Source organism: Saccopteryx leptura, unplaced genomic scaffold, assembly GCF_036850995.1.
Source record: "Saccopteryx leptura isolate mSacLep1 unplaced genomic scaffold, mSacLep1_pri_phased_curated manual_scaffold_93, whole genome shotgun sequence".
Taxonomy (NCBI): domain Eukaryota; kingdom Metazoa; phylum Chordata; class Mammalia; order Chiroptera; family Emballonuridae; genus Saccopteryx; species Saccopteryx leptura.
Window position 1 is genome coordinate 4,739 of NW_027095774.1, and position 61,409 is coordinate 66,147.

At 49.8% G+C, this 61,409-nt stretch overlaps 1 protein-coding gene across 1 annotated transcript; it reads right to left on the reverse strand.

The window, feature by feature from the left end:
• Positions 1-30,406: 30,406 nt before the first annotated feature.
• LOC136387127 (proprotein convertase subtilisin/kexin type 6-like) lies at positions 30,407-60,029 on the reverse strand. The gene is given in 12 exon segments (XM_066358187.1): positions 30,407-30,634; positions 31,679-31,791; positions 32,714-32,843; positions 35,830-35,933; positions 38,577-38,664; positions 40,023-40,219; positions 42,969-43,062; positions 48,101-48,139; positions 48,301-48,480; positions 51,336-51,357; positions 59,592-59,722; positions 60,005-60,029. Coding segments are annotated over 12 exon segments (1,221 nt in total). The 3' UTR covers positions 30,407-30,536.
• Positions 60,030-61,409: the final 1,380 nt, after the last annotated feature.

The window sequence follows — 61,409 nt, forward strand, 5'->3', positions numbered from 1 at the left end:
CCTGTGACTTCTTCATAACCACCTGGCAGGCGGTACTGCTTGGTGTTAGTCACACGCCGAGGGACGGGTAATTGCAAAGGGGAATGTGATGCATGTCCCCACAATACTGTCTTCACAACCCTGATCCGCAGCCAGAACTCCCCAGCTGTAGTTTCCAACCACAGTCCTTGCAAGACATCTACTCCCAAAATATATTCAGGAATAGGAGATACATACACCTTATATGGCTTAGGAGGCAGTCTCCCTATCCCCAATGGAATAGTTATTGGCTTCACTTGAACAGTTTGGCCCTCATAACTGTCAATGGCCACTGGCGTCCCAGCAAACCGCTCTGGGTTTCCACAGAGAAGGGAACATTCTGCACCTGTATCCACCAAGGCCAACACCTGTTGTACATTGGAAGGGGACCAGTGGATAGTGTAAAGCCAGAAGCCAGAGCCAGGGCCACTATCACAGCAGCCCAGCTCATGCAGGTTCGCATTGGATTCGAACAGTCGGTAAAGAAACAGCGGAGCCAAAAACTGATGGGCCATAGCCTTTAATCCTACCTTGCACCCGGCGGGCAAGTAAAAATACACACTGGGCTCCAAAACCCAGTCACACTCAGTGCTCACAAAGCCACTGACTTATCCGAGTTTCCTAGAATCAAAGGTTTCTAGCTCACCAGCCTTCTTCTCCTCAGTTCCCCATCTCCTTCCTTATCCCAGATACAAACTCTACACAAACTGGCATCTCACTCAGCACTCCGCCATCTTGGCTGCTTCTCCTGGCCTCCTCTACGTGGCCTCCTTTAGCTGCTGGCTCTACTCTCTCCACTCTCTCATGCTAACCTCAGGAACCAAGAGCCCAAACTCTCGTTCCGTCCCCATTTTATAGTGTAGAAATCCAAACCCTTAATCCAATATACATAACAGGGAAGTCTCTAATACAAAGTCACTTCTCTGAGGCATGATAGGATTGTACCACCTCACACCAAAAAGGGTGGGACAGGCTTAATCCCAAAACCAAGGCTACAAGGATTCTGCTTGCCCCTAGCCCACCCCAACACACATTAATATCACCTGGGTGACTGCCTCCTCGTGTTATCTTTAACAAAGTGAGCATAATACATTTTATGCGCCCAACAGATAGCCAGTTCCACATGTGGCCTCCGGTCCCCGCCCATCCCCATTAGACGGGTCCCTCGGCCTTTTTCCTATTCAAACTGGTACAGTGGGTCTTGGGAGTTCCCCTCTCCCTTGGCCGTCTCTATCATATAATCTTGTAACCGAGCTGTGCGCGCACCAAACGTTTTATTGGTAGCTGCTGGGGCCTTTCGTCTCAGTGGCTGGAACTTCTGTTCTGGTTTAAGCTGCCGCCAAAGCTCCAAAAGAATTTTATTAGACTGGCCATCCAATTTCCCCTTATCTGCTCCAGCCGCAATCAAGTCTACCCACATCTGCATTCGTGTAACCTTTACAGGCCCGTTTCCCTTGTTAGTTGGGGGAAAACATAGGCAGCAGCCCTCACTGCTTTATGATCCTGAGCAGCCTCCAGCTCTCCCAAATCTGCTACCATCTGTGTAACTGCATTGATGGGCTGCCCCACATAGGGGCCCAAGATAGCCACAAGTGACCCAAAAAGGGCTGACGGGGCGCTAGCAAGGACAAATTTTCTCATTTTTGCCGTAAACACTTCCTCATCTGGCCAACGAGACCCAGGGTTGAAAACAGCATTCTTCATACCTAGTTCTCTAAGGACCTTTACTAACTCACTGTAGCACTGCCACTGACTCATTGCCCCCGGCAGTTCTCCAGCATTCTGCCAGACCATATGAATGGCAACCATCACCCATTCTAATAGGGTATGGTCTCCTGGGTTGCCATGGCAGTTCTGAAGACGCTACCTCAAGGAAGAGTTTGTGGTAATGGTGGCCAATTTCTCCATCTATGTTCTGGAGAGCATGATGCCATCCACCCCTATATCCCATAATTGTAGTAACCAGGCTACCAGGGATTCAGTATGTTTCTGCCGAAATTGTGCCCCCAACTCCATCAGCTCTGCCTGGGTATAGGGCCGGACCACAGAGTGTTCCATTACCTGGGCTGGAGGCTGTGGCTGCCCCTGAGGGACTCTTTGTTGCTGGGTTTTTACCTTCTTGGCGACAACTGGTCGGGCTCTCAGTGTGCGTATGGCAGCTTCAGCCTGAGCCTTCTCATCCTCAGAATAGGAGTCGCAAGAGCCTGCTCCCGCTGACTCAAAGCCAGTCCACCAGCACGGATGCTGCTGCTCCTTGGTGACCATTTAGGCTCCTGTGGCTGCTTGCTTTTGGCCAGAAGCTTAGACTCGAGCTCTTGAATCCGCAGTTGTTTCTCCAACAACTGCCGGTGAACACGTTCAACTTCCAGGGTAAACTGCAACCTCGCGAACCCGTAAATTCCTTCTCAGTTCTCATTCCAATTCCAGCCTTTTCTGCTGTTCTATTTGCAAATTCATACTGTAGCATTTTGACCTTGGGCAGTTTCCTCTTGAGTAAAAAACATGTATCCCATGGCCCCTAAAAGGACAGCCATGGGGGAGCCAGAGCAGCAACCAGTACTCTATCCCACCCATCAAGGGTGGTGGCTCCATACCAATCTCTGAATCCAGCCGGAAACTACACCAGTTGTAAGGCCAGGAGCCACCATCATGGCCATCACATGCAGGTTTCCCATTGGATTCGGTGCAGAAGATAAAGAAATGGCGGAGTCAGAGGACGGGGGGGCCATCTTATTTATTGGTGTCTCACCAAGACAGGCAAACCACAAAAGAAGACAAGGGGAAAAGCAGAAAACCAGCTCTTCCCATGAAGGGCAAGGGATCAGGGAAGCCCCTGCAATTGTGATAGCAGGAACTATGTGTCCAAGCTCTCTGGGTCTGTCCCACTTTATAGTGTAAGAAAACCAAACTCCCCTAATCCACATATACAAAAAAGGAAGTCTCCGATACAAAGTCACTTATCCAAGGCATAATTGGATTCCTCATGAGATGTGCACCACCCAGATCATACAATCAGTCAAGGGTGTGGGGAAAAGCTTAGTCCCAAACCAAACCTTAGCTAACAACGACCTGGCTGCTTATACCCTGTCCCCCACACCCAATATAAGTCACAAAGCGAGCAAACATATATATCGTATTTACAAACTTATTTGACCAACACGTGCCCTAAACTCATTGAAAATTAAACACAGGTCCCACATACTATCATTTCATCATACAAGGACTTATAACTTACAAAAAAGATGGATGTTGCCAAAACGTCACATGACCTCATTTTTTCCTTTACCTTCCAAGCTCTGATGACTTATTCATCTCTTACATAACTACAATGAAACAATCCTTATTGTGTAGTAAAGGTACCAAAAAGCTACAAAATTAATATTGTTATTCTAGGAGGAAAGGTCAGGCTTTCTGTCCCATCTTTCCTTTGGGGAGGGGAGGAAGAAGAATGTAGAAGTTTTGGGTTTGAAAGAACAATGGGACATTTAGTTTTAAAGTTTATCTGAGGAACTTCTTTCTTCTTGAAATAAAAAACAGAATTTATATACCTCCTGTTGGGCAGATAAAATGTATTATGCTCACTTTGTTAAAGATAACACGAGGAAGCCATCGCCCAGGTGATATTAATGTGTGTTGGGGTGGGCTAAAGGCAGGCAGAATCCTTGTAGCCTGGGGCTTGGTTTTGGGATTAAGCCTTTCCTACCCCTTTTGGTGTAAGGTGGTACAATCCTATCATGCCTCAGAGAAGTGACTTTGTATTAGAGACTTCCCTATTATGTATATTGGATTAAGGGTTTGGATTTCTACACTATAAAATGGGAACGGAGCAGGAGTTTGCTTCTTGGTTCCTGAGGTTAGCATGAGAGAGCAGAGAGAGTAGAGCCAGCAGCTAAAGGAGGCCACGTGGAGGAGGCCAGGAGAAGCAGCCAAGATGGCGGAGTGCTGAGTGAGATGCCAGTTTGTGTAGAGTTTGTATCTGGGATAAGGACGGAGATGGGGAATTGAGGAGAATAAGGTTGGTGAGCTAGAAACCTTTGATTCTAGGAAACTCAGATAAGTCAGTGGCTTTGTGAGCACTGAATGTGACTGGGTTTTGGAGCCCAGTGTGTATTTTTACTTGCCCGCCGGGTGCAAGGTAGGATTAAAGGTTATGGCCCATCAGTTTTTGGCTCCATGGTTTCTTTACCGACTGTCCGAATCCAATGCGAACCTGCATGGGCCAGGCTGCTGTGATGGTGGTCCTGGCCTTGATTACTGGCTTTACATTTGGCGTAGTCTGTGGCAGGATTCGATACAGATCGGCAAGGAGCCTTTGAGTGGTGGAGTAGAGGACTGGCTAGTGTTAGGGTTCCCCATGGCTGTCCTTTTGGGGACCGTAGGCTGGCTGACTTTTACAGCCATGCGTGAGGAAACTGAGAGCCCCGTGAAAGAGGCTGCCCGGGACCTGCAAACCAAGCAGTGGAAGGAGTTGCAGCAAATGCAGGAGAAAGAGATGCTGACCCTGGAGCTGGAGGAAGCACCTGAGGAGGAGGCCAACCAGGTGTTCGAGATTTGCCTGGAAATGGAGCAAACGCTGGAGGAGGATTCAGAGGTTCGTGAGTTGCAGCTTGCCCTGGATGTTGCGGAGAGCCAGCAGCGGCGGGAGGCCAGGGCTGAGGCTGAGGCTGAGGCCGGGTCCGGAGCTGCAAGGTCTGCGGAGCAGAAGGCGTCAGCGGCCCGGGACTCAAGCCCGGCAGTGGGAGCTGATGTTTCCAGTTCCTCTTTGGAAGATGAGGAGAATTGGACTGGAGTTGCAATCCACAGTCTCCAGAAGGTGAAAATGCAGCTGAAAGGAGCACCTACTACGGCCCTGGTAGGTCTGCGATTTGGGGACATAGGGCTGGACATGCTTTCTGGAGCAGAGATGGAAATGATGACTGCCATTGCCACGTGCCCCTCTTTGGGACAGTGTAAAACCTGCCAGGACGGCAGGGATGAGGGGGGTGGCTGACGCCCTATGTGCGTGGACTGATTTCCTGGACTACGACCGGAGTGGGCATTGGCTCCTTTGTTGGATGGACTTTCGGATTACGGATTTTGGACAATGTGAAATACCCTGAAGGGGGTAGGGGGTGGCTTTGCTGGAAGCACTCCCCTGCCCCGGGAAACTTTTCCCATAGGCTGAGGACATTTTGCGCTTTGGGCAAAGTGCTCAGAGACTGGTGAAGTGTACCTTTGTAATTGTTGAAACTATGATTTTTGCTATTGTAATTTGTGTAATGTTCTAATTTCCTTGCACAGGGATGCCGGTGGTATAGATTGTGGGTAGTAAAGTGAGCATAGGGGTGGATTGTTGGGCAGATAAAATGTATTATGCTCACTTTGTTAAAGATAACACGAGGAAGCCATCGCCCAGGTGATATTAATGTGTGTTGGGGTGGGCTAAAGGCAGGCAGAATCCTTGTAGCCTGGGGCTTGGTTTTGGGATTAAGCCTTTCCTACCCCTTTTGGTGTAAAGTGGTACAATCCTATCATGCCTCAGAGAAGTGAATTTGTATTAGAGACTTCCCTATTATGTATATTGGATTAAGGGTTTGGATTTCTACACTATAAAATGGGAACGGAGCAGGAGTTTGCTTCTTGGTTCCTGAGGTTAGCATGAGAGAGCGGAGAGAGTAGAGCCAGCAGCTAAAGGAGGCCACGTGGAGGAGGCCAGGAGAAGCAGCCAAGATCGCGGAGTGCTGAGTGAGATGCCAGTTTGTGTAGAGTTTGGATCTGGGATAAGGACGGAGATGGGGAATTGAGGAGAATAAGGTTGGTGAGCTAGAAACCTTTGATTCTAGGAAACTCGGATAAGTCAGTGGCTTTGTGAGCACTGAATGTGACTGGGTTTTGGAGCCCAGTGTGTATTTTTACTTGCCCGCCGGGTGCAAGGTAGGATTAAAGGTTATGGCCCATCAGTTTTTGGCTCCATGGTTTCTTTACCGACTGTCCAAATCCAATGCAAACCTGCATGGGGCAGGCTGCTGTGATGGTGGTCCTGGCCTTGATTACTGGCTTTACACCTCCCTTCCTGGAATCTTGAGAGTAACATACCTCTAGGCCAGTGGTTCTCAACCTTTCTAATGCCGTGACCCCGCAATACACTTCCTCATGTTCCGGTGACCCCAAACCAAAAAATAATTTTGGTGCCTACTTCATAACTGTAATTTTGCTACAGTTATGATTCGGAATGTAAATACCTGATATGCATTATGTATTTTCCAATGGCTTTAGGTGACCCCACCAGGGTCTCAATCCATAGGTTGAGAACCACTGCTCTAGGCAAAGGAGGGAAGATGAACCCTAAAAGATTGTAAATATCTTTAATTGTGTTACCTTGAAAGTCTTAATGTTTTTGTGTATCCCCTAAACCTGGGGTCGGGAACCATTTTGGCTGAGACAGCCATGAATGCCACATATTTTAAAATGTAATTCTGTGAGAGCCATACAATATGTTTAACACTAAATACTAGTAAATGTGTGCATTTTATGTAAGACCAACAATTTTAAAGTAAAATAAGTCTCTGAATTCTTTTTAATAACATTGTTATGCTGTTGCTAACCAATGATGAGTAAAGTACTTCTTATCATTAATGCGACTTTTGCTGATGGCTTTGTAGTCTGGTTGATACATATTGAGGTTAAGCTTCATGCAGGCGTTGAGACTTCCATTCCCTTAAACGTGATCGTAGGTTGATCTTAACATTCTTTAGATGTGAGAAAGACTGCTCACTGGCATATAAAGAGCCAAATATTGTCAGTGTAAGGTCAGTGGATAATGGGAAAGGTCAGATCTGTGAACTTTGGCTAGGACCGCCCACAACCAGGCTCGCCAAAAGAAACTCTTAAGGTAATACGATCAAAGACATTTACAAATCTTTCAGGGTTCATCTTCCCTCACTAGCCTAGAGGTATTTTACACTCAAGATTCCATAAAAGGGAGGAACTACAGCCAATGTAAGGTGGTCTGTAATTCTGCCTCCTATTGAAAGGAAAGAAGTTTCTCAGTTAACCTTTATTTTAGATTTAAAACTGAATGACCTATTGTTCTTGCAAGCCAGAAACTTCTACATTCTTCTCCCTCCTCTCCCTAAAGGAGGGATGGGACAGGAAATCCTGATAGGAAAGCCTGACCTTTCCTCCCAGAATATCAATATCAATGTTCAGCCTTTTGGTACCTTACAACACTATAAGCGAGCAAACATATATATGATATTTACAAACTTATTTGACCAACAAACATTAAATTAAAAAATACAAAATTTAATCAATGATAACCTTATAAAATAATTTCAAAGGAATGATGATGAAAATACTACTTCCAAGGCCAGGTTGCTCAAAGCTTCCAGGGCTGTGCTTTCTGAATCAAAGCTAAATATGCCCTGGGGCCATATTTGGCCAACAGGGCGCCATTTAATATTATCAAGAGCACAGGGATCCACCTGGATGTTAATTCCAGGCAGTGAATAGAAGGAACAGCTCCTCACAAGTACCTACAGTGTAGAGGACATTCCCCCAGGACACACAATGATCCTGCCTAAAAGCTCAACAGTATTCAGAAGACAAACCCTACCCACATGAAACAAGATAAAGAGGAACATAAATACAAACAGCAGGTTGGTTTGCTGATTTTACACGGGGAGCAGAAGCGTATGCCTTACTAACAATCCCGGTGCTCTTCTATCCTTGTGGCTGACTACCTCCTCCCAAATATCGCCCTCACTCTTATCCCCTCTGTCCCGTCCCCCCTCTCCCTCCGCCCCGTTATCCCGCCCTGGGGATACCCTCATGTTGATCCGAATTCTGCACCTCCCGACTCGAACAGCAGCCCCTGCTCGGAAGCCCCCACCTCAAGTCTGCCAACTTGCTGCCTCTTCCCCTGCACCTCATCTCAAACCGGCCTGGGCCCAATTTCCCTCCGCCAACCCCGCCCGGCATCTCCGCCTTGGCCCCACCTCTCACCTCCCTCCAGGTCCGGCCTTAGCCCTCGAGACAGACACTGCAGCTCACACATTACTTTAGTTTACAATGGTTTGTTTACATAAAAACAGCCATGAATCTGTTCACCTATACTTTAGCAAAATAAATTAACTGACACTCATAAAACTAAAAGCTGTCTTGGAAGACTTCTTCTTTAGAGACTATAAACAGGAGCCTCAACATAGGAGATATTCTGAAATGCAATAATCATAAATGGATGCGCAGAGTGCAAGGGAAACTGGGAAAACTTCTGTGCAGTGTGGAGAATAAAGGGTGATGGTCATTCCAAAGAAAATACAAGAATTTATAAATATGAATACGCCTGACCTGTGTTGGCACAGTGGATAAAGCATCGACCTGGAATGCTGAGGTCCCCGGTTCAAAACCCTGGATTACCTGGTCAAGGCACATATGGGAGTTGATGCTTCCTGCTCATCCCCCCTTCTCTCTCTCTCTCTCTCTCTCTCTCTCTCCTCCTTCTCTCCTCTCTAAAATGAATAAATAAAAAGTCTTTAAAAAAAAAGAAAGCAGAAACTATATATATATATATATATATATATATATATATATATATGAATATGACATTAATTCTTTCTCACAATCACAGAGAAAACCTACTGTGGAGCCCTCTTATATTAGGCAAACGTTGTATAAATAGATATTGTACAGCTGTTGTTATGATTGAGGGCAAAAGCCATCACTGCAAACAGTAGTGCTTCCTATCGATAGGCTTTATTCATTCGGTAATTCCAACTTTTCTTATACTTAATAAAAACTCCGTAACATAAACTCTCACTTACAGCAGAGTTACAAAAAAAAAAAAAAAAAAAAGCAAGAAAACCTATCATTGAAATATATTCAACACACCTCTCTCATTCAGAGATGAACTGTCACTCCTTCAAAAACAATAGACACTCTGCTTCAAAAAAATCAATAAGGACAATAAAAAACCTTAAGTAAATGGCAGAGTGGGTTCCGCCTTCATAGAGGATCTGCTCTACTGTGCACCTGTGCTAATGAGTCATTCTTTGATATGCTCACAAGAGGGCGCCAGGGTATCGCACTGACAGCATATTTGAAAAATATTAGACTAGACTAGACTCAAGTGGTAACAAATAGAGACAATGTATCTTTCCCTCCAGGCAATTCCTCTAAACTCCACAACAAAAAAGTAACTACAGAGCCCTTATCGCTACAAGTTATCAAGTGCACTTAAAGGTAATAAAAACACTGCACACCAATATACAGGAAACTCAGTCTTTTCTGCTGTAAGGCCAGGAGCCACCATAGTGGCCATTCACATGCAGGTTCCCATTGGATTCGGGCAGACGGTAAAGAAATGGTGGAGTTGGAGGATAGTGGGCCATCAAGACAAGCAAACCACAAAAGAAGACAAGGGAAAAGCAGAAAACCAGCTTTTCCCAAGAAGGCCAAGGCATCAGGGAAGCCCCTGCAATTGCGATAGCAGGAACTGTGTGAGCCAGCTCCTGGTCTGTCCCACTTTATAGTGTACAAAACCAAAAACCCTTAATCCAATATATAAACAAGGAAGTCTCTGATACAAAGCCACTTACCCAAGGCATAATTGGATTCCTCATGAGAGTGCACAACCCAGATCATACAATCAGTCAAGGGTGTGGGGAAAAGCCCAGTCTTAAAACTAAACCCTAGGCTACAATGACCCTGCCTGCCCACAGTCCATCCCCCACACCCAACACAAACGACAAGCGAGCAAACACATATATCATATTTACAAACTCATTTGACCAACATTCCAACCCTTTTGCTCGCTTTACAATCTAAACCACAGGTATCTTCCATGATGGTCACTGTGCAAGGAGTGGGATACATTGCATAAACAGAGATAGTACAAATACGGCAATAGGATTAACAGATCAAAAGCTATGGACGAAATGAGAGAACTGTCACCAGCACCAAGAAAGGCAAATCTTTTCCCTCTGACAGAATACAGGCCAGAGTTTTGTCTGCAGACAGCACCGTAGCTGGCACCAGAGGCTTCCCTGAGCGGGCATACCAAACCTTATTGGCCAATACACCAGCATCTGCTGGTTCTATGTGTAGTAAAATAGGAGAACTCATTATTGGCCATAAAGAAATTACAAAGGTGCCCTTCATAATGCTGTCCCCTTGAGTACTCAAGGGATAATACACTTCTACCTTAGGTGGCCAGGTGCTGGTTGCGCAAGGAGTTAACTGGAGGTCCACCTCTAACCCCTTTCCCCTTGGTGCCAACAAGGCCACACATCTCAGATGGGGGGCCTGCCTGTACAGTCCAGGGCCAAGTCCATGGAAGCCATTGTCCTTTAAGAAGGGCTGTTGGAGCAGGCAAGAGCACGTTGCCCTGCTGTCCGAAACGTGGCTTGAGTAAAATGTCCTTGGTGCATATCTGCAACTGAATGGGGGCAGCTGTCTGATGCAGGAGGGCCTCTACTTGAGCTGGGCTTCCCCATCGAGGTCATTCAAAATCCGAAGTACTGTTCATAAGCGGCTATTCCATCCAGTAAGAGAGCCGGTGCCCCCCTCCTATCGCAGTCCCTGCTTTAAGAGTCCATTATACCGCTCAGTGATACCAGCATCCTGGGGGTGGTAGGGAACATGGTACTTCCAGTCCACCCCCAGCTTTTGAGCCCATAGCCTCACCGTTGAACCAGTGAAGTGGGTACCATTGTCACTTTCAATGACCAGCGGTCACCCGTATGCAGCACTCAGGTGGTCCAGAGCCTGTATGACTGCCCTCTGGTCAGGGTTACGAGCAGGGTAAGCAGCAAGCAGCCTGGTGGCAGTATATACACAAGTGACTGCATACTGGTACCCTTCTGACTTTGGTAAGGGTCCAATGATGTCTATCTGACATCGTGTCAGTGGGACATGACCCCTCTGGATCTGTCCAGGTGACACCAGTGGTCTCCGAGTGTGTTCCTTGGAACATACTGCACATTGCTCACAGGCTGCAAGTACCTCTGCATAGGACACAGGCAAGTTCCAAGCCTTAACCGTAGCCCACATAGTTTTCTGTCCTGCATGGAGCAGGCACCGGTGGAGCCACTGTGCCACATCACCTGCAGGTGCAGTCTCCAACCATCGCACACTTGCCAACGTATCTGCCTCATCATTCCCAGGATGGGCTAGAGGGGCATGCCCTGTGACATGATATACTGTCACCTGCTTCTGGTGTCCTATTTCCCATAAGTCCTGCCACATGGCCTGACCCCATGATGGACGGTGCATTACCATCCACTGGTTAATGTGCCAAGTAGCAATCCAAAGGGTCAGTCCACGATAGACAGCCCAACTCTCAGTAGAGATCACCAGAGGTGCAGCTTCATTATGGGCAACTAGCCAAACAGCTCTTAATTCTGCCCATTGGCTGATTTGGCCTGTACCCGTGTCCATCCAAATAGTCTCAGTGGCCGGACGGAAGGCAATAGCTGTCCATTTGGCAGGTAGGCCCCTGCTGGAACCATCAGTATACCAGGCATCCTCGGGGATGGGCACCCGCCCCTCCTGGTAGGGACTGACCTCAGGTTCTGCCTCCTGAGCCCCAGTTGCACCTGACTCTAAGGTCGCATAGGTTACTGGACCCAAGACTTCCTGCAGTTCTTCCCTCAATGGGCTGGTGCTAAGAACACAGTGTTGTTGCAGGTAGGCACCTCACTTGGCCAGGGTGGACATTTGGGCCATACCACTACGTGGTTTAGTTGCCCAATCTCTCACCCATCCAGCTATAGGGTATGTTGTTTTGACTGTAACTGGTGTTGTGGTTGTAATACTCTCAGTTGCCAGGAGGGCAGCATACACAGCTGCCAGCTGCTTCTCTACTAATGAGTAATGAACTTCAGCACCTTTCCACAATTGGGACCAAAATCCAATAGGTTGCCCTAGGCGCTCTGTCCGCTGCCACAAGCCCCATCCAAACCCCTCTGAGGTTACATGAATATCCAGCTCACAGGGACTGGCAGGATCAAACACATTCAAGGCCTGTGCTACCTTGACAGCTCTCTTAGCAGCTGCAAATGAACCTTGCACCTGCTCAGTCCAATCCCAGCAAACCCCCTTTTGAATAAGGTTGTACAAAGGGCATAGTAACTGAGCCAAATGTGGTATAAATGCTCGCCATACCACAACAAACCTAAGAATTCGTTTAACTGTTTTACCATAGTGGGCATGGGGTATGCTTGAATCTTATCTATAACTGCGTCAGGGATAACTTTTGTCTTACCCGAACAGACAACTCCCAAGAATTTAACAGATAACCCAGATTCTTTTAATTTGTTCTCATTAACTGCCGAGCCACATGCTTTCAAATGGGATAGCAGGGTAGGGACTGCTTGCTCCAATTCTGGAAGCGAATCACTAGTTAGCATAATATCATCAATATAATGGTACATGCGGACTACCTCTGGCTGTTTCCATTTAGCCAGGTCAGCAGCCACTAGCCCATGGCACAAGGTGGGGCTATGCAAATAGCCCTGGGGTAACACTGTAAAGGTCCATTGTCTCCCTTCCCAACTGAAGGCAAATTGGTCTTGACTCTATGCGGCTATATCAATAGAGAAAAAAGCATTGGCCAAGTCTGCCACAAAGTGGTATGTCCTCAACTCATGGCTTAGCCGATCCATCATGTTAGCTATCGAGGGAACAGCAGCGTGCAAAGGGGGAACAACTTTATTAAGTTCCCTGTAATCTACTTTCATTCTCCAGGTTCCATCTGCTTTGCACTCAGGCCATACCGGGGAGTTGTAAGGACTGTGTGCTGGCCAGATAATCCCTACCTTTTCTAATTCGAGGATTGTTCCTGTGACTTCTTCATAACCACCTGGCAGGCGGTACTGCTTGGTGTTAGTCACACACCGAGGGATGGGTAATTGCAAAGGGGAATGTGATGCGTGTCCCCGCAATACTGCCTTCACAACCCTGATCCGCAGCCGGAACTCCCCAGCTGTAGTTTCCTACCACAGTCCTTGCAAGACATCTACCCCCAAAATATATTCAGGAATAGGAGATACATACAACTTATATGACTTAGGAGGCAGTCTTCCTATCCCCAATGGAATAGTTATTGGCTTCACTTGAACAGTTTGGCCCCCATAACCGTCAATGGCCACTGGGGTCCCAGCAGACCGCTCTGGGTTCCCATACAGGAGGGAACATTCTTCACCTGTATCCATCAAGTCCAACACCCATTGTACATTGGAAGGGGACCAGTGGATATCCAGTTCCACGTGTGGCCTCCGGTCCCCACCCACCCCCATTAGACGGGTCCCTCGGCCCTTTTCCTATTCAAACTGGTACAATGGGTCTTGGGAGTTCTCCTCTCCCTTGGCCATCTCTATCATATAATCTTGTAACTGAGCGGTGTGCGCACCAAACATTTTATTGGTAGCTGCTGGGGCCTGTCGTCTCAGTGGCTGGAACTTCTGTTCTGGTTTAAGCTGCCGCCAAAGCTCCAAAAGAATTTTATTAGACTGGACATCCAATTTCCTTTTATCTGCTCCAGCCACAATTAAGTCTACCCACACCTGTGTTCGGGTAACCTTTACAGGCCCGTTAACCTTGTTAGTTGGGGGGAAAACATAGGCAGCAGCCCTCACTGCTTTATGATCCCGAGCAGCCTCCAGCTCTCCCAAATCTGCTACCATCTGTGTAACTGCATTGATGGGCTGCCCCACATAGGGGCCCAAGATAGCCACAAGTGACCCAAAAAGGGCTGACGGGGTGCTACCAAGGACAAATTCCCTCATTTTTGCCGTAAATACTTCCTCATCTGGCCCATGAGACCCAGGGTTGAAAACAGCATTCTTCATACCTAGTTCTCTAAGGACCTTTACCAACTCACTGTAGAACTGCCACCGACTCATTGCCCCCGGCAATTCTCCAGCATTCTGCCAGACCATACGAATGGCAGCCATCACCCATTCTAATAGGGTATGGTCTTCTGGGTTGCCATGGCTGTTCTGAAGATGCTGCCTCAAGGAAGAGTGTGTGGTAATGGCAGCCAATTTCTCCATTTCTGTTCCAGAGAGCATGATGCCATCGTCCCCTATATCCCATAATCGTAGTAACCAGGTTACCAAGGAATCAGTAGGTTTCTGCCTAAATTGTGCCCCCAACTCCATCAGCTCTACCTGGGTATAGGGCCAGACCACAGAGTGTTCCATTACCTGGGCAGGAGGCTGTGGCTGCCCCTGAGGGACTCTTTGTTGCTGGGTTTTTACCTTCTTGGCAACAACTGGTCGGGCTTTCAATGTGCATATGGCTGCTTCAGCCTGAGCCTTCTCATCCTCAGAAGAGGAGTCGCAAGCGCCTGCTCCTGCTGACTCAAAGCAAATCCACCTGCATGGATGCTGCTTCTCCTTTGGTGAGTGTTTAGGCTCCTGTGGCTGCTGGCTTTTGGCCAGAGCTGAGACTCGAGCTCTTGAATCCACAGTTGTTTCTCCAACAACTGCCGGTGAAAACGGTCAGCTTCCAGGGTACACTGCAACTCACGAACCCGTAATTTCTTCTCCAGTGCTCGCTCCAATTCCAGCTTTTTCTGCTGTTCTATTTGAATTCATACTGAAGCTTTTGACCTCGGGCAGCTTCTCGCACAGAACTCCTGGTTTCCTCTTGAGTAAAAAACACGTAGCCCATGGTCCCTAAAAGGACAGCCATGGGGAGCCATAGCAGCAACCAGTACTCTCTCCCACCCATCACGGGTGGCAACCTCATACCAATCCCTGAATCCTGCAGGAAACTATGCCAGTTGTAAGGCCAGGAGCCGCCATTGTGGCTATTCACATGCAGGTCCCCATTGGATTCGGGCAGACGGTAAAGAAATGGCAGAGTTGGAGGATGGTGGGCCATCTTATTTATTGGTGTCTCACCAAGACAGACAAACCACAAAAGAAGACAAGGGAAAAGTAGAAAACCAGCTTTTCCCATGAAGGGCATGGAATCAGGGAAGCCCTTGCAATTGTGATAGCAGGAATTGTTTGAGCCAGCTGTTCGTCTGTCCCACTTTATAGTGTACAAAACTAAAAACCCTTAATCCAATATACAAACAAGGAAGTCTCTGATACAAAGCCACTTACCCGAGGCATAATTGGATTCCTCATGAGAGTGCACCACCCAGATCATACAATCAGTCAAGGGTGTGGGGAAAAGCCCAGTCTTAAAACTAAACCCTAGGCTACAACGACCCTGCCTGCCCACAGTCATATTTACAAATTCATTTTACCAAGACCTGCACACATAAGCAATACAAATATTGAATGACTTACGACCTGTGTAATTTATGGACATTTGACTTTACGATCATAATCACTAGCCACAACTGATCCACGTCTGGCAGCACAAGTGTTCCCCAGCTGGGCATATGACAGTGTGGACCAGCTTCTGGAAGCACTACCATCTCTGCATGCACCATTTCAACTGTTATTCCAGACTCGGTACAGCAATTTGTGTTTTGTGTCCTGGATATTTTTCATCAAACCCCTCCCAAGATGTCTACCAAGAGGAAAATGTCTTTGCAAATATTAAAACAGTTGTACTGGTAATTCAGTGTTTTACTGAAACCTGATGAATGTAAAAATAAGGAACAAAATGGTGTAGAGATGATACAAATGGCATAAAATGAACAAAGAAATTAAGATATATAACAATAATGAAAGAAAATTATGGTAAAATATGACTTAAAGATTTCTATAACATCATTTCACAGTACTCTACATATAGCCTACTCAACTTACAACCAAATCGTGTTACGACCGGTCTGTCAGAAGCAATCATACTCGTAAGTCGAGCACTAGCTGTAAAGAAAACCTGACAGTCCCCCACTTTCTCACTTTCCTTCAGAACCCACGTTAGTACATTGAATGCATCTCACCTTCATGCCACCTGGGCGACCACTTCCCTTGGAGACTGGACGGGGGTCCCCACATCTTCACACCGCAGGGCCAGACTGCACGGTACCTGAGCTGACCATGTCTTCTCCCCACCGCCTACCTCCCACCTCTTTCCTGCGCCTAGGGCCTCGGGGGCCGCCACGCCCCTTACCATTCTTCTAGGTTTCAGGGACCCATTGAAATAGAAAAAAACAAGGATTTTATAAAATTAAAAATCAACTCTTAAAAAAAAAACTATTCATATAATACAAATACAAGCCAGAAATGGAGAAAACATCTTTACTCACTATGTACCTGATGAAACATTTCTCTTCCACAAACTGACAAAACTACAATGCATTTCTGATCAATATTCACATGGTACTCTAAAACAAATAGCCCCACTGCAAATGAATTAGTATCTAAACAGACTCCAGGTGGAAGAACACAGTGTAAACAAGAAAGGGTTCAGTGGAATGGGACCTCCTCCTGATCCGATAGAAATTCACAAATTGAACAGGTTGAGGTGGGAACTCACACCCTTGGGAGCTCACTTCTTTACAAAAAGGCTTCTTTTTGCCATCACTGAGCTGTGTCTGGCCACTCTGTGCATCAATAGGATCATACCTTTGACCTGCCCCCTAACAGTCCCCTCCTGCAAAATGGTGAGAGGACAGACTCTTCCCTAGTTGCTCATCCCATCCGGCTCTGAGTCTCAGGCCCTCATGGAATCTTCCCTCCTTTCTTTTATTTCACATGCATTAAAGAATTTACCTCTCTCACTCTCTCACACTCTCTCTCTCTCCACACTCTAAAATAAATAAAACAAATGAACAAACAAACAAATAATTTTTAAAAAAAGACTGTATTTGCCTGGTAAAAGCACATATGGGAGTTGATGCTTTCTTCTCCTCCCCCTTCTCTCTCTGTCTCTGTCTCTCTCCACTCTCTAAAATGATTTTTTTAAATAAAATAAATAAATAAAAAAGAAATTGCTACACTGAGAGTCTCTGCAGGATTGAAGATCTTCATTGCAAATGTTAAGTCACTTAAGTTCAAATAAACTCCTAAAAAATCCCGTTTTCATGTTTCCTATGTTGAGAAGAACAACTACCTAACCTTGCAAAAATAAGCTCTGACTGATATATAACATCAGGAAATGACAACTTCAGACTACAATAATATGGCACCCACACCTATTAGAATGGCTAAATTCCAAATATGAACAGTCCCTATGTTCTCATGAATTCACTGTTTAATTCCTGGATGTCCCCTGAGGATTGAGCCTACACGTTTGGTGTATCAGAATGACACTCTACCTAACTGAGCTACCCAGTCAGGACATAACCATGGCTTTCAACCAACTCTTTCATTTAGGGTTAGAAAATACTCTAAGGTATTTTTCACCGCCGAGAAAGAAGGAAGGGGCCGAAGCCACAAAGTGTGGAATAATAAAAGGCTTTATTTAGTACAGAGTGCTACCCTCATGATGAGGTTCTCTGGTCCCAGGGGACAGAGACCAGAGGAGTCGCAATGTGTGACCAGCGTGAGAGATATTTAAAGGGTCCCTAGGGTGGTCGAGCTAATATGACGTGGTGAAATCTCACTGGCTGACAGAGGTGTCACTCTTTTCCAAAGGGCTCCTGGGAAGTTTCTTTTGGCACACTTGGTTGTGGGCAGTCCTAGCCAAAATTCCCAGGAGGGCCTGAGTTCCCCACAGGACCATTCCTTATTATTCACTGACCTTACATTCTGACCTTTTGTGTTAAATAGAATATAGGTGCCGTTTATTCATCTGGCTACTTCCCGCTGATTAGGGGCATCATGGGGCGAGGGAGATCAGAAGGTGGTGGCTTTGAAGGGTATCAGGAGGAACATCTGTTTGGCTGTGACTGGAGAAACTTTGCGAATGCGGTCCTGTAAGAATTTAAAAAGAAGAGGAGTAATAGGAAGATTTGCATGGTCCAGCCCTTTGGTGAGCTGGAAATGGATGGAGCCCAGTGGTTCCAACTTCCAGTGGTCCTGTATAGAGGCAAGCTTGAGGCAAAACTGCATGTCAGGAGTGGCATAAAAAGGGGAAAGGAAAGGGTACCATCCATTCCCATAACCAAGACCCATGAGGGAACTAGAGGTCCAGAGTGTGATGGCAAAACAGAGAAGGTAGCCCCCGTGTCCACAAGAAATGAGATGGACTTACCCACTAGTTGCAGCATACCCTGGGTTTTCCGAGTCCAGGCCATGTCCTAGGAGTTTGAGTGATGCACCCACCTGGCTGGATTGGCCTCCCCATTCGAGTGGCTTGTCCTCCACATAGAGGCGCCGAGGAAAAGCTTGTTGCCCAAAGGGGCAATCACTCCACCAGTGACCAGACTGCTTGCAGTCAGGGTAAGGCTCAGTGGGCAGCCACGGGCAGGGGCTCTTCTGGGACCAGTGACCCTGCTTGCCAGACTTAAAGCAAGCTGCTGGTGGGATTTCTATTTGTGTCTTGAATTTGGGTCAGGCGCTTCCTGTGCCTTGCTGCTGTTGCTTTGCCAGCCTCAGGGCTGCCACAAGAGTCTGGGTTTGGAGTGTTACCTTTGCTGCATGTGGGCCTGGCGAATAGCCTTGGCCTGTTTCTACTAGTTGGGACCATTAAAAGCTTTAAATGTGTCCCTGGCCGGTTGGCTCAGTGGTAGAGGGTCAGCCTGGCGTGTGGAAGTCCCGGGTTTGTTTCCCAGCCAGGGCACAAAGGAGAGGCACCCATCTGCTTCTCCACCCCTCCCCTCTCCTTCCTCTCTGTCTCTCTCTTCCCCTCCCACAGCCAGGGCTCCATTGGAGCAAAGATGGCCCGGGTGCTGGGGATGGCTTCATAGCCTCTGCCTCAGGCAGTAGAATGGCCCTGGTTGGAACAGAGCAATGCTCCAGATGGGCAGAGCATCGCCCCCTGCTGAGCATGCTGAGTGGATCCTGGTTGGGCGCATGCGGGAGTCTGTCTGACCACCTCCCCATTTCCAGCTTCAGAAAAATACCCCCCCAAAAAACAAAAAAAAACCCTTTAAATACCATGTTCACAGTCTCGGATAGGGTTTGGGGGTTAGGATAAAAGGAGGGGGGCTCCTAGGGAGCTGGGCACCCAGATCTTGCCAGGAAATGCTGGAGCCAAAGGCAAGACAGAGCCAGAACTTCCTGCAAGTTGATTGGGGTTGGACCTTGGGGTCCTGCAAACCAGTGTAAGAGCCGATGGTAGGTGGAGAATGGCCTGATGGAGGAGGGGTTTAAGAACACAGTGGAAAATGTAGGGGCCCCTGGCCAGCAGGGGAGGAGAAAGAGAGACTAGTAGTGGTGAATAAGAAACAGGATTTTGCAAAGGGAGGGGAGGGAGCTCTCCGAGGGAAGAGAACAGAGCAAAAGAGGTCCACAGAGGGACCAGAGAAAAGTCCCAAGAAAGCGGCGCCCCCGGGGGTCAGGCAGGAGGAGAAGAGAGTTGGGATTCTGTGGAGAAGGAAAGATCAGGAGTAGAGGTTTTAGGTGAGATTTCTCTGGCCAGAATAAGGCCTCCGTGTAGAACAAGTGGCACAGAGATTAAGGACGGGTGCATGAATAATTAGAAGTCCTGAATGTAAGAGATCTCCAATCAGCTCCCAGCTTTTTTTGGCAATAGTTAAATTGGTGAGGTTGTTAAAACTGGAAGTCCCTTCAGGAGGCTAATTCAGTGGGTTCTGTGGCCTGGCCACAGCAGAGAAGAACAATTTTTTCTTCTTTAGGGAGTGAGATTCCTGTGCCCCCACGGCCACCCTCAGTCCTCGGAGTGATCAGATTTGAGTATCAGTGTCCCAAAACTCAAGCTCTGGCTATGAACAGATAAGGTAAAGTGGATGTGCTTGGGATGTCTCCACAGGCACATGCACTCAAAGCAGAAAGAGATTCCTGACAAAGCTAAGGTTTCCAGACAGGGAGTCTCAGCAGAAAGAACTCCAGGGTGGCTGGAGGCAGGGGACTTACCGCACCTTGTGCCGAAGTGGGTGGAAGGTCAGAGATCCTGGTTCTTTCTCAGAGGGCAAGGGAAGAGTAGCGGTCTTTGCAGACTTCAAACTCCTCCGGGTTTTTCAGAACCAAAATGTAAGGTATTTTTCCCTGCCGAGAAAGAAGGAAGGAGCTGGAGCCATGAAGTGTGGAATTAAAAAAAGGCTTTATTGAGTAAGAGCACTTCCCATCTGACGAGGTCCTCTGGTCCCGAGGGACAGAGACCAGAGGAGTCGCAAGGTGTGACCCGCGTGAGAAATATTTAAAGGGTCCCTATGGTGGTTGAGCTAATATGATGTGGTAAAATCTCACTGGCCCTTTTCCAAAGGGGACCTGGGAAGTTTCTTTTGGCACACTTGGTTGTGGGTGGTCCTAGCCAAAATTCCCGGGAGGGCCTGAGTTCCCCACAGGACCATCCCCCATTATCCACCGACCTTACAAATACCTCTTTCAGAAACAATAGATTCCCGCACAAAAAAAGAAAATTAGTACAGAGATAAAAATCATACTTAAGCAGGTAAGTGGGTTGACCACTGACAGATAATATCTACCCGTGTTCCTACTGACCTCCATCAACGTATTCCCAAGATACACATGACCTAACAGCAGAGATGCACACTGAGAGCATCTTGAAGTTTCCAAATTGCACTATAGAGCAAATGACAACAAACTTCAAAGATTTGAAATTACATAACCCATGTTTCCTACTCTCATAACAGTTCACCTTGAAATCATTATTAACAGATAAACCAGGAAGTACTTATACTTACAGTTATTAAATACCATTTTAAATAACCTGCAATATACATTATAATTGGAATTCTAAAATTATTTCAACTGAAAGATAATTATAAAAAAATAAAAATAAATAAACCCATGGGGCTCTGACCAATGTCTCAGTGCATGGAGTGTTCTCCCTGTGTGCCAAGGTTGTGGGTTCCAGATTGGTCTCAGAACCAATAATTAGAATCCTCATAGCCCCTTCAAGATTATCCCCAAAGTGGCTGCCTGCCCTGCTGTTAAGCAGGAGTGTCCCCCTGCATGAGGAAGTTGAATCTGGGATGCCTGATCAACATAAAGCTTGGGCTCTACTGAGACAGGGGAGCACTAGGAAGCCTCATCTCTCTGAGGAGGGTGTGAACAAAAAAGGGGCCACATGCTGAACCTGAAAAGCTCAGGGGAGGCTTGCATGGTGGCCTTAATAACTCAGAGACCTAAAATAACCACACAGGATGGTCTGAAATTACAACTTTTTCTTTTTTTTTTTTTTTTTGCAACAGAGACAGAGAGAGTCAGACAGGAAAGGAGCGAGATGAGAAGTATCAATTTTTCATTGCAGATCCTTAGTCATTCATTGATTGCTTCCTCATAGGTGCCTTGACTGGGTGAGGAGGGGGATACAGCAGACTGAGTGACCCCTTGCTCAAGCCAGCAACCTAGGGCTCAAGTTAGTGAGCCTTGCTCAAACCAGATGAGCCCGCACTCAAGCTGGAGACCTTGGGGTCTTGAACCTGGGTCCTCTGAGTCCAAGTCCGAAGCTCTATCCACTGTGCCACCGCCTGCTCAGGCTAAAACTTTCTAACTAAAACAGTCCATGGTGAGTAGTCATGTCCTAGGGAGGTATTTTTCTCTAACAAATGTCAAAGGCTTACTTAAATTGAGCCTATCTGTTGTCTTTTGCATCTACAATGAGGTACCTGTTAATGGCACCAAAGAAAACTCAGGTCCAAGGTAGCTTTTCAGGTGAGAAAGAATTCAGGAAAGAGACAGGGTGCAGTGTTCAAGCAAAGCAAGCAGTTTATTAAGCAAAGCTGTGTACTTCGTGTAAGGTATTTTTCTCCACCAAGAAGGAAGGAAGGGACCAGAGCCACCAAGTGCGGAATAACAAAAGGCTTTATTGAATACAGCGCATCCCCGCCCAGCGAGGTTCCCTGGCCTCGAAGAAAGAAAGATGGAGGAGATGGAGGCCAGGGAAGTCGCAAGGATTAAGCTGCATGGGAGATATTTAAAGGGTCCCTCTAGGGAAGTCAAGCTAATATGACGTGGTGAAATCTCATTGGCTGGCAGACAGTTGGTTTTTTTCCAAAGGGTTCCTGCGAAGCTTCTTTTGGTGCGCTTGGTTGTGGGCGGTCCTAGCCAAAGTTCCCAGGTCTGGGTTCGCCATGTGACCATCCCCCATTATCCACCAACCTTACACTTGGCACAAGGCACAAGTGGGCAACTCAGCTAATCTGAGCACCACTACCTATTGGGGTCCTGGAAGTCATATACTTTTTAACTAACTTCCAAGGCTCCCTTTTGCTGATACTCTGACCAACGTAGTGTTTCAAAGCCATTTGGACATCTGGTGATTTTGTCCTGGCAGACTGTATGAGTGCTGACTCCCTCCTTCAGTGGGTGAGATAAAACCCCTTTGTTCCCCCTCCCCTTTTCCTGCCCTGGTACCTGTTATCCTACCTAACAATAGCATGCCTTTGAAATGTAAGGGTAACTTTTTCCTGCACTCCTCAGAGCAAGCATATCACCAGAGCAGAAGCCATCCACCCCCGTTGTTGTTATCACGGTCATTGTTAGCACCCTTATTACTGCCCACGTAAAAGAAATTTAATTATATACATTTTTACTTTTAACCACTCTCACAGATTTCTCTGCTTTGCGTTCTCGTTCTTGGTCTCCCTAATCTGTCACTAATCAATTTCATGTAACCCCCTTGTCTTCTGCTTTGATTCTGATGTACAAAATACAGGGCAAAATGCCATTTAACAAATCATTTTATTAATCCACTGAGACTTGGACTACTAGCAATTGTCGACAGTTTGGCTCAAATAAACTCATAAAAATTCTACAGGGGCCCTGGCCGGTTGGCTCAGCGGTAGAGCGTCGGCACACCGGGTTCGATTCCCAGCCAGGGCACACAGGAGAAGCGCCCATTTGCTTCTCCACCCCCCCCTCCTTCCTCTCTGTCTCTCTCTTCCCCTCCCACAGCCAAGGCTCCATTGGAGCAAATGATGGCCCGGGCGCTGGGGATGGCTCCTTGGCCTCTGCCCCAGGCGCTAGAGTGGCTCTGGTCACGACAGAGCGACCCCCCGGAGGGGCAGAGTGTCGCCCCCTGGTGGGCAGAGCATCGCCCCTGGTGGGCGTGCCGGGTGGCTCCTGGTTGGGCGCATGCGGGAGTCTGTCTGACTGTCTCTCCCCGTTTCCAGCTTCAGAAAAAAAAATTCTACAGGTTTTGACGTTACTTAAGTTGACAAGAGAAACATTGGGGGGCGGGGAAAGTCTCCCTCCCCTCACTAGAGAGGCTGTCCCTCTATAGAAACATCTCCTGGGACGGTCCGCCCCTCCCTGGAAGGAGAGCCACTCTACAGACGAAGGGACCCTCACTGGGAAGGTCACCAAATCCTAGGAGGGAGACCCTCTCCAGGGAGTTACCCCTCTCCGGGGAGAAAGCTTCTAAGGCGAGGATGGAGCTCCTTTCCAGGGACTGACCCTCCCACAGGGAGATGTCCTGCCCTCGCCAGAGTTCGCCGTCCAGAAGAGAGAGAGAGAGAGAGAGAGACCCAGCTGTTCAGCGCCGGCCACCCCGCCCCTCGCAGTCCGTGCCCCTCCCCGTCCTGGGCTCTGCGCGCTCCTTGGCCCTCCCAGTCCAGGCGGCCGGGGCGGGGTCTAGCAGGCGGAAAGGACCCCCCCACACCCCCACCCCCGCCTCAGCAGTCTTCTGACTGCGAAGACGGCCGGCTTTTCCTGTTCAGGGTGCGCTTCGGTTGGGCTTGGGGAGTGTTTGTCGCTGCTTGTTGTCCTCGACTCCGTGTGCGGCGCTGCGAGTGTGTGTGTGTGTGTGTGTGTGTGTGTGTGTGTCTTTGCTCCTCTGTTGGGCGCTACTGGTCTCCCAGTGTGTGTGTGTGTGTGTGTGTGTGTGTGTGTGCCTTTGCTCCTCTGTTGGGCGCTACTGGTCTCCCAGTGTGTGTGTGTGTGTGTGTGTGTGTGTGTGTATGTTTGTCTTTGCTCCTCTGTTGGGCGCTACTGGTCTCCCAGTGTGTGTGTGTGTGTGTGTGTGTGTGTGTCTTTGCTGCTCTGTTGGGCGCTACTGGTCTCCCAGTGTGTGTGTGTGTGTGTGTGTGTCTTTGCTCCTCTGTTGGGCGCTACTGGTCTCCCAGTGTGTGTGTGTGTGTGTGTGTGTGTGTGTGTCTTTGCTCCTCTGTTGGGCGCTACTGGTCTCCCAGTGTGTGTGTGTGTGTGTGTGTGTGTGTGTATGTTTGTCTTTGCTCCTCTGTTGGGCGCTACTGGTCTCCCAGTGTGTGTGTGTGTGTGTGTCTTTGCTGCTCTGTTGGGCGCTACTGGTCTCCCAGTGTGTGTGTGGTGTGTGTGTGTGTGTGTGTGTGTGTATGTTTGTCTTTGCTCCTCTGTTGGGTGCTACTGGTCTCCCAGTGTGTGTGTGTGTGTGTGTGTGTGTGTGTATGTCTTTGCTCCTCTGTTGGGCGCTACTGGTCTCCCAGTGTGTGTGTGTGTGTGTGTGTGTGTATGTTTGTCTTTGCTCCTCTGTTGGGCGCTACTGGTCTCCCAGTGTGTGTGTGTGTGTGTGTGTGTGTGTGTGTGTGTCTTTGCTCCTCTGTTGGGTGCTACTGGTCTCCCAGCCCACCTCAATTCTTCTGGTCTCCCAGTGTGTGTGTGTGTGTGTGTGTGTCTCTTTGCTCCTCTGTTGGGCGCTACTGGTCTCCCAGCCCTCCTCCAGGCTGTCTGGATCCAGAGGCGCCCCTGAGGCCGGGCTCTGTCCCTCTTCTCACACCCACACCGCTGTTCCTCTCAAGTCTGGGTCTGACTCACACCTCAATTCTTCACCCCTGACCAGAACACACGCTGAATTTTGCTCCCAGGTCTCCACTACCGGGCACCCCTGCAGCCCCTAACATGTTCACTAGAGCATGGGTGGAGATTTTGCTGTCTGTCCTGACTACTTTCCTGGGGCCCCCACTCTGTTTGTTCCTCGCACACTGGACTGGAGCCAGACTGGAGATTTTGTCCTGAGGTCACTAGGACACCTACTTCCCCAGGCACCCCCTCTGCTCAATAGCTGACTGGAGCTGGGCTGAAGAATTCTCCTCCATGCCTTTTCTATCCCCTCTTCCCAGGGGACCCCATGCAACTCACACACCATTTGACACATAGGAGGATAGTAAGAAAAAAGACACCTACAAAGAAGGGCTGCTGGCAGTTAACTAGGGTCAATTTTTACTCCATTGATTTCAGAGAGATAGAGAAGCATCAAGTCATTGTTCTACTTAGTTGTTCCATAGAGTTGTGAATTCACTGATTTAGGGATCAAACCTGTGACCTCCGTGTGTAAGAATGACGCTCTAACTACTGAGCCATCTGGCCAGGGTCTGGATTCAAATTTAAAACAGCAGCCTAAAGTCTTTCATGTATAAGCACTTCACATGCAAATTGCCCTTCAGGCAGAAGTTTGCACTAGCTTGCAAACTTTCTCTGCCATTGCACTTTTCAATTATAAAGTACTTCTGATTTCTAGAACACCATGGTTCCAGGACTTGAACTCATTTAAAAATGCTAAGAATCTTATTACTATTGTGCATAATCCTTAATAAACGTATAACAAAAATAATTTTTCTAACTCCTCACAATACCTCATTTATTCATGATGTTTATACAGCTAAAGCAAAGTAATTTTATTAGTGCACAATAGCTAATTTTCCTCGATAACACATGAGGATCGACTTAAAAATTATTACAAATCATAGAATTTATTAAACTGAGGTGGGAATAACATGCTGAAATAAATATCCTTTTTGTGTACAAACAGTAAATTGAAGATCTAATCAAAGAAAGGATCCAATAGAAACTGGACCGATAACCAAACTGAACACGAATGTACATAATTTGCATGAATGACATTTTAACATACTACCCAACAAAAGATATGTGAACAAGTAAAAATTCACACCCTATTCTTGGATACAAAAAGAAATATAAGGATATACATTTTCCAAAGTTGTCTATAAATATATTATGATGTGAATTACAATAGCAGGTAGGTTTTTTAAACTAAAATAAGCTCATTTTAAGTTCACTTGTTAAAGAATTGAAAACAAAATCCTAGAAAATAATGAATAGAAGCTAGCACAACAAGATGCAAAAATGTATTGTATTATGGAGCCACATTAATTAAAACAGTGGGGGAAATGTTATAAATAGATAAGTTGATGGAATAGAATAAAATGTAAAGTAACAGACTCATTCATATGAAATTTTTCTATGCTAAAGATGTCTCCTTGCATCAATGGGAAAATATGTATTATATATTATATAATAAGTGGCATTGGGACCACTGAATGGGGAAAATGGTCCCAATGACATCATGTCCTCCACCAAAACCAATTCATTTTAATAACCATTCATAACTCAGATAAAACACTGGGAGCCACCTAAAACAGCAGAGTACAGAGATTAACAGGGAAAGAATGGGAAAAGATATGTTATGCAAAAATCAACCAAATGAAAATTATGTAATAACATACAATAGACTCACATGCAACAGCACTGCTAGAAATAAAGGGGAGCACTTCATAGCGGTAAGTTCAATATACCAGGAAGTTTCTAGTTTATACACACTTAGTAACGTAAATTAAATGCCTATAGAACACAGCTACAAAGCACACATCTTTCAGAACCCACAGACCTTCCACACACACATCCCCCCAAAAATCAGTATGGGTATAAAAAACTACATGAGCAACAAATTGGATTCAATACTCAGATCATCCACTATACTCAACAACTCTCCCTGTTAAACAGCACTAAGCTGTTTCTCCCAAAATGCACATCACAAGATGACAGCAGAGAAGCTCCCTTGGGATATTTTAAAAACTGACCATAGCATACTAAACAGCAAGTTTCGAGCAATTTAAAAATTTTAAATTAAAGTATGTTTTTTGATCTAATGTCAGTTAATGTGGAAATCAGTAACAAAAGGCACCTAGAAAGTCCTTATGTTTAAAAGTTATGAAATACACATCCACATAAAATTGCATCCAACATTCATAGATAATCCACTACAGCCAAATTTCCTGATGCGCACTAAGCTGTTATTCCCAAGATGCACACGAGGTGGCAGCAAAAAACACACACTTAGAACGTTTTTTAAAGTAACCATATTGTTATTATAAAGCAAGTATCAAGGAACTTCAACGTATTAAAATTATATAAAGTATAAATAACCCCCAAAATATATAACCATCACAGTAACAAAATAATTTCAACTTAATAATAAAAATACAACTAACCAAATATGATGGGCAGATGTGCATTCTTAAATTCAAATATTAGAGAAAGAAGCTGAAAGTTCTCAAGATTTGTGTCCTTAAAAACCGAAAATAGACCCTGGCCGGTTGGCTCAGTGGTAGAGCGTCAGCCTGGCGTGTGGAAGTCCCGGGTTCGAGTCCCGGCCAGGGCACACAGGAGAAGCGCCCATCTGCTTCTCCACCCCTCCCCCTCTCCTTCCTCTCTGTCTCTCTCTTCCCCTCCCGCAGCTGAGGCTCCATTGGAGCAAAGATGGCCCTGGCGCTGCAGATGGCTCCTTGGCCTCTGTCCCAGGCACTAGAGTGGCTCTGGTCGCAACAGAGCGATGCCCCGGAGGGGCAGAGCGTCGCCCCTGGTGGGCGAGCCGGGCGGATCCCCGTTGGGCGCATGCGGGAGTCTGTCTGACTGTCTCTCCCTGTTTCCAGCTTCAGAAAAACAAACAAACAAACAAACAAACCAAAAATAGTAAATTAAATTCACCAAAAATAGAAAAAACAAAATGTGTATGTAGAATTGTCTAGAAGGGTATATACTTAAAATAGTAGTTTACACCTTTTTGGAATAACTTAAATTTTTGTTATTAATCTGCAACAAAGAAAAACCATTTACATTTTGGAAGAAAATTTACTAGCAGAAACATAACAGGTGTCCCCAAACTACGTCCTGTGGGCCGCATGCAGCCCCCTGAGGCCATTTATCTGGCCCCCCCACTGCGCTTCCAGAAGGGGCATCTCTTTCATTGGTGGTCAGTGAGAGGAGCATTGTATGTGGCAGCCCTCCAACGGTCTGAGGGACAGTGAACTGGCCCCCTGTGTAAAAAGTCTGGGGACCCCTGACTGTTGTAGTAACACCTAAGCCTTTCTTTTGCTTACCCATCCTAGTCTCGTGTCAGTCAGTGGGGAATAAAATGTTTTTTTTTTTCTAATTATTTAGCCCTATTGGTTCTAAATCTTTTTTTTTAAGTGAGAGAGAGAACTGAAGTGAGAGATGAGAAGCATTAAGTTGTAGTTGCGACACTTCAGTTGTTCATTGATTACTTTCTCATGTGCTTTGACAGGGGGCTCAGGCCAAGCCAGTGAACCTCTGCACAAGCCAGCAACCTTGGGATAATCCTGATCATCCTGCACTCAAGCCAGTGACCTCAGGGTTTCGAACTTGGGTCCTCAGCGTCCCAGGTCCACTGTGCCACCACCGGTCAGGCAAGGTTGAATCCTTATCAATATTCAGCCTGGTCCTGTCTACAGTCCCCCAAACACACTCATTTCTTCACTCCTCCTGTTGACAACTCTGGTCAATTCACGCTCGTGTGAGCTGTGCTTTCTGAGAGCTGTCCCTGGGGGAACTTCCTGCAGCCGGGCTCTGCTGCACGGCCTGTCCCTGCGGCCATGGCTGATGGGACAAGGGAACACGAGTGCAGGGCGGAGCAACCACAGGTGAGAAGCAGATACAGAAAGGCTGTTTGGGGGGTTGGAGGTTGCCCCAATTTCACCTGGAAGAAGTGCGTGTTTCTGTTGTTTGTCCCGTCCACTGGAGAGGAGGACACTGCTACCCTGCAAAGAGGGTTCAGGGAACATGAGCGCTGGTCCCAAGGTTCCCAAGGCCCAGCTGTGCCCTTTTCTGAAATTCTGGGTCAGCCCTGAAATTCCAAAACAGTGTTTTTGTTTCTTCCTGTATCAGTTCTATTTGGGGCATTTCTGTCATTTGCAGCCTAAGGGTTCCCAGCGAGCCCAAGTGCCTGGCCCTGTCACGAGGCTGCGGTGAGAATGTGTGCAGCATGGAACCCGTGGGTGGGGGACTTCAGTCTGTGCAGAAACCCAACTCCATCCCCCTTGGCAGCTCTCGGTGAGGAGCAACCCGTGTGCTTCGACTCTACCCCACAAGCTCTCACATCTCCAGACTTCCTCTCATGCCTCTGTTACAGTGACGTGCCTAAAGCTCCAGGACTCCCACCCAGAATGACAATGGAGAGATCCAGAAACCCCAAATAAAGCCACTGCACACACCGGTCAGCACCCACGTCGATCATTGTGCCTCACAAATAAACACAGGCTCCTCAGCGGTGGGACGTTAACTCTTTTATTAATTTAAGGTTAACACTGTATTTGCTCTGTGGGTTTCCTCTTCGGAGTTGTGGGTTCAGTCAACACCTGCTGGTTTCCCCAGCTCACAGGGACAAGTCATATGTGTACAAAGGGGCAGCAGAACCAAATGGAGATGTACAAGCTCGAAAAAATTTAAGGCAAATGTTACTCCTGTCACAGGGAGTCGATCAAGCAGATTTGTGCATTTCAATGAAAATATATGAAATATTTGTCAAAATAATTAACATCAGTAAAAATCAGAACACACAGCTTATAAAATGCCTACACAGGTTTGGCAGAAAGAGACCCAAGTGCACCGCCAGGCTCCTGGGACAGTCGGACACAGGGACAGCCACCTGGAGAGCAAGTCTCTGCAGGAGCAGCGGCCACATCGGCTTCGGTAGCAGTTCCGCAACCTGGGACGTGTCAGGTGAACAATTCTGGGCGAGAGGAATCGCTGGACCTGGGGCACCTTTGCTTGTCCTCGATGCCTCCTGCGGACACTCCTCAGGAAGCTCTGGGTCAGCTGGAGGTGGGCATTTGGGCCACGAGAGCCCTAGAGACACAGACAGAAGGTGGTGATAGGGACGCTGGGCTCACTCAAAGGAGAAGGCTCCGGGAAAGAGAGAACCTCCCCCTCGGGGTCTGGAATCTGGCTGTCTGAGCCCCCACAGCGATTTCAGAAGCCGCTGACTAGGTAGAAAAAGAAGCTCTGTCCCCAGTGGTCAGACACTTGATGCCTCCAAATCTATCTCTTTTATGGTCTGGCCAAACCGTCCCCCACACAGCTCTGTGGCAGCTGGAGGAGCAGATGTGGGGCTCCCCTTCCTCCCGCCCAGCACAGCCAGGTTCTGTGGGCCCGACCTGGTGGCTGAGAGTACGGTTGGGGGACTGTAGACAGGACCAGGGGGAGAGGCTGTGTCTTGACTTTCCGCTTTGGTCTTGAAGGTTCAGTAAACTGTTGGTCCCAAGGCTGCCCTGGAGCTGGTGCTGTGGACTCCCAGGACATGCTGGGTTTGTCAGAGAACGCTGTGTAGCTGAGGACATCGCTGCTCCCAGAACACCTCCTGAAGGCCCCCCCTCCTGGTCTGGGTGCCCCGAGACGCTGCCGAAGGACTTGCTCCCGGCAGGGCAGAGCTGGCAGGTCAGGGGGCTCCCTGGGAAGGGGCTCTGGCCCAGTCTGGAGGCAGGTGGATGGGATGGATGTGAGCAGCCTGTCCCTCTGCGGGTGGCAGGGTCCCTACCCAGCCAGGAGGCACGTGCGGCAGCAGAACTGAATGAAGAGCTTTCGCTCACAGAGCCGGTTGGACTTCACCATCTCGCAGAACGTCTCATTGGCTGGGGCCCCCAAGAGAGAAAGGGCATGTGACAGACTTGGGGACCTGTTTGGTTGTTCTGACCACCCCACGGTGCTGGCCCCGGTGGTGTTCCAGGCCAAGGGGTCACAGGAGGAGGGAGAGCGGCAGCCAGGTCTGCCCTCACGGCCATCCCTGTGACCTGTGACTCTCCGGGCATGGCAGGGGTGGCACATGGCATGAAGGGGCTCCTGCTGGGTCTGGGAGACAAGGATTCAGGGAGCCTGGGGGGTTGGGGGTCAGAACTTCTGGGCTGTGCCAGTGGGGCCTCAGTGCCATGTGAACCTCAGTCCAGGTGCCTGTGCTAAGGGTGGGGGGCTCAGGAGGGAGACCAGGGAGGCAGGGGACGGCCTAGAAGGGGCAGGCAGAGGAGAGTCATGCAGACCAGCTGGCCCTGCTCTTGGATTTCGAGACCCTCCTGTGAGCACCTCATTGTCCTACCTGAGCACGTGACTTCCTACACAGGGAACTTCCTGGCCTTTGAAGCATTTTCTCCAAAAGGATTTCAGGTCTCCCTGAGTTCCTGCTTTCACAGCACACCCTGGTCCCCCCATCTACTGAGAGAACCAGGGCTCTCCCACGCCACTGAGGTGGCTCCTCCCTTGACCCTCGAGTGTGAGCTCCGGTCAGGCACAGACCCTCAGGCCTCCTGACTTGACCTCCAAGGTCAGGCCTCTCCGAATGGAAGTCACCACATGCAGGCCCCTTGGGGTTGAAGGCATGAGAGTGGAACAGTACAAGGACAAAATCATTTCTAAAAGGCACTCAACAAACCAATCACCAGTAGCTGGGTTGTGGCAGCAGTGTGTCTGGTCAACCTGAGTGGCCTGAAGGGGAGGGAGGGAGACTTGAGGAGGCCTGGGGGGGGCAGGAGGGCAAAGGAGGGGAAGCGTGTCTGCTCAGAGGGCTGCCTTTTCCATGTGTTCTTTTCCATCCCCTTGTGACCCAAAGCCAGTGGGCTTACTCCTCCGAGGGCAATCCGCAGGTAATGTGGGGCAGGGTGCACCTGTTACTCGCGAGAGCTCACCGTTGCTACAGGTGTGGTTGGTGATGCACGAGGTCCCCAGCTGCGTGAAGCCCTGCTTACATCGGCTACAGTTTCTGCTGGAACCCTCACAGCTCAGGCAGTTCTCATCACACCTGTGCAGGGACACGTGTTCCCGCTGCCAAACAGAAAGGAGGCCCACCCTCTCCAGGCCCCTGTCCTCCAGACCCCTTCCCCTCACTGTGGCCGTGTCTCCTGCGATGGGCTCACACCCTGGCCAAGCGTCTGCACACCCTTCCTCCTGACCGCTCTCTTCCCCGGGCCGGTGAGGACAGTCTGTCCACAGAGCAGAGCATGCTCAAGGCTGACAGGCCCCGGCCTCCAAGGCTCCATATCTGTCACCTGGACATCCCTATGCACTTGCGGGCTCTGGACGATGCTCCTCCAGGTATGTGACAAAGCTGATTTGGGAGCTGGCCTGGCGACTGCTGCTGCCCACCAGACTGACCTTCCTGGGTGGTGCTGTGGCCTCTTGTCCGGAGTGGGAGCAGGGGTGAGGGGGGATGTCCTGCTCTGGGGCCACATCTGGGCCAGGGCTCCACCTGATGCCTTTTCTGAGCTGAGCTCCCGGGGACTGGTCTCCCCAGCACACAGGTCCACTGCCCGCTTCCTGTCCTACTGTGTGGATGCATCCTGACCGTGGCACAGCTGGGGGCCCCAGGGCTCTGCTACTGGGGTGTGAGCACCTCCAAGCAAGTACCTGGGTCTGCTTCCTGCCCTGTCCCAGGTACACAGTGCCTGGCACACAGGAGGTGCACCTTGCCTGCAGGCGTCCCCTGCTCTGAGAACAGTTTCTGCTTGCCCACCTCAGGGGCAAGATGGCCTAGAAGGGGTGGGGCAGAGGAGAGTCATGCAGACCAGCTGGCCCTGCGCTTGGCTGGTCTGCTGCACAGCAGTCCCCCAGCTCCAGGCAAGGGGACTGCCCACCTCGGCCCTCTCACCACCCCTCAGCGGGCACAGGCACCACCGTTCCGGGAGGTTTGAGTCTGTCCAGGAAGACCGTCGATGGGCACGTACCTTCTTCACACTTTGTGGGGCAGACCCGGCATCTCCTCTGGGTAGTAGCCCTCACCACAGGCCTGCACACACTTCCAGTCCTGGAAGTGGAAGTCTGTGGCACAGTGAATACACTCTTCTTTGCTGGGTCCTGTGGGAAAAGCAGCAGCTATCAGGGACTGCCTGCCCACCTTGTGTCCCAGGCCTGCTGGAGGGTCTCTGAGAGTGACTGCTGCTCATCTGTCCCCTGGCCACCACCACAGCTGGACTTCAGGTGCCCGCTGTGTGTCTGCACTTGGCTCTCCTCACTTGCTCCTGGGAGGTCAGCCCACCCCTCACAGCTGGGGACATGGAGGCCTGAGCCCCACGTCCCCCCAATCTGACTCATGCTGGTAGCCATGATTCCACAGCCTTCCTTTCCCACCAGACTAGGCCACATGTGGCTCCATGACCAGACATGTGGCCACACCAAATGGACATGTACTGTGAGCCCACGATACACACACAGACTGGACTTCAGAGCCTCAGCAGAAGAGATAGTCGTTTTTTTACATTGATGATATATTCAAACAACAGCATTTCAGATATGTAGGGTTAATTATGATATTATATTAGCATGATTTTCCCCTGCTTTTCTAGAAAACTTATAATGCACCCTATTTCTGTTGGACAGAACCGTGTACATGACAGAGAGATGGAAAGATGACATCTGGTGGGAAAGGTGTGGACAGGTGTTTGGTACAGATGACAGGACAGAGAAGAAATGAGTGGGGCTCCTGGGGAGGGCGTGGTGGCTGAGGACAGGTGCTTCTGACAGAGCGCACACTGGACATGAAGCATGGAAATGGGGTCCCTGTCCCCGAGCCTGCTGTGGGTAGATACACACGTCCCAGGATCTCAGAAAGAACCCAGGCAGGCGGGCATGGGGAGGAGGGCAGACATCCAGACACCGTAGGTCTGCTGGTACAAACCCTGCGGTGACAGAGGGGCTGCAGTGAGGGAGAGCCAGCAGAGCCTGGACACTGTCAGCCACCAGCCATCCGGAGCGACAGGAAAGGAACAGTGAATGGAAATACTGACAGCAAAAGCATTAGCACAGCACAGGCCTGAGGTTTACGGATTCAAGTGTCTGTGACATTTGACTGAGTGACGTCAGCAATGCTCTTCAGTCAACCTGGGCCAGGCACCCACCAAGTCTCAGAAACAAAGAATAAGAAAGAGACAAAAAGGCCACAGGCAGCCCTGGCCAGTTGGCTCAGTGGTAGAGCAACAGCCTGGCATGTGGAAGTCCCGTGTTCAATTCCCGGTCAGTGCACACAGGAGAAGCGCCCATCTGCTTCTCCACCCTTACCCCTCTCTTTTCTTTCTCTCTCTTCCCCACCCGCAGCCAAGGCTCCATTGGAGCAAAGTTGGCCCGGGCGCTGAGGACGGCCCCATGGCCTCCACCTCAGGTGCTAGAATGGCTCCAGTTGCAACAGAGCAATGCCCCAGATGGGCAGAGCATCACCCCCTGGTGGGCATGCCAGGTAGATCCTGGTCAGGCATATGTGGGAGTCTGTCTCCCTGCCTCCCTGCTTCTCATTTCAGAAAAATACAATAATAATAATAATAATAATAATAATAATAATAATAATAATAAAGGCCACAGGGTAAACAGCTGGGAGCAGCCACTGTGCTCCTTGTGCTGGGCCCAGCTCTGTGGGGCTTCCAGGGGGGCCCAGAAGGGATGTCTCCTCCTGGCTGCAAGGGTTCCAGGGTGCCCACTGCTGGAGAGCATGGCCTACAGCCACGTGGGGTCACATGTCCACAGCAGGAGAGGCACCCATCATGCCCCATCTCCCAGGACCTGGGCTACAGCAACTGTGACCTAGCAGACACCTGATTCTCGATGGTGAGCAGCAACGAGCTCCACCTAACTGGTGATTCTCAGAACAAGGACGACAGTGCTGGGTGAGGAAGGAGACTTGGGAGAAGACAGCTGGGAACACATCTGAGCCCACAGACTCTGGACACGTTCCCACACCCAAGTGCAAATGACTCGCAGCACGAAGCCTAATAAAGCAAAGGCATTCTCACTGTTCTACGTAAACACGGTGCCTGGGAGACATCTGTGCTGTCATCTCGGTGGGGAATTTTAAGACATAAACTTTCTTATGGAAGTAGTTTTCTCTGTGACTAAAGTGTTCACAGTAAGCAAAGACAGGTACACAGAACGAGGGCACTGTTTTAAAGCCTCCTTCCCTTCAGCACCTGAATCACCCTCGTCTCTGAGTCTACAGCGTCGCGTCCAGGACTGTGCCTTCTTGTGCAAGCACAGAGCTGCAGACAGGCCCGCTCACGAGCAGTCCGCAGCCTGCTCAGCTGGGAAACCCAGGCTGATCATTCTAAGAGCACCCCAGTGGCCCTGGCTGGATAGAAGGTCAACCCGGCATGCCAAAGGTCACAGGTTCAATCTCCAGTCAGAACACCTATAAGCAACCAATGATCACACAACTAAAATCGAACTAAGTAAAATCAGTTGACTTTTCTCTCTCTCCCTCACTTCCCACTCCCTCCCCCCTCTCAATTCAATGAAAGCAAATTCTTTAATTCTTTTTATCAATTTTAGAAGGAGAGGAAGGGAGAGAGAAAGAACAGGAATATCGATCTGGTCCAGTATCTTCCCTGACCAGGAACCAAACCGGCAACCTCTGTACTTTGGGACAATGTTCTAACCAACCTAGCGACCCAGCCTGGGATACAAAATTTTTTTTAAAGTATGACATTCTGACTTTTCTTTTTTAGCTTGTAAAATTGTAATACTGTCGGTAACATAAAATCTTTTTAATTGTACAGCTCAGTGGTATTAGGTACATTCACATGTTGTGCAACCATCATCACCATCCATCCATTCATCATCCCCAGACAGACATTTTCATCTTACCAAACTCAAACTTCACACCTGTAAACAGTAACCTATCCCCCCTCCCTCCTGCCCCTGCCAGGGCCTCTGTGACTTTACCGCTACAAACCCCTGGCCTACTGAGGAATCCTAAGGCCTTCTTGGTTTGAAGAGGGTTCGGCCACCCCCCTGCGTCACCCAGGTCCCGGGACGGCGCGGCACAGCGAAACCTAGGTCTGTGCGGCTATGAACTCACGCACACAGGTGCGGCAGGTGTGGTGGCAGTCCCCACACTTGACCAGCTCGGAATCGAAGTAGGTGCCCGGCTCACAGTCAGGGACGCAGCTGCCCCATGCAACGCTGTCGGAGGGGGGAAAAAGGCAGATTTTGACATCCTTTCTGAATTCTAATTAAATGAAGATTTGCCCTCAAGGTCTTTCATGAGAGAAAATGCAAGTAGCTGAAGCCCAGCTCTCTGAGTTGACAAAGGTTCTGAGCCGACATAAGCAGAAAAGCGGTTCTGATTCTGGCGGAGGTCCGGCTGGGAGGGTTGTCCTGGGCCCGAGAGCAGGACCATTGCCAGCAGGTGGCTGGCGGGACCCGGGTCCATCTCCGAAGCCCCAGGGCCCGGGTCCTGGTGCAGACAGCCAGGTCCTCCCATTCGCTCCTGGTCTGTGATGGCTTCTCCTCACTGGCACTAACCAAACCTGAACCCGACCCAAGAGGAGGACTTGAGCGTGTGAGGGCCACCCCTGGTGACAGGTGGGCAGTCTCACTGTCTCCAAGCCCTCTGCAATCTTAACAACACTTACAAAACCCGGATGGGCCTCTGTCCTTCACCATAAACTTGAACTCAAATCCCCTCCCGGGACCCGGCAGGACCTGCCTCGGTGGCTCCCCTTCTCCTCTCACACCTCCATGGTCAAGGCTTAGGGAGGAGACTGTCGCTGGGCCGTCCACTCCAGGTCCTTTCCCCGCCATGTCCTAGCTGTGCAACCAGACCCAGACCCCAGAAAAGTCCACTGACCTCTCTGAGTCCCCATCTCCTCTCCTGTTTGTTGGGATAATCATGGCTCCTGCACAGCAGTGCTGTTTTCGGGGCTAAATGAGCAAATACTCTTAAGATGTTGGTGAGAGTCTGGCACCGGGCAGTGTGAATACACACCAGACACTCTGCTTCTTCACTCCCAAGAGCACACTGTGCTCGATGCACATGCTGTGAGTGCACCTGACACTCGACACGTGGGACTGGTGTCCTGGGTGCGTCAGACACACGGAATCCTGCATGAGGGATATGGCGGGGGTAACCATGGACAGCAGACACCCAGGGCCTTCCTGCTCACAGAACCAGGGCTGCTGTGACTGGCAGTTCCATCCAGTCCTTAAACGCACATTCTTCCTGCACATCAGCCCTCAGAGCTGGGTGGCAGGAGACGCAGCTCTAATGGGGCAGCAATGACTTGGAGCCTCGGCTCATGAGGACGCTGGGCAATAAAAGGGAGCTTCCTGTGGGTTACGGCCGGCGATAAAACCCCTGCTTCCATCTGCGTGGCTGTGTTTTCTCCCTGCAACACTGTTCATCTGGGGGCGGTTGGCGTCCTCTCCTCCAGAACCCAGGGGCACAGAGAGGAGGCCCCAGGACCCTGCAGCAGTTCCCCAGTGGGGGTGTGTCCCACTGACTTGGAACCATGGAGCTTCCCTGACACCTTCAGTTTCCAGCCTGGGGTCGAGGAGCACTGGCCGGAGGAGACATCACAGCTGCAGCTCCCAGGCCTCCTGCTGTGGCCACCTCAGTGTCCCCTCTGTCTCCTGGGGAACTGGTTCTTCAATGCATCCTGTCACTGCCGCAACCCTGCCTCGTGCACCTAACAGGGTTAGAGGACAGCAGGCGTGCACATGGCCTTGGGGGCCTGCTTCTCTCCTGCCCTCAACCAGGTCAGAAAAGAGGGTCGACCCATGAATGCTGCTGCAGCAGCTACGTGCTCCTTGAGGCAACTTCCTCTCCCGGCAGAAACAGGAGTGATGTTGATGCCCATGTCAGAGGCGTTGTGGAAACCAGACATGGGTGTGCAGCTCCTCCTCACACCCTCCACCAAGAAACCCCTCTGCCGGTGCCCTCAGCCTGGATGACAGGGAGGCCGGCAGGGAGGGCCTGGGCCTGGCACAGCCTCCTCCTCCTCCCTGGGGGCCTTCCAGAAATGCAGAGTCCTGGGCTACAGTCAGAGATGCCTGGTCAGGATCTGCATTTTCACAACAGCCTCGGTGACTCGGGGGCACTCCGTGGGGTGAGAAGCACTGTTCTCATCAACCTTCCCCCCAACTCTGTCTCCTTTGTGTGACCCCAGTCAGTTCTTCTGAGCTTCCTTCCCAGTCTGTCCCCAGTGCCTCCCTCCAAGCTGCCCCTGCCACATCCACAGTTGCCCATCCCCACACACGCAGGCCCTGGGTCCCAGACGGGCTGCCACGGCAGGCTGACCCTGTGGCAAATCATTTATCGCCCAACACAGCTCATCCCATCTCATCTTCCCAAGGCAGGGTGGCTCCACGCCCCCGTTTTACCAGAGGAAACAAAGATGTGATTTCAAGAGACTTTCCTGGAGGCGTGTGGACGGCAGGTGGACACTTCCCTTTAACACGCAGAGCCTGTTTCCGGACTGCGGGAGGGTCCATGGCGTCATTCCAAGCGGTTACTTGGAGGAACAGGTAATGAGCATTTGGTTGCAGTAAATGCAGTTTGGCTGCATTTAATGGGCTAAACAAACATTTCAAAGTATTCTGATAAAAATCGTGACCCCAGTACAATGTTTTTAAAGAGGATGTGTGTTGCGCTTGATAGAAGAGAGACAACAACAAGTCTGATTTGGACAGACTCTTCATCTTTACCCTGAAAGGCTTCTGAAAATTTGCCTTTCTGTGAGAATTTGCAAAAACACAGCAAATTGTTGAGTGGAAACGAGAGAGAGAGGTGACAGAAACGGGAAGGAGCAGAACTCCGTGTCTCACCTGAACCCCTCCTGGCAGACAGTACACTTCTCCGCGTCACCCATGCACCTCTTACAGCTTGCGTGGCACTTCAGGCATTTTTTCTGACCTGAAGGAAGAGACGAGAAGGGAAATGGGAGAATGCCGGCACGTCAGACCTGGGCCCACGGGGCTCCTGTCCCCAGCGGGGCTGACAGAGCAGCCGTCACCGGGCGTCAGCTCCAGGACAGATGATGCAGGAATCAGGCAGCCACGTTAGGACCACAAGCCCTGTGTCAGATGTCAGGGCTCTTAGATCTTTTTTCTGCAATAAACCAAAGTCCACAGACAATGTGGGGGGCCCTGTCCAGAGGACACAAGCTCGGTTCTGCTAACTTCAACAGGACAGAAGCCAGTTCCTGGCTGACTGAGCAGAGATGACTCAGGGCCTTTGCACACATGACAGGGTGGAGCCTGAGGGTGCCCCTGAGCCCCCCACCAGCATCCTCCAGGGGTCTTTACTGAACACTCAGTGACCGTGGACATAGACACACACAATCACCACAGCAGAACGGTGGCTTCTTTCACCTTGTTTAGGAATGACCCTCCATCCACTTGACCCAGACGCTCTCTCTGTCTCTTCCCGGGGAACCGAGTTGATGAAACACCGAGTGATGTCCTGGGCCCCAGAGTCCTCCACCTCTGCCCACTTCCTGAGACTGGCAGAGCTACCCACCTGGCTTCCCTGCTCTGAGTTCAAGACCCACCTGTGTCATCATTAGTCATGGGCTTTTTGTCACCTTTCAGCAATGTCCCCTCATGGCCCCTCTGAGGGGTGTGGTCACTGTGTGCCGAGTGCACCACAAACACTAGCCTCTTTAGCCAGCGGGCGGCACCGCATTTCTGGGGGGCTGCAAACTGTCTGTCTTCACTCACACCCACTGCAGCCCAGGAAGTCTTCCTAAGAGGGCCCTTCACCCAGTTTCGACCATCAAGTCCACAAGTGGGAGCCGATGACCCATCCGCCACCCCCACCTGCCTGTGCAAGCACTCTGCCAACACACCCAGGGCTGCAGGGGGAGACAGTGCAGGGCAGGCGGCAGGGCACCCCGGAGGCCTTCCTGTTTTGATGTCTGAAGTCCCTGATGTCTGATGTCAGTCATTGCTGACCTGAGAGCCGCTGGCCTGAGCTGTCTCTCTGCCTGTCCTCAGTAACAGAAGTTGACTTTCAGAAGTGAGATTCCACAAACCAGCAGGTTCATGTCAGCATCAGTGCACCTGCTCTGACCACGTCTGTGTGAGACTGTCCAGGAGCGCCCGGTCTGAAGGCTCTATGTCACCATTGCACCATCCCTCCCCTGGTCAGAGTTCTTTCTCAGAGGGATGGGTGCACAGAGAGCAGAGGGCAGGAAAGTCCCACCAGAGGAGGGAACCACAGCCCAGGGAAGGGTAGACTCATCATTTCAATGCCCAACAACATACAATTACCTTTATGAGCATAAGACCCGGCAGGACAGAGGGTCACGCAGGTGTTCATCTCCTGATGGTGGTAGAACCCGCGGCGGCAAGACAGGCACTGGGTTGGACCCCTGCCTGAGCACATCTCACATCCCCTGTGGCACCGGCAACAGCGTCTAGGTGCTGTGTCCCCGAAGTAGCCCAAGGGGCACATGCTCACGCACTTCCTGGAGGACCAGGAGCAGAGAGGGCCTTTGCAACACTCTGCCAACACGTCATTCACCCCCTTCCCCAACCGCAGCAGCACAAGTGCCACAGCCAGTTGAGACCAGCCAGGGAAGAACAGAAGACTGCAGGGGATCATAGCTGTCCTCTCTGCCCCCCCTTCCAGAACACAGAGGCCCGGGATGGGGGTGGGGTCGAAGGTTGAAGGTAAAGCCATCCCTGGGAAGGCAGAAGCTGGGAACCCTGCCCTTTACACATCGCCCTAGGGAAGCACCATGTGACTGTGCAGGTACTGTGAAGACTTCGAATTTCGAATTTCAGAAGATTCAGCTCCAGCAAATACCTGCCTCCTGCCTTTGGCCTGGGGTCTCCTGGCCAGTGAGTGGTCTGCAGCATGACTGCCTCTGCCCAGCACAGGGGAGCAGCTGTGTCTGACTTCCATGACGGGGTGAAGTCATGCCTGCACCTGCCACACCCCTCTGCCTACACCCTGGTGGGAGTGTACCCTCCATGCATGCCCACACCTCTGCCTACACCCTGGTGGGAGTGTGCCCCCCATGCATGCCCACCCCTCTGCCTACACCCTGGTGGGAGTGTGCCCCCCATGCATGCCCACACCCCTCTGCCTACACCCTGGTGGGAGTGTACCCCCATGCATGCCCACACCCCTGCCTACACCCTGGTGGGAGTGTACCCCCCATGCATGCCCACACACCCTTGCCTACACCCTGGTGGGAGTGTGCCCCCCATGCATGCCCACACCCCTCTGCCTACACCCTGGTGGGAGTGTGCCCCCCATGCATGCCCACACCTCTGCCTACACCCTGGTGGGAGTGTGCCCCCCATGCATGCCCACACCTCTGCCTACACCCGGGTGGGAGTGTGCCCCCCATGCATGCCCACCCCTCTGTCTACACCCTGGTGGGAGTGTGCCCCTCATGCATGCCCACACCCCTCTGCCTACACCCTGGTGGGAGTGTGCCCCCATGCATGCCCACACCCCTCTGCCTACACCCTGGTGGGAGTGTGCCCCCATGGATGCCCACACCCCTCTGCCTACACCCTGGTGGGAGTGTACCCCCATGCATGCCCACACCCCTGCCTACACCCTGGTGGGAGTGTGCCCCCCATGCATGCCCACACCCCTCTGCCTACACCCTGGTGGGAGTGTGCCCCCCATGCATGCCCACCCTTCTGCCTACACCCTGGTGGGAGTGTGCCCCCATGTATGCCCACACACCCCGGCCTACACCCTGGTGGGAGTGTGCCCCCCATGCATGCCCACCCCTCTGCCTACACCCTGGTGGGAGTGTGCCCCCATGCATGCCCACATTCTGCCTACACCCTGGTGGGAGTATGCCCCCCATGCATGCCCACACCCCTCTGCCTACACCCTGGTGGGAGTGTACCCCCATGCATGCCCACACCCCTGCCTACACCCTGGTGGGAGTGTGCCCCCCATGCATGCCCACCCCTCTGTCTACACCCGGTGGGAGTGTGCCCCCCATGCATGCCCACATTCTGCCTACACCCTGGTGGGAGTGTGCCCCCCATGCATGCCCACACCCTGCCTACACCCTGGTGGGAGTGTGCCCCCCATGCATGCCCACCCCTCTGCCTACACCCTGGTGGGAGTGTGCCCCCCATGCATGCCCACACCCCTCTGCCTACACCCTGGTGGGAGTGTGCCCCCCTGCATGCCCACACCTCTCTGCCTACACCCTGGTGGGAGTGTGCCCCCATGCATGCCCACACCCCTCTGCCTACACCCTGGTGGGAGTGTGCCCCCCATGCATGCCCACAGCCCTCTGCCTACACCCTGGTGGGAGTGTGCCCCCCATGCATGCCCACCCTTCTGCCTACACCCTGGTGGGAGTGTGCCCCCATGCATGCCCACACCCCTCTGCCTACACCCTGGTGGGAGTGTGCCCCCCATACATGCCCACACCCCTCTGCCTACACCCTGGTGGGAGTGTGCCCCCCATGCATGCCCACCCTTCTGCCTACACCCTGGTGGGAGTGTGCCCCCATGTATGCCCACACACCCCGGCCTACACCCTGGTGGGAGTGTACCCCCATGCATGCCCACACCCCTGCCTACACCCTGGTGGGAGTGTGCCCCCCATGCATGCCCACCCCTCTGTCTACACCCGGGTGGGAGTGTGCCCCCCATGCATGCCCACATTCTGCCTACACCCTGGTGGGAGTGTGCCCCCCATGCATGCCCACCCCTCTGCCTACACCCTGGTGGGAGTGTGCCCCCATGCATGCCCACATTCTGCCTACACCCTGGTGGGAGTGTGCCCCCCATGCATGCCCACACCCTGCCTACACCCTGGTGGGAGTGTGCCCCCCATGCATTCCCACACCTCTGCCTGGGCACTCAGGCAGAGGAGCCCCCTGATGTTTAGAGCAGTTCTGGCCCTAAAAGGACATCTGTGTGCAGCTCCCCAGTGGTCAGCCTTACCATGCTTAGTATGGAACAAAATAGAGAAGTTTACGACCACCAAGGTCACCATGACACAGCTCCTGGTTCCTGTCATGGACACAAACTGCTTGTGTGATGAGGATAAACCAGCTACTAAAACTGATGAAATTTCAGAGTGGTGAAGCTCACTGGGATTCCCTTTCTGGGGCACTGCATGAATTCCTAGCAGGTGCCAGTTGTGGGGCAGAGAACAGCTCTACACAGGCCCCTGTGTGGTGCCTGCCCTGCAGGCTCCCGACATGCAGACAGGCCCCAGCCCATACCTGCTGGTCTTGGCGCTGCCCAGGACACAGTTCAAGCACTGGTCTGCGTTGGGGCCGTCACAGCCCTTGTCCCCACACTCTGGGTGGCACACACCTTAAAGAAACAAGCACTTCCTTTCAGCTATAGAGACACTTTCTGGGTCCAGTGCAGTCCCCAAAGACCCTGCATCGGGGTCAGAAGAAGTTCTCTAGACAGTGGTGGGCCTGCGGTCTGGACGACCTCAAGGGAATGGTGGCCCCAGCTCAGGGTCCGTGTCTGAGGGTCTGACCCTCTAGGTAGAACAGCAGTGGCAGGTGGGAACCCAGATCTGTGGCGAGAGGAATGCTGTGCGAGGCCAGAAGAGAGGCTGGTGGGGGCAGGTGAGCCTGCGTTACACGATGCTGGACCAGCCAGCCGTCACATCTGCATCCGGAAGGCAAAGCAACGTCACGGGGGTGTTGAAGGCGTTTGGGCCGCTGCCGGAAGCACTGCTGACCCCACAGGAAACAGCGGGAAAGACGGGCGGGGGGCCAGGCTGGATGTCCACGTGCCCGCGATCGAGGGTGTGGCGGGCCCCTTTCAGCCATCCTCCCTGTGGCCCTCCCTGTCTCCCTCTGGTTAACTCTGGGGCCAGGCATTGCTGTAAAGTGATGGGGACACAGCAGGAGCTCACTGGACACCAGCAGCCTCACACTCTGGGGGCTTCCCTCTCACATGTCACAGGGAGAGCCCGGTATGAGCACCAGTCACCAGAGGCATGTCCAGACGTGGCCTCTTCCCCCTGGCCTGACACATGTGACAGCATGCCGAGGCTGACACAGTGGGGGAGAGGCTGCCCCACCGACCATCCCTCTCCCCCTCCTCCAGGACACGGCTCAGGAAAGCCTGCCGGCTGGGAGGGCCCCATGGGCCATTCTGAAGGCTTTTGACACTTTAGAAAGAACAAAAGAAACTTCCATCAGGTTTTAGTCATGGGGGAGGTGGGAGTAAGTTCAGAGCAAAGAGGAAGTGATCTGCTGGCCACTGGCCCCACACGGGACAGACGGCAAGACAAAAGTCCCCCTTCTCTGTGCCCACAATGGTCTCTGCTGAGCTACATAAAGCCCTCTTCCTGCCTCTGCGCGGCCTCCAGCCTTTCCCAGTGTCAAGCCAGTTTATTTTGCTTCCCTCCCTGAACGTTAGCTGTTGTTGGTATTTCTAATGTTTTAACTGTGGGTCCCACTGTGAACCCCTTTTAAGCCGAGTTCATCCCTGAAGACGAGCTGGACTGCACCTCCTGGTCTGGGTGGGAATGGAGTGGCATTGCCTGGTACTCAGCCCACCGGGGGCCCAAAGCTCGATACATGTCACTGAGCCCTGCTCCCGGCCTGGCCCTGGCTTCCAGCTGTTTGCTGTTTGAAGACAGTTCCCATTTGATTTGATTCTTGTCCACATCATCCCAGTCCATTCACGGGGTTCACCTCAGGAATCCTGCCCCCTTTCACTGTTTGGGCTGAAAACATAAGAACTTGGCTACCAGGCTCTGGGCTTCTCAGCCTGCCAGCCAGCTGTGGCCTTGCAGATGCGTGGCCTCCTTCTGAAGTGACCTCTCGCTGAGCCCAGAGAGTAACACATCAGTCTCACTTGATAAAGTTATTGGCCTCAATCTTAAGGCGACCTGGGAGGACAGGGAGGGGAGAGACTCTCACTCTTTCTTGGCCCAGAAAGGAACATCATGTGGGCAAGATCTGGTCTAGAACAGTCACAACAGTGGACTGAAACTGGGAAAATGTAGGTGTCCTCCCTCCGCTCACTGAATATTCTAGAACGTCCCAGCCCAGGATGGCCCTGGGGAAGGGCCTGGAGCAGTGTTTCCAGCTGCTGGTTCCCAAGTGCTGACTCCCCTCTCCTCCCCATGGGGCCTCTATGCAGGGGAGAGGTGCATCAGTGACACTGAGGGGCCAGGCAAGGCCGGGTCCATCCAACAGCATGACCAGCAGAGCACTGACAAGGCGTCCAGGTGACTGGCCGTGTCCAGTCCCCTGGGAAGGTCAGTGAGCCTCTGCCTGTGCAGGGATGTTTAGCTGACACCTGTGAGCACCTTCCCTAGTGTGGATCTCTACTTGAATTATCTCCAAAAGCCCAACATCAAGACACAACTCTGGGAAGCGTTTGGAATTAAACCCACCTGGCTGGCTGTCCTCGTCCACACCTCCTGGCGTCAGGAACGCCTGTGGTTTGCTGTGCCCCATCCTCGGGTGAGCACAGGTCACCCTGCAGCACGGTCCTTACATCTCCCTTCCCCTCTCCCGCTGGAGGGACGTTTCCAGAGACCCAGAGCCCCCTGGCTCACTGCCTGAGGCCCCACACACGAGGGACCCGGGTCATGTGCTGAACCTGAGGGCTGACCGCTGACTTCCCTCGACAGGCAGATTTGAAAATGCTCCCTGAGATCATCAGAGGGGCCAACCCAGGATGAACGACTCAGGAATGAGGGTTACAAAGCAACTGGGGTCTTGGGGGCTTGGCCATGACCGCTCAGAACAATCTCTTCAGGAACATGGTTTGTAAGTATCACTGGGTTTCTCGCCCTTCATGCCATTCAGAAAAAGTGCACAGACTACCACGAGGCCACTGAGGGTTCTCGGCATCTCAGCCGGCCCGCTGCGGCCACTGCCCATCTTCCCTGCTGGACCCCCAGGTCCTCCCATCCCTTAGCAGCACCCTCAAAGTTGGATATCAACACCCTCATTTACTTCCAGAACCCCGGACTCTACAAAGACCTCGGATTTCCAACTCCTCTGCCCCCAGTTCCCAATGGCGGCCCCTTCCCAGCACAGCTGTCCTGCCACCAGGGACACCTGACATGCCCACAGGGGCCCTGATTCTCTTATCAGAGTCGTGCTCACCACCGTCTGGGACCGTTACTCTCACGGTGCCTGGGCTTTCCTCTCACCAGGTGCCCTGCTGCTGGACTTGGGGTTAAGCCCCTCACCGCCAGGGACCAGCTCTCCGCATGTTCCAGAAACCTCCCTGAAGTCCACTCCATCTCTGTGCCGAGCTCTGCACGAGTTGTCAGTCATCATCAGCCCACTTCACAATGACCCTTGACTCTTCTTTCCTTGGGCTTGTCTGAGAGAGCCAGGGGCAAGGGCCACCAGAGACACCACATCCTGCGTGCTTCTTACTGGGCATTGGATCTACCTGGCTGCCTCCTTCTCCCTGATTACCCCCTTCTTCCTCCGCCCTTCCTCCTCCTCCTCCTCTTCCCTCTTCTTCTTCCTCAAAGCCCTCTCCCCCTTTCCCCTGTCCACACCATCCTCTCTGGCTCTTCTGCCTGTTACTGGCTCGCCTGTCCCACTTGCCCTGAGAATACAGGGGATACCCTGAGCCTCAGGACCCATCTGAACACCACAGAGCCCCCCTCTATCTGCGGGGGCACTCAGGAGAGGCTCAGGGTCCTGGCTGCAGACCCGTCTCATATGGAGATTCCAGGACAGGTCAGCTCAGCATCAGCGGCAGATTTTACCATTAAAAAAAATCAGTCATTTATTAACAATTATGGAATCTCGCCAAGGCTTATAAATCACAGTGGGGAAACAGCAGATTAGTTCATATATAATTCAATGGTCCATTTTAAAGCAAAGGCAGAAGAAATTTAAAACAGAATCAACCATAATTTATGCCTGATATGCATGGGTGAAATGCTCCGCTGTGCCACCCACTCCTGAGCTGTGAGATGGCACGTGGCAGCGAGGGCACCCGCAGTCTCAGAGACCGCCCACCACTCATCAGGCAGCACGTGGCAGCGCGGGCACCCGCAGTCTCAGAGACCGCCCACCACTCATCAGGCAGCACGTGGCAGCGCGGGCACCCGCAGTCTCAGAGACCGCCCACCACTCATCAGACAGCACGTGGCAGCGCGGGCACCCGCAGTCTCAGAGACCACCCACCACTCATCAGGCAGCACGTGGCAGCACGGGCACCCACAGTCTCAGAGACTGCCCACCACTCATCAGGCAGCACGTGGCAGCACGGGCACCCGCAGTCTCAGAGACCGCCCACCTCTCAGCATGGAGCACGTGGCAGCGCGGGCACCCGCAGTCTCAGAGACCGCCCACCACTCATCAGGCAGCACGTGGCAGCGCGGGCACCCACAGTCTCAGAGACTGCCCACCACTCAGCACGGAGCACGTGGCAGCGCAGGCACCCGCAGTCTCAGAGACCGCCCACCACTCAGCACAGAGCCAGCAGTCAGCCAGGGAAGAGAGGCCCAACCAGAAACGCCCCATCTCTCACTCTTAGCTGCCCTGGGAGTCTCTGAGGGGAAGAACAGCTTCTCCCACCCAGTGCTCATCGGGGGTGGGCAGCGTCTGAGACCCTCCCCTGCTGCTGGCTCTGTGGCGAGAGCCAGGCCACTAGTCATGACTTCACTGAGCATTTTTACTGCCTGGCAGAGCCCGAGCCCCTTCGTGTAGTGCAGGGGTTTCAAACTCGCGGCCCGCGGGCCGCATGCGGCCCGCCGAACAATTTTGTGTGGCCCGCAAACTAATCCACGAAGTTCAAAATATTTTGGATAAAATTAAGTAAGCCTAGGGGCCTACTTGTATTTTTCATTTCTCTAGCATCCTAGCTTAGTTAACAGCAGTTGTGATGCGAACTACAGTTTCTGGTCGTTTTGTGACACTGAGTAAACTGCATGTATAATTTTGCTTGTTGTACTGATTTTTTTTTTTGTTTTCAACTGCAGTGAGAAAAGTGTTGCATAACAGTTGCCTTTTGTAGACCTAGTGCGGCCCGCCGAATGGCTGTGATCTTGCTCTGCGGCCCACATGCTGAGTTGAGTTTGAGACCCCTGGTGTAGTATTAGAATCTACTCACATGAGGTCTGGAGACCCAGCCCTGGGTCTCTGTCGCAGCCCGTGGGGCCGGGCAGGACCTGCACGCCCGCTCTGTCCCTGGCTGGGCTCATTCCACCCAGCCGTCCTGTCCTCCTTAGGACCCTGGTCCTTCCCACATCCTGCTGACAAGGACCGGCGTGGGCGGGCGTGAGAGCGAGTCAGGACGCTGCCCTGAGATGGGAGCCTGGAGGAGTTCTGTTTCTGGTTGGGCATACAGAACCTCGCTGTCTGGCCTGGGAGGGGAGGTACTTACTGCTCTGAAGTGTACTTACTGGTCTGTCAAGTACTAGGAGAGCCGTGGGAAGAGGGAGCTGTGTGAGTGCAAATTAGCATCATGATTAGATGTCCGGCACCGAGAGGAGACACACGACCCTAACCCCACCTCAGCGGGGAGCAGCCCACACGCTCAGGGCCACAGCGCGCAGCCAGACCTCTCGGAGGCTGCCATGTCCTCAGGAACCGGGCTCATTACCTGTGTAGTCCTCTTTGTCCTCAGGAACCTCGGCCGGGGATGGTGACACAGCGGCCCTGGGCGGCTCCAGCTCCGGGGTGGAGAGCTCCAGCATCCGGGAGCGGGACTGGTGGAAGCTGAAGGTGGTGTAGGGGTGCTGCGCCCTGCCGTACAGGGTGAGGCTCCACTCCTTCAGCTTCCCTGGAAGGCACCGACCCGGAGTCAAGAGCCCTCCCTGGGGAAGCTCTCGAACTCCGGCCCCTCATGGAGGTGCCAGCTGCTGCCCAGCTTTGGCTCCCAAGCCCCCGGCCTGCACATAGTAGGGCTCTGCAGCCCCTCCTTCACTTCCGAGCCATCAGGACCAGGGACGTGCCTGCTGCCCATGCTCTCTGCCCCAGGGTCTTCCTGCAGCCTCCCCAACGGCCCCACCCCATCACTAAGGACAACAGCCTCCCTTCTCTCCCGGAGTACCTGACTCAGTGGGCAGGCCTGGGGCACATGGCCCCGAGCAGTGTTCCTTTCTTTGAGCCATCACCCTGGCCAACCCAAGAGCCAGGCCCCAAACGCCTGCAGCAACCCCCCAGGTCTCTCCCGGCCAGGCCAGCTCTGGGGGACGTGTGTCCCTGACTTTGAAGCACCACTCCTAAGCTAGCCAGCTCCTAGGATACAGCCACTCAGACACTTGGTGGCCATTTCCCCAACATGTCCCCACGTGAGTAGGGAGGGCAACACCAGCAGCAGGTCAGGGGCTCGGTGCAGACACAGGCCCTGGCAAGCTGGCCGTCTTCAACCCCCAGATGCGGCAGACCCACATTCAACCCCAGCACCGGATCCGGGCATCTGAGGCCCTGAGTGACTGTTGTCATTAGAGTAGGGGCACAGAGACTGCATGGCAGGACCAAGGGCTCTGCAGTGATGGTCTGCATCAGGACTTATTTCAGACCTGCGTGATGTCGCCAGACAACCCCAGCAGAGCCCTGGCCACTGAGACTAGACTCTTACTTTCAGAAGCAGTTCTGGTGGGCAAGCCAGAGGGGCGGCTCTAGGCCTGGGGTCACCACGCAGCCATGTGGAGGGAGAAGGAGGAAAGAACCCCAAGAAACTGAAACTGCAGCTCGTAAGCATTCTCCACACAAGGGGAATTTTTTCTTTTTCTCTGTGTGTGTCTATCAGAGATGATGGATGCAGCTAAGCCACTGTGCTGATCATTCCACAGGACACATAAGATATCACACTGTGCACCTTACACACAGTTAGCACCCTATGCCAGTCACCTCTCAGTAAAACCAGGGAAGCTGGCCCTGGCCAGTTGGCTCAGTGGTGGAGCTTCGGCCTGGTGTGCAGGAGTCCCAGGTTGGATTCCCGGCCAGGGCACACAGGAGAAGCGCCCATCTGCTTCTCCACCCCTCTCCCTCTCCTTCTTCTCTCTCTCTTCCCCTCCTGCAGCTGAGGCTCCATTGGAGCAAAGTTTTCCCAGGCACTGAGGATGGCTCTGTGGCCTCTGCCTCAGGCACTAGAATGGCTCTGATTGAGGCAGAGTGACACCCCAAGATGGGCAGAGCATCACCCCCTGGTAAGCATGCCAGGTGGATCCCGGTTGGGCGCATGCAGGAGTCTGCCTGCCTGCCTCCCCGTTTCCAACTTCAAAAAGGTACAAAAACAAGCAAACAAATAAACAAACAAACAAAAAACCCAGGGAAGCTGAATGTCAAGAAACCAGAAGGAGAGAAGGGGCTGGAGGGGAGGCGAAGCTGCAGGAGTAGAAAACAGACTTAATTTTTGTTTAAAAAAAAACCCATGGTATATATTTCTTTTCAGGAGCATAAATTTTTTAGAAAATAAAAGTTTAATTTCAAAAAGCTATAAACAAAGAGGTTGTATGGTCAAGAAACAAAAACATTAAAAAGCTGCACTACTCAGAGTTTGGCTTCATAGTTCTGAATACACAATAATTCAAAATCCCTGCCTGCACGAAGCACAGTGGACGTGGACCACCAGCCCCAGCCTGGCCACCGTCTCTCTCCCCACAGGCAACCCAGTGACCCATCTGTCATGAATCCTTCCAGAGGTAAATTCTTATCCAAGCAAGAATGAACATACACCCGGCCCTGTCCCCTTTATTCGGAGACCTGGTATCCTGCACCCCGTTTTTACAATTAATCATGCATCTTGGACATTTATACAATGGAATACTATGCAGTCATGAAGAAGAAAAGGAAGTCACTTTTTGCAGAAGCATGAATGGACCTGGAGAGCATTATACTAAGTATGATAAGCCCTTCAGGGAAAGACATCTCACTTATATGTGGAATCTAATGAACAAAATAAACTAACAAGTAAAATAGAGACAGATTGACTCATACACAGAGAGCTGACAGCTGTAAAGGGGCTTGGGTGAGGGAGGTGGAGGGAAAGAGCAAAAAAAGACAAAAATTCCCTCATAGACACAGACAACAGCGTGGTGATTTCTAGGGGTGGAGGACTGTGGGGGGGACGAATGGTAATGTATGAAGCCTTGACTTGGGGGTGAGCACACAACACAGTGTACAGAGATGTGCTGCAGACTTGGGCGCCTGAAACCTGTATAATCAGCGTTACCCCAATAAGTTGTTTTGAAAAAGAGGCATTTCTGTAATCACTAGTGAGACTGAGGAACACAACGCATGTCGGTGACCTTCCGTCCCTGCATTACAGCAGGCGCGATTCCCTCACCATCCCAGACTGGTGGACGTGTGGGGTGTCTGCAAACATGAGCCATTACAGCATACTAAGTGTGTGATCACAGCAGCCTGGGCCGGAGAGGTGAGCAGGGCTGAGCCCTCCCTGCAGGGACAGGGTCAGGGCTGGAGTCCCAGCTCTGCCCCCCAGGGGACACTTACTCTCTCTGCACCTCAGCTCCCTCGTCTGGGCATGGGGATGTCCACAACACCCATTACACCAGAGTGTGGTTCGACGATGAAGTGATTTAAAGACGGCTAAGCACTTAGTGTGGTGACCGGCATGCAGGAGCGGCTATCTAGTGTGAAATAAAATCTAACAAGCATATCATTTCATACCTTCCCCAGCCCACAGCTCCCACTGAAACAGAAAGATCAGCCTCCAGAGTCGCAGAACAGATGGAAGTGGAGGCCCAGGAACAGGACACCACTGGGCTCTGGTCTTGGGGGGAGGTCTCCTCCTGCCCAGCCACTGCCCCTGTCACCAGGAATGCCCAGCACACTCAGGGACCAGACCCCCAGCTGGCGCCCTCCTCTCCCACCAGCCCCAGTGCCCACACTCAGTCCGGGGAGCTGAGACACTGAGTGGAAAACCAGAGAGAGGCAGTGGGGAGCACCTCGCCGGCTGCCCCGACCCCCTCGAGACCCCGGGCCACTCCACAGAGCCAATGTCAGGGGCTGGTGACCTTCGGAAGGCCGGTCTGCTTGAAGCCTAGTGTTTAACAAGAGTAACTTGTTTTCTGGTCAAGACACATGGGCGGCATGTCTCCCTGCAAAAACCCAACTAATAACCTTCTTTCCTTATTTTCCAGGAGGAGGAGGTCTTAAAAGGGATTTAAATCCAAATTCTTTGGCTTCTCTCCTCAGATTTCTGAGACTGTACAAGAAAGTACAGCAAATCCTCTGCTTACACACAAGACTCTGCTCAAGTCACCAGCAAAGCCCAGCGACTGTGGTTGTGACAGGCAGGGGACCATCCTCGGGGAGGCCTGCAGGGCTGCCAAGAATGGCTTTCTCATCATCCTCCGTCTTAGTGTGGTGTCTCCCCTGGATGAACTGAGTTTGTAATGAACAAGCAGGATTATTCTTATTATTCAAAGAAAGAACAGAATTAAGGATAAATTTGCCAATAGGAAAGTACCACCAGCAAGGACGTGCTTCATTTCTTGGCAACTTAATAAAAAAATGTTTATTGATTGATTTTTTAGAGAGAGAGAGGGAGGGAGAGAGAGAGAAATACTGACCTGTTGTTCCACCTACTTATGCATTCACTGGTTGCTGCTTGCATGTGCCCTGACCAGGGATCGAACCCGCAACCTTGGTGTATCAGGATGATGCTCTAACCAACTGAGCTACCCAGCCAGGACCTGGGCATTTTGAATTAAGCAGTAAAAGTTCTGGCAAGGAGAATTTACAATTGAGAGGAAAGGTAGAAGTGGATCTATTAGATTAAAACCTCTCATCTAAGGCCCTGGCTGGGAAGCTCAGTTGGTGAGAGGTGCTGTCCTCATATGCCAAGGTTGTGGGTTCAATCCCTGGTGAGGGCACACACAAGAGTCAAGCAATGAATGCATGAAGAAGTGGAACAACAAATTGATGTTCTCTCTCTCTCTCTCTCTCTCTCTCTCTATATATATATATATATATACATATATATATATATATATATATATATATCTCAAATCTTAACAGAATTTTAAAAATCTCTCATTTATTACTTTTGAAAGCCTGGGTTTTCTTTAGCCATAAGGGAAGTTATTAACCATATTTATTAATATTTTACCATATTTAAAACATGCAGGGAGAATTCTTTATTCAAAACAATAAAGAGAGAGAGTCCTAGAAAAATCAAGAATTCTGTGTCAGTCTAACACGGTGGTGGAAACTTTTTTTTTTCTGAGGTCCAGGGAGCCTGCGCTATGAAATTTACCGAGCTTAATGCAGAGCTTTGGGTGGAAGGGATAAAAATGGCTTCATCTATTTATAAAAATATACAAGAACATGTTAACAGACTTGATTTTATAGTATGTGTATTTCAATAAAGCTGTTATATGAAATACTGTATATATACACACAGAAATAACAACTTTAATAAATTTAGCACATAGTTAAAAATGCATGTTAGGTCCACACTACAGCAAGCAGGAGGGAAGAAGACAAAGAGGACTTGGGAGTGGACAGGAAAGGACAAGAAGGGTACACACACATGTGCCCCTCACACGTGTGCACATGCACACACAGAGCCAGGTGCAAAGTAGGGAATATGGGAGCATCTTCCTCATGATCTTGTACCACAAACCCCTTAGCGATGGCAGTGTCACATGGATCATTCATTAGCCTGAGAGCAGCAACATAGAGACCTCCAAGAACAGAAAGAAAAAGGGCAACTTTCAAGAGAAGACACAGTTTATACACAAACACCTGAAAAGTCTTCACCCTCCTTCATAATGATCACAACACAACCTAAGGGAAAACATCATTTTTCTCCTCTAGAACTGTGGAATGAATATGCCGATGGACACCTCCTGAGGTTGCAAATTGGTTCAACTATTTTGAAAAAAAAAATTGGTAATATGTAGCAAAAGCAGATACATTTGTGGTTTCCACCTCTTATTTGTCCCAGTAATTGGATTTCTGGTGAAGGATCCCAAGGAAATGATTTTAAATTCAAGAGAAAGCTTTCTGCATTAAGTTGTCTGTTTATAATGACAAAAAAACAAACAAACCCAGAAGCAATCTACATGTCCAATGACAGAAGAGTGCTTAAATAAATTATGGTATTTCTCCATGGCAACGTATTATACAAAATACATAAAATGCTGCTTGCAAAGGATATACGATGACACTAAAAAGTGCTCAATGTGCAAGTAACAGAGAGAAATACGCAGCGACATCTGCAAAGTGTCGGAAAAAAAGGGCACATGGAACTGAGACGTACTTTCGACGGTGCCATGCTTCTGACAGGAATGAAGTCAACCTGAGAAGGGGTTTCAGGAGAGTTCTTCCTCTTCCCATACCCTTTTATTTTTAATTTTTATCAACAATTTGTATTTTAGTTTAGTGTTTTCTTACATTCATGATCAAGAGACACAGAACAGACTGAACTCATTGTGATGCCCCCAGGTGCTCAGTGGTGGCGAGGCTGTACATGGACCGAAGGAGGTGGGGACAGTGACCTCTCTTGGATGAGGGGACACAGGGGCAATGTCACTGACACGGTCCCATGAGAAAGTAGAGGGAGGTGAAGAGCAGCCGAAGCAAACACGGACTGATGATGATGAAACAAACTGAACAGAACATCTTGATAGCCACGTGTGAGGTGACGGGGACCCCACCCAGCCCCTCAGTTCCGTTTCCAGGTTCACATTCTCCAGAAACGAGAGTGAGTGACACACTGGAAAGCCATCACAGAAGTAACAAACTCAAATCTGACTTCCCAGGTACCAGAATGAGACAGATGGAGCCACCAAATGTGGCTGCAAAACTTCAACTTCTACTAAAAACAAAGATGTCAGTGCCACAGAGGTCAATAAAAGTAACAATACGATGAGGACAGGCTGCTCTTAGGAAGAAGGAAATGTGTGAAAGAGCCACTACGAGAAATCAAGAAAGCACGGAACTTTGCATGATGAAAGAAGGGAAAAAGCCATCCCCCAGGGAGACTTTTTTTGACAGAGACAGAGAGAGGGACAGATAGGGACAGACAGACAGAAAAGGAGAGAGATGAGAAGCATCAATTCTTCATTGCTACTCCTTAGTTGGTCACTGATTGCTTTCTCATATGTGCCTTGACCGGGGACTTACAGCAGAGCGAGTGACCTCTTGCTCAAGCCAGCGACCCCACACTCAAGCTGGTGATCCCATGCACAACCCTGCAACCTCAGGGTTTCAAACCTGGGTCCTCCGCATCCCAGCCTGATGCTCTATCCACTGTGACATGACTTGGTAAGGCGGGGGAGACTTTTCTCCTGCTTTTAACCAATTATTCAACATTTTGCTAAGGACACACAACAGAAAACAGAGTTGACTAAAATTATATGCTCTTGATTTAACGAGGTTCATGGTGGCACACTCACACATTCATTCGTCCCATCAGCCTAGTACTGCCCTTCTCCATGTTTGAGGTGCTGAGCCCCCGGCAGAGAAGCGGGACTAGTCCTGCACCACAGAGGCCAGCTGCCTATCCCCAGCAAAGCCACACCAGACCAGTTCTGAACAGGAGCCTGTGACTGCCTATCGCTCTCCAATGTCACACAGAGGTCACTAAAGCCCCTGTCCTGCCACCAGGATACAGATGCTATCCAGGTCTCCTGGACAACAACAGTCTCAGGCAAAGCCCACACTCGGAGGCTGCCCAGGAGGGGCTGTCCCAGGACAACCATAGCGGGAGGAAGGGCTCAGGTAGGGAAAGAGGGGGAACAACCATCAAGCTAGCCAAAACGTTCAAACAGAACAGTAGGTGCTGGGCCAGGGAACATCTTCCAAACAGGCCTCGTCAGAAAGGGTGTGAGCTTCACCTCCTGTCAATCACTGCAAGCCTCAGGTGCACTCTGGGTTATGTTACCTGCCCCTGCCAACAGCTAAATGCAGGGCAGTCTGTGGGGAGTGAAGCCACAGGCTCCCAAGTACTGCTGACCCCTAGGGCCACTGCAGCTCCTACCTGTGTGGGAACAGGCCAGACTTAAGGGAAGGGGGCGGAGCCCAATTTGGGAGCCACAGATGGAATACAATGTCACATTCATGGAGTAAAACATAATTAGTGCTTGTACTTGGAGGTCGATAGTGTGAACTCTCTGAACTATCCTGAGCAATGTTTGAAAAAATAATAATTTCCTGAGTTCTTTTTTTTTAAGTCTTCCATTCAAGCAAGTGGAGCACCTTTGTGAGACCATTGAACCCTTTGAGTAGTGAATTTTTTGATAACCCTTTGAGTGAGGATGGAATTAATGTTCATACTACTCAAAGGGTTAATAGAATTCGGTGTATAGATGTCATATGGGATGGGGTTCCAAGACGCTGAATGTCAAGAATTAGTTGTTGGATGTGTTGACATTTTAGCCACCATGGTCAGACACTGATCAGAATCCTGAAACCTTTAAACATCCTCATAAAGGATTTGTTCATATAAAAACTTCCTGCACATGAACGTCACCCAAACCTCTGGAGCAGATGCTATTTCTCCCATCGTTCATGGGCAGAAACAGAGACTGAGAAAGAGGTTCCCTGACCAGACAGGAAGGGGCCCCATTGGAACTCAGATCCCAGCTCTAAGACACTGCCCTGGGCTCTCCCAGAACAGGGTCCCCAGGTCATAAGTCCTTTGTGCCAACTGCAATACTTGTGGTTGCCGGGGTCCAGCCCCGGGGGGGATTCAGGGGTCCCACAGGAGGAGACGGCGTCGGCGAAAATGGAGTGAGAGAGCCGAATTCTTTTCTTTCTTTTTATTCTTTAGTTAGCATTTACTGCCACGCATCTCTACCAAATGCTGGTCTAGCTTTCTTTTTATGCACACACACTAAGTTACAATCACATGGTATTTTGTTTCACTATGGTTACATGTTTTCAGATAACAGTTAATTCATATTTATAAACTATAAATCAGGTGGTAAGTTATTCAAAGTACAGTTATACAATAGCAATAACAATATTGGTACAAACTTCTAAAAGATTAGTACTAATTAATAACTCTACTGTTGTTGTGAGTTAAGGGCGCAGAGAGAGATTAGCAGATGAAATCATTAAGGACTAGCAAAGGCCCACCGCTTGCTCAGGCAAATGGTCTTGAGTTCATGCAGTGTCCTAATTTTTCTCACAAGACTTCAAAAGGCTTGCTTATTAAGAAATTGTCATAACATCAAGAGTAACTTTTGCTTAAAGATATATAGAGTGCACCTGCAAGATAGCTTAGTAGCAACATGATATTAGAAGGCATTAATTGCTATTGCTTCTATGGATTCTTCCATATTCCTCTTTATTATCTGAACGAAAAACCTTGGGAAAGTATATAAATCTCATGAGAATGTCTCACTGAGAAAGCCCAGTAACTGCCTTTAGTGACAAAACAAGTCTTTTAACAAAACATTTTTTACTAGCCAGCTGCACTCCTATCCAAGGCCATGCAACAGGCCACTCCACTACACTTTACCTAAGATTCTAATGTCTAGTTAAACTTTATTTATTTACTATATTCATATACTAGCTAAGTTTTAACTATATTCTTTCTAACATGATTAATAAGAAATTCTCCTACAAACTTAACCCTTTACGAGGGATATTATAGCCAGCCTCTTATGTTTATGAGCCCAGTTCAAGGGGCTTACAGGCTTTTCTGTGGAACTTACACCTTCTGTCTCATTTTCAAAGAAATTACTACAAATCTACAGGGAAAGCACGGTACTATTATTCCTGTGTCATAAATAATAGCACACACCCAGAAAAGGGGGGAATATAAGGCCAGATTAATTCAAAAGATTAAAGGGGGAAGTGTCATTGTGCCTTTCCTTGCAGTGACTTTGTCAACCCGCAGCTGTTGGTCTTACTGCGGTGACTCTATCTTCTTTTGCTGTGACTTTGTCAACCAGCAGTTGTGGATCTTCTTCTGCTGTGACCTAGTTAGCCAGCATTAGTGGATTGGCTCCCGACATCTCCCCCTTTTTTATTATTTAAATAAAGCTTTTGTATTTTCACCGTTGATTCTTTGAGATTGCTGTTTAAGAGTCGGAATATGACTGGAAGGACAAGAAGAGTGATAATTGCCACAGCTATTATTATGCCTATATCAGTAGTCAGAGAGGTCAGGCCATGCATAGAAAACATACTTTTAATGTTTTCAACAAATTGATTAGCTACTTCTGAGGCAGAGACTAAAGAGCCTAAATGTCTTAAGTTTTGTATTTGCTGATGTAATTTTCTCAAATCTAAACTGATATCACTATTATTCCATACTCCTAACAAATGATTCTGTACATTATTCCATGCTATGATAGACTGATTGTATTCTAAAGGAGTCACACATATTCACTTGAATCCTGCATGGCATCTAAGAGTCATTCTAGCCTTCATAGCTAACAACTCATTACATATGTGAATAAAAGCCTCCTCTAAAGCATTTACTTTCATTTCTAACTTTCTATCTATAGTCTCCTGTATTGCTAATGCAAGAGATATATTACGAGATAAACTATTTACATGATTTGCAGTGTGAACTGATTGAGCTAAAGCAGTGGTGGAAGCAGCTACAGATTCTATAATAGCAATAAGAGCAGTAATTTCCAAAATCAATTCAGCAACAAATTGCTTTTCTCGATGGTGAGCAAGCGCTTCAGAAGCAGCCTGTAGTGTATGCAACCCTGGGTCATCATACCAAGGCTGAGACAGACTAATAGGTAACATCACATAAGGTGGCTGTCGCAAAATAAACATAACTTGAGCTTTGGTGTCAATAGATAGACAGTTTGTTAAAACACAGTGAGAGCAGGAAATGCTAAATATAGAATTATAAGTACTAACAGAAAGATTACTGTCTATTGTAGCAATCAAGAGTATATAAGGAGTCTGTACACAAGCCTGAACAAAAATATTCTGAACTGGATAAGGGTAAGGCCTAACCAAATATGCTGGTGCAGCAGCTGCAATTAGCTGTCAAAGATTTGCTTGATACCTGGTGGTTAATTCATTCTGATAAGTCAGCTGTGCAGGTATCCATTCAGCAGACTGCCAATGTGTGATAATTTTATTTAAAGGATTATATTTATCTGACCAACTGTAATCATTTCCTGCACTAATTTTCTATAATCATATTCAAAATAAGGACTAGACCAATCTTGTATAGTGAAATTAACAGCATATGCAGTATAATTCATATAATTGTAATATGCACATTCTTGCCATGGGGGAAAACCAAATCTATTCTCTACAGACCACCAGTAAGGCTCTTGAGTTGCCTTTTTTGGAGGATAAAGTTTACATGGGTGAAATTCCTTAGGAGGCAATGTAACAGGATTATACTCATGGGTGTCAGGGCCTCCAGGCATTAAAATTGTGAGAGACCATAAGTCTCTTGTTGGGTGTCCAGGTTTATTACTTTTAGGAGAGTCAGTCAAAATAGTCTTAAGTGTAGTAGAAAAACATTCAGAAATCTTGTGAGTATTATTAAACATAAAACATATAGGTATTTTATCCGTTTTTTCATGAAATGAGAAATTTGAATCAGTTTTATGCATAATAAAAGAACTACATGATTCTTCCAAAAACTTAGTATGATTATTAAACACAGGTACATCATCTCCTCCCCAAGTAACAGGCTTAACTAATGGTGGATTTGGAATATAAGCCCAATAAGATTTGTTTTGTCCAGTAGCCTCAACATTAAGTACCTGAATTGAAAGTATAGCTAGCATAGCAATAAACATATTAACAGGGTTACGCTCTATATTTTGCTGATGACAAATTGAATCAGCCCTTTCAGACAACGCCTTCAACTGGCCCCAGGTTGGTGGGTTGACAGTTTGAGTAGAGCGAGCCATCCGTTGATAGGGAGGTCGTCTAGCTCCCTGTAGTGACAATCGCTGTATTTCTGGAGTAACAGGATTATACGGAGAGCTCCTTGATGACCTCTGCTGGGAAGTCACTGATGACGCGGGTGGCACAGAAGTCTCCTCCAGGCTGGATGGTGTATAAGGAGGAGGAGGGAGATAAGGAGGGGGCAGCGGCGGCAGCGGAGGCCTCTGGTGAGACATGGCGAATTAACCGGTCTGGGATTCAAAGAGGCGAGTCAGCGTCTTGTGGAAATATACAAGCATACCCTCTCCCTTGAGTTAAAATTACATCTGGACCTTTCCATTGACCTGTCAATAAATCCTTCCACTTTGTCATTGGTTTAGGCTTATCCAGATTCAGATTCCAGTGTCTCAGCATGCGAGTGTGGCCTTGAGAGTCTGAATTAAGATTGTTAATAACAAACAAAGCATGATTTAAAAGCTGATGTGGGGAACTATATTTTAACTCACCTTCCTGTAGTTTTTGAATCTGCATTTTCAGGGTCTGATGAGTCCTTTCTACTATACCTTGTCCCTGTGGATTGTAAGGGCTGCCAGTAATATGTAAAATATTAAAGGTGTTACAAAACCTTTTAAAGGCAGCTGATGTATATGCTGGAGCATTATCAGTTTTAATAGCCTTTGGCATTCCTAGAATAGCAAAGCAGTGAAAAAGATGTTGTACTACATCCTTAAAGGCCTCTCCAGTTCATGCAGTACAAGCAACAGCATTTGAAAAGGTATTAACACAAACATGTACATAGCAAAGTTTGCCAAAAGATGGAATATGACAGACATTTATTTGCCAAAGGTCATTGGGTCGGAGTCCTCATGGCTTAACTCCAAAACTACGATTAGAAAAGTCAGTAGGGCACGTGTTACAGCTATGCACGATAGCTCGAGCAGCTTCACGAGATAGTTGAAACTGCACTCTGATTTGGTGCAGATGCATTCTGGTGATGTAAAGCATGTGAAAGTTTAGCTTCTTCTACTGCTGTAAACACTGCTTTCTGCTGTGTAAGAAAATCAGCAAGACGATTTCCTTCGTGTAGTGGTCCTGGAATAGAAGTGTGAGAGCGAATGTGGCCGATAAAGAAAGGGAGAGTTCTGGAATGAATCTGCTTTTGTAGGCTGCTTAAAAGTGAAAAAATAGTGGTTAGATGATGTGGTAAAGAAGCAGTTTCAATGTGAGGAAACATTTTAACTATATACTGTGAATCAGTGAACAAATTAAAGGGAACATATTTCAATTTTTGAAATGCTGTTATAACAGCAATAATTTCTGTTTTTTGCGCTGATTTCTCCTGAGTTTCAGTGATAATATGCTCATTCCCTATAATTGTTACAGCTTTACCATTAGATGAGCCATCAGTAAAAACCAGTGCAGCTGGTGGCGGCAGCGGATTTCTAGAAGTCTTAGTGGGAAAAATTACTGATTGTCTTTTTAGAAATTGCAGCAGTGGGTGAGCAGGAAGATGAAATAAAACCTGCCCTGTAAAATTACTAAAAGCAATTTGCCATTCTGAATTTAGCTGTAATAATGCTTGAAATTGATTCTTATTATAAGGAACAATGACTTCCACCATTTCTTTACCAAACAACTCTCTGCTGTGGTTTCTTTCTTTAATTATAAGAGTAGCCACCAAATCATTATAGGGCATAATAACTTTCTTGTGAGGGACAGGTAAGTGAAGCCACTCTAGAGGGCCATTCTGCCACAAATATCTGGTAGGAGTGTGTTCAGTGGCTAAAATCACAAGCTGCCATGGTTCCTCTATAATAACTCTGACTAAATGTTGATTATTAATTAATTCTTTTATTTTTCTAAGAGCCCTTGCCACTCATTCTGTGAGCTCTTGAGGAGAAGTTGGATCAG